The sequence below is a fragment of the Poecile atricapillus genome, chromosome 2 (genome assembly GCF_030490865.1).
Source record: "Poecile atricapillus isolate bPoeAtr1 chromosome 2, bPoeAtr1.hap1, whole genome shotgun sequence".
Lineage (NCBI taxonomy): Eukaryota > Metazoa > Chordata > Aves > Passeriformes > Paridae > Poecile > Poecile atricapillus.
Window position 1 is genome coordinate 65,091,785 of NC_081250.1, and position 71,034 is coordinate 65,162,818.

At 47.0% G+C, this 71,034-nt stretch overlaps 1 protein-coding gene across 7 annotated transcripts; it reads left to right on the forward strand.

Annotated features, from left to right (window-relative positions):
- The first annotated feature begins 1,024 nt into the window (after positions 1 to 1,024).
- TFAP2A (transcription factor AP-2 alpha) lies at positions 1,025 to 21,814 on the forward strand. Of its 7 annotated transcripts, none has more exons than XM_058833493.1 (8): positions 1,025 to 1,229; positions 9,334 to 9,391; positions 9,493 to 9,768; positions 12,713 to 12,764; positions 14,394 to 14,625; positions 15,535 to 15,653; positions 17,950 to 18,091; positions 19,655 to 21,730. In XM_058833493.1, the coding sequence occupies exons 1-8, from the start codon at positions 1,156 to 1,158 to the stop codon at positions 19,941 to 19,943; spliced, it is 1,242 nt and encodes a 413-aa protein (XP_058689476.1). In that variant the 5' UTR covers positions 1,025 to 1,155; the 3' UTR covers positions 19,944 to 21,730. The 7 variants fall into 7 exon arrangements, with proteins under 7 accessions (XP_058689476.1, XP_058689473.1, XP_058689471.1 ...); XM_058833495.1 differs by lacking the exon at positions 1,025 to 1,229 and adding an exon at positions 4,159 to 4,506 and having other exon boundaries at positions 19,655 to 21,729; XM_058833494.1 differs by lacking the exon at positions 1,025 to 1,229 and adding an exon at positions 6,822 to 7,037.
- Positions 21,815 to 71,034: the final 49,220 nt, after the last annotated feature.

The window sequence follows — 71,034 nt, forward strand, 5'->3', positions numbered from 1 at the left end:
CAATGCCCCCCACATCCGGGAAGCTTCAAACTGTCCCGTGCCTGGGACACGATGCCCCGTCCACCTGTCTCTGAGATGTGAAAGGGCTTGCTGTGCAACTGCGAAGTGGAAATTGGAAATCCCCACAATCCTGCAGCTCGAGTACTGCTTCCCCCCACGCCCCCAGCGCCCTGCCCCTAGAAATGAGGCAGGGTCCGCGCTTCCTCACTTTTTTGGGGTGTGAAATCAGGGCTGTGCGACACACTGGCGAACTTCCAGGGCACTTCGGCACTTGAATCCCCGAGGGGAAAAAAAGCCAACAAAACGTGGGCGGGGACAAGGGGTACGGACATGGAGAGGCCCAAGGGCCACAGGCTGTCGCAGGCCAGCTTCCCCCGGGGGAACGCAGCATCCCTCACCCCAGGCGGCTCCCGCGCAGCCCGGCGGGACAGATCCCCGGCCAGCCTGGTGCGCATCACCCCGGCCGCTGCCGCCCTCCCCGTCTTGGCCCCCATACCAGGGGCTGGAAAGACTCTGTGCACTGGTGGGGGGATGTCTTTGTTTCTCCCTGGACTCCCCTGGCAATTTGCAGTAGTTCCGTCAACCATCTGGGCTAGTTCAGCCCTCCTGGTGCTTTGCCTTTCTGGGCTACTGGTGTTGCTGTTGTTATTATTATTATTTATTATTATTATTATCATTACTATTATTATTACTACGTCCATGTAGTCCCTGACAACTTGCCCCTAGGCAACCTTCCACCGGCCTCCTGGGGGAAGGTGAAGCCTGGGGGGCTCGCCCGCCCCCACCCCGGCCGCGGGCGGGCACCCGGGCGGGCAGAGCTGCCCTCTGCTCGCGGCTGGGGGAGCACCGGGAAGCTCACCCGGCTGGGGAGCGCCGGGACGCGACACCACGGCGAAGCGGGCAGGGGTCCGGGCGGCGGCAGGACGCCCGGGCCACGCTCGGGAGCCCCCCGGGGGTCACGGCCGGCGGTCCCCCGGGAGCGGCGGGGCCGGGCGGGCGCGGTGGCGGGGGGCAGCGCGCAGGCAGCGCGGAGGCAGCGCGCAGGCGCGGGCAGGGAGCACCCAGCTCTTTATGGCCAGGTGAGAGAGTCCCGGCTCAGGTAAGGGGAGGATTTACCCACAGGCGTCCCAGGCGAGTGGCTTGCCCTCGCAGTCCATGACCAGCAGGGACCTGGGGACTCGGAGCCCGCAGCCAGGATGTCTATCCTTGCCAAGATGGGGGACTGGCAGGTAAGGTGACCCTCTGCCCTGCGGGGGTTTATTGTTATTTTGGGACGGGAGGCAGGGCTGGAGCGAGAAAGGTGACGGGCCCGGAGGGAACTGGGGGCAAGCCTGATGCTGGGGTTGGGTGTTTTGCGGCTCTCGGTGTTGGGGCTGCCCGCGGCCACTCGTGAGGCCCGACTGCAACAGGTAGAGAGCGGTGGACTGGAGTCGAGAGGGGTCGGGCTGTGCTCCGCCGCCGCGGGTGACACGACCCCGGCAGTGTGTGCCGGCCGAGGGCGGCGTGTGCCCGCCCGGTGTCCCTGTGCCCGGGGCTGGCGGCGGCCGGCCGGCCGGGGAGCCCTGGGGCTGCCCACGGGACCCCACGCGGGGCAGGGCCAGCAGACTCCGGCGTGACCCACCGCGCATCGGGGACTGAAACCTCCTTACGAGCTCCTAGCCGGCCTGTCCCATGGAAAAGTGACGCTGCCGGGTCCCACCCGGCTGTAGATGCGCCGGGGGCGCCCGTGGAAAGCACTCTCGAGGGATGAGCTGAAGGGAAAAGCAGAACCCACCAGCGAAAGAGGCCAGGCGGGGAACACACTGCCCGCCAGGCTCTCGGCCGGCCCCACGGACCCGAGGGGAGCCACACGCACCACGGGAAAGACTGCACGTGTGGAGTTACGGAGGCTCACCAACAGGGAGACACTTGAAAAACCCTGGAGCGCCCTGATGCCCATCGGCTCGGGCCGGATGACCGCAGTTCTCCGGCTGATGAAAGGGAAGATGCACCGTCCTGTTCAAGCACACGGGATTTTCTTAGAGAAAACGGCTTTTTAAAAATTTATTTCTTCCCCAGGACAGTCCAGTTAGAGATGGGAGTCTAGTTTCTTTTTCTGCTCCCAACTTTTCGAATCTCTCGACCAACTCTTTCCTTAGACTACCTTATTTATTTATTTTTTTTAAATTTTTTTAGGGTAGAAGCAAGTCGTCTAAAAAAATATGGTGGGGGAACAAAATAAGTAAACAAAAATAATTTAAAGTATTTTTACATCTGCTAACATCTTTTTATCAGACCGCTGCGAAAAAGCCATCAAAAGAAGGTTTTCTTTTCTTTCACTGAAATCAATTCTTGCGCAATCGTGTTTACGGGTTATCTGCCTTGAAATCTATTCCCGATTTTTCCTTACACCCCGGCCTTCCTTGCGGCTTCTCCCCGGCGCTACGGGGCCCCCCTGGCCGGAGGGGCCGGGCCGCGCGGACCCGCCTTCCGCTGCCCCGTGTGGATCTCTCGGGGAAAACCGCCCCCTCCCCTCGCAACCCTGCACTCCACCGGCCCGGGCCTGGCGAGAGAAGGCAAAAGGGATCCAGGCCTTTGGCCCACGGCAGTCCCGAGCAGCCGCAGGTGGGAGGCTGTCCCGGGTGGGAGGCTTTCCCGACCTCCCCGGTTCAGACAGGACGGCGCTAAGGGGCGATGGGCCCCTTCGTCAGCCCCCTTCCCTCCTCTTTTTCTCATCTCCAGCAAACCCCCCCCCCCCCCCCCCCCCAGGGCATTAACTAGGCTTAATCTGCCAGGTCCATTTGAACCTCAATGGGAGTAAAAACAACAATTTACTCTCCTGCCAGTGGCAGACAAAAGCTCTGGTGAAAAAGAGCATCGGGGGTGGGAGTATGGTGGAGGAGGGGTGAAGGGGAAAGAAAAAAAAAAATCTGTTTAGGGGACATGGATGTTTGTGTGTGACGGAGCAGTCCCGGGAGCCCGGAGGCTTTGCCACCCTTCCCGGCGTGGCGACACGTGGGCCGGGCCCCCGAGGGCCCACTGCGGCTCCCCATCGGAGTGCAGGGGCCATTTGCTCCTAGAGGCAGTAAATTTTCCTCCGACGTCGAGGGCGGGGGGGAGGGTGGCCCCGGGAGGGTCTTCCAGGCCGACAAGGCAGGTTTTGCCGTCGGCAAAAGGAAGTTTCGGTGAGCAGCAGGGCAGCCAGGTGCACAGGCAGCCATGGGGATGCCCGGCTCCTGGTGATGCCTGGGGACACGGCTAGCGCGGCGAGCTGAGCCAGGCCAGACACGCCAGCCCCACGGAGAGGGGAATGCCTCGCCCCCCGGTGAATCGAGGGATCACCCAGAGAGGGGAAAAAAACCCCAACAAAATAAAACCCCCAAAAAACAAAAACAACCAAAAAAATACAAAAAAAAAAAAAACAAACCCACAAACCGGAAAAACGAAGCCTTTCGGTGGATAGATGGATCAAGGCTGGGCACCCGGAGAAATAAAAGAGAAGAAGGGTGGAGAAGCAGCCCCCCAGGAGGGCAGCCTGAGCGCTCTCTTAGCGTCACATTGTTAAGCAAACGAAGCACTCCACCTAAGAAAGTACCCAAGTTTTATTGTGGTCATTGTTTTGTCCTTTTGCTCAAGTGCTTGCAAAAGACTTTTTGGCTCCTGCTACAGTTAATTTACCGCTCGCCCACTTCTGTTTGGGAGATAATATTGGATTTGTTTGGGGTGGTGTTTTTTTGAAGCCAAATAGCCAACAGAGCCGAGAAGAAAAAATAATAGCTTGTGAAGAAAAGCTTTTAAAATATCCACAAAAAAAGACCAAAATCAGAGGGCAACAGAAGCCTCTGCAGACAATAACCTTGTTCGATCAGGACTCGAGTCTCGTTTCTCCTCGCTTTGCTTACTTTAACCTCCGTGAAAAAAAAAAAAAAAAAGAAAAAAAAGAAAAAAAATGGCTAGGGGGACAATCAAATCCCATGGGGTGGCTTCATGGCTAGCCCCAAACTTTCTGCGGATCGGACGGTAGCCTCTTTAATTTCGCTGGCCACTTTCCTCCCCGCTGGCAGGCAGAGGCACAGAGGCTAGCAGCGGCCCGCAGGCAGAGAGACAGGGCTCACTGCCCCCCCGCGCCGGGGCTCGGCAGGTCGAGGAAAGCTTTTTTTTTTTTTTTTTTTTCTTTTTTTTGTCGTTAATTTATTATTTTTTTTCCCTTGCTCGTGGGTCCCTTCTACCTGTGACCATGGCTGCAGGTTGTTGTGCTGGCGAGCAATTGGGCTGTTGTTGATATGCTAATGAGGCGATTAGACTGTGGGTAAAGAGCTGGAAAAGGGAAAAGTTTCCACCATTAGAGGGAGATCTCCGAGCGCGGACGGGAGCGCTGCCGAGCCTCCGCCAGCCGCGCTCCCCACGCTGCCCGGCACCGCCACCGTAGGGAGAGGCAAGGCAGGGAGAACCAAATCCTCTCTCTCTCGCCAATCCATGAAAATGCTTTGGAAACTGACGGATAATATCAAGTATGAGGAATGTGAGGTAAGCGCTTCCCCCGGGCCCGGGCAGAGCCCCGGCCCCGCAGCTGCAAGCGGGAGCCTTCAGCATCCCTCCGTCTCTCAATTTCGTTTAGGAAAACTTCTGCTCCGTCGTCAGGCTTCCTTGCGGTCCTGCAGCCGGAGAGGGGCTGGGGTCCATCCCCAGGAACTTCGGGGCTTGTGGAAACACGGCTTTGTCGGAAGTGTATGAGGAAAGGCAAACGGGATCCAGAAGCAGCCTGGTCTATAGGTAGATCCTCCGTAGATAAGGCTCTTGTAGGATGCTACACTCATCCATATGGATGGATGGATGGATAGGCGGCTGGCTGAATGAATGGACAGATGAATGAATGAGAGGGCCAAGAGACAAAGGGAAGAGAATTATTCTTGCACTCTAGGTACCCGAGGCATCCAAATAAATCGGCTCAGGACCGGCGCTTAATTTCAGCTTTTTCGATATATCTGCGGGTTCATTATACCGAGCTGCACAAATTTACAGGGGTCAGCTGCCTAACTGAAATCACAGGTTTTGGAGCAGTGTTCCCCCAGCCTCCTAATTTTCAGGGCCGCATTCCCACGGGTTTGAGACATAGTAATTTAACAGCTTGGGGGAAAAAAAAAAAAAAAAAATCCACCTCATTCGGTTTTGGAGCCGTTCAGCACAGATTGTGTGCGCGCATCTCTCTCTGTGTCTGTATGTGCATCCATATTTTTAGAAAGAGGCGATTGTCTTTTAATCTGACAAAAAGGAGAAGAAGAGGAAAAAGAAGAGCCATGCCCAGGACCCATGCCTAGTCTCAAACCAACGAATACTATTGTCACCCGTTTCGTAAAAGTTGCCTGTGCAGTGCGTTCAAACCGCGCAATAAAAGACTCTACTTTGCAAGTGAACGCTGTTATTTGGTCGTGACCCACGCGGGAAGAATCCCCTCAGCCTCGGTGGATCCTTGCCGACATGCATCTCTGGGTCGAAGGGGGCACTCTCCCGTCCGACCCTGACGCTGTTTTGGGCGATGCTGTAGTTTAGGAAAGGGACCGATGACTCGGCAGGCTCAGCGCCGACTAAGTGGTTTGGTGACCTAGTCCCGGATCGAGGAGTTTGGGATGAAGCTGTCTCCCGATGCGGGAGCTGAGCTTTAGATCCGCTCGTTGGCGGGTGTTTGATTTCTATGAATGAGGTGTCAGGGGTGTTGGGATTTGTGGGCTGTGTAAGGCTTTTTTTATTATTTTTGCTTGGCTGGGTTGTTTGGGCTTTTTTATGTTTTGGATTTTTTTTTTTTTTTTAAATTCAGTCCGGAAAAAAAGACACATATTCCTCAACTGCGTTTCGGGTGGAAAGCGTGCTTCTTTCCCCCTCCCTCCCTTCAGGACCGGTCTTCCAGTTAGCACACGTGCGAGCGTGTGGATTTCATCGCAAATGGCTTTTGTTGCCTTGCGTTAATGGGACTTCGCACCGAGGTGTTACCAAGCACGGAGGGAGCCGCAGCCGCTCCGCGAACCGGCCGGATTTTGTGCGTACGTGTGGGGTTGGCTCTCCGTGTTTACCTCGGGAACGTGGTGCGAGAGCACTTTTTAAGAGAGGATGGAAAAGAGGGTGGCTGTATCCTGCCGGGGATACAACCTGCCTTTAAAAAAAAAAAAAAAAAAAAAAAGAAAAGAAAAAAAAAGAAAAGCAGAAATAACCCCAGAAAAAGGCCATGAAAGCCTGGCCAGCCGCGCTGCTGAGCGCCCGGGGCGGCCGGAGCGCCGGGGGGTCGGGGCGGGCGGGCGGAGCGTGGGGCCGGGCGCCGGCGGCTGCGGCTGCGGCGGGGCAGCGGCGGCGGCGAGCGGAGCGGTGCCTGCTTTAAGGGAGTTGTTTGGGAGTTGCACAGCCAGTCCGACGGGTTGCGCCGGAGCCCCGGCTTGTCTGGGCCGGGAGAAGCGCTCGCCTTGCCTCTTTTCCCGGCTCCCTCTCCCCCCCGCGTCCCTCCCGCCCTCCTTCCCTCCCCGCCTTGCTGCCTCCTGCCTTTTTCCCCCGTCTCTTCCCGGATCCTCCGAGAGGGGGGCTGCGGGGAGCCCGGCGTATGCTCTTTGGGCTCCCCAGCCCCCCCGCTCCGGGCGCCCACTGGTCTCGGCGTTGGGCTCGAACCGGAGGAGGAGAAGGAGGAGGAGGAGGAGGGCTGACACCCAAAGGGGGAGACACCCAAAAAAACTTTCCCAGCCGGTTTCCGGGACGTGGGGCACGGAGGCGAGCCGGCTCGGCGGCGCGGGGCGGCCGCCGCGGGGGCAGCGGCCAGGGGAGCCCCTCGGCGGGGCGCCGTCGAGGCATGGACGGGGCGGCGGCGGCGGGCGGTCCCGCGGAGCCCACCCCGCGCAAAGGCGGCGGCGGTGCGGCCGAGGGAGGCAAGAACCAAGCGGGAAGCGAGCAGCCGCTCTTCTCCCTGGGCTTTGAGGCCGGCTACGCGCAGCAGCCGCAGCCCGAGGTGCGCCCGCGAAGGACTGCGGGGCTGGGGACATGGGGAGGCGGCAGCCGGGGGGAAGGGAAGCGAAGCGAAGGTGAGGAAGGAAGAGGAGGGGGGGATCCCGCACCCCCTCCCCTCTCTCCTTCTGCCCGTCTCTCCCATTCCCTCCCCGCCCCCCCTCTTTCTGCAACCCCCCCCCGCCCCCCGGCTCCCACCCTCTCCCTCTCTCCGGATCTCTTTCTCTTTCACTTTTGCATGCCCTGCAACCTTTTAAAATGTTGCCCCTTTCCTGTGATTCGTCAGACGCAGCAGCATGTGCCCCCTCTCTCTCTCCCGCTCCCTCTCTCTCCCTTTTTGTCTCTCTCTCCCTCTCCCTCTCCCCCATCTCTGATTAGATACACTGATTCTTCATTCAATGGACGTCATTTAGAACAGGCTCTGCCTTGAGTTGCCTTCTCGCTTCACGCTCGATTTCCAGCCATTCTTCCCTTATTAAGTGTTCGTGTAATATTAATAGTCATGAATATCTGCTATTAGGAGTCTCCAGGAAGGCAGCAGATCTGTTATTAGGAGCTCAAGTGAAGCAGCAGCTAAGTCAAAGGAGAAAAAGAAAGAAAGAGTCAGAGGAAAAAAAGGATTAAGAAACAAACACACACACGCTAAAAAAAAAAAAAAAAAAAAAAAAAGAAAGGAAAAAAAGCGCAAAACAAACAAACAAAAAACCAAAACAAAAAAAAAAGAGAAAAAAAAAGAAAAAAAAAAAAGCAACCAACTTTGGCTCCTCACACCGCGCCAGGATAGAGAGCTCGCCTTGGGAACACCCGATGAAGGGCAGCAGAGATCGGTGCAAGTTCTGATGGATTATCGTGGCGCGCCCGCGGTGCAGGAGCAGCCCCGGCGCCCCGGTCCTGCCGCCCGCGCCTAGCGCCGGGCTCCGGCCGCGCTCCCTCCGCGCCCGCGCCGCGCCCGCACCCGCGGGGCTCCGCCGGGGGCTGCGCGCTTCGCCGGTCCCTTTCCTCTGCCTTTTTGTTATTTTTTCTACCTTGACTTGTAACCTCCGACTCTTCGCAGATGTTAGTGCACAGTTTTTCGGCTATGGTGAGTTGCTTCACGTTTCTCTCGGAGGGGGTTCGGTGCGCGCTGGGTGTTGCTATTGTTGTCGGCGGTGGCAGTGGGGGTTTCGCACCCAGCTTTCCGGAGAGGGCTTTTTTTCCTTTCCTTCATTTTTATAAATTTCGGTGGTTTACATTTTTCCCCTTCTCTCTTTATTTTTCTTTTCTTCCCTCCCCCTCCCCCCCCCTTTTCTTTTTTTTTGGTCTGCCTTGAGCGAACGGATAAAGGCTTTGCTTGGACCCTATTGCTTCGATTCCTTCACCTTGCCACCTGCAAACGTAGTATTTTCTCTTTCTCGTTTCCCTTTTTCGGGACCGCGTCTCTTTCCTTCGAATCCTCCTCCACGGAGGCCATTCCTTTTACCCCAGACGTTCATTTGGGCTCATCTGCCCGGCCTCGAGAGCCGGCAGAGCCGTGCCGAAACGCCCGGGCTGATTTCGGTGCCACTCGTCCGTCGGGGCGGCGGCGCTTCCCCCGGCTGCCTGCCGCATTCCTCCGCTTCCCCGGCGGCCGAGCCGCCGCTGCCCGCTCCGCTCCCAAATCGCACGCTGGCCAGCCCGGGCTTCGGCCGGGCATCGGGACGGCTCTTCCCGTAGCTGGGGGACCAGAGCAGTGCTTTCTCCCCGAAACATTCCTAAAACTCTTGTAGGGAAACTACCGGTTTGTTTGGAGGCTATTTCGGCGTTTTCTGGTAACAAAATGGCAGTAGGCTTGGATTTTCCAGGGTTTCCTTGGGACGCGCGCGATCGGTAATGTCAGCGACAGTATTTATCTCGGTGCTGTTAAGGGCCAGAGGAAGGATTTTGGGTCGTGGCAGAATTATTATTTCAGTAAAGCTCGCTTGTGAATTATTCTTTTTATTTGCGGGAAATACCTGCTCCTGAAACGCCGGGGCGCGATCTGTTGTGAATCCACGCTGTATCGCCGCAATGTTTTATTAATTATTATTAGCTGTCCTGTTGTAATTATTGCTATTATTGCTGTTATCATTATTGCCGTTATTATTGTTTTCTAAAAAGCGAGACTGCCTCTTAATTATTCGGGAAGGGAAATAAGAGGCAGAGAGATCTCCAGATCTGCTTTCCTCCGCCTCGCAGATGATGTTTTGCCCCTCATTGCCCTATAGATGAAATTTTCAAGGCGATTTTGAGGAAAAACAGTTTGATATTATCTTTGTTTTTCTTTTCTCCTTTCCCCTCCCCCTCCTCCCCCTCCTCTACCCCCTCCACTCCCCAACCCCCCCAATCCCCCCCCCCCGCTCCCGCTCCCCACCTCAGGAGCGCCACGACAGTACCAGCAACGGGACAGCCCGGCTACCCCAGTTGGGGACCGTGGGTCAGTCTCCCTACACCAGCGCCCCACCGCTCTCCCACACCCCCAACGCCGACTTCCAGCCCCCTTACTTCCCCCCCCCTTACCAGCCCATCTACCCCCAGTCTCAGGACCCCTACTCCCACGTGAACGACCCGTACAGCCTCAACCCCCTCCATGCCCAGCCACAGCCCCAGCACCCAGGATGGCCGGGACAGAGGCAGAGCCAGGAGACGGGGCTGCTCCACACGCACCGGGGTTTGCCCCACCAGCTCTCGGGGCTCGACCCACGCAGGGACTACCGGCGGCACGACGACCTGCTGCACGCCCCGCACGGGCTGGGCTCGGGGCTGGCCGACCTGCCCCTCCACTCCATCCCCCACGCCATCGAGGACGTGCCGGTAAGCCAAGGGGCCGTCCCGGGGCCCGCTCGTCCCTCTTACCGCGGGAGCTCGACGTCGGGGGGAGAGAGAGGGAGGGAGGGAGGGGAACACCACCCCCCACAAAAAAAAAAAAAAAAAAAAAAAAAAAATTGGAAGGGAAGAAGAGAACTCCCTCCCGCCCCCCCCAAGGGAAAAGTAAAGCCCCCCACCTAGAACAAAAGGTTCTCGCAGCTCGTCCCTGCGCAACGCCTCCCCGCTAACTTGTCCACTAAAATATAAATAAATCAAATTATCGTCATCGTTAACAATATCTTTCCTTCTCAATGACAATAAGCTGTTACGATTGGAAGAATATATAATATCACCACAGGGCCGTGCATTTGGGGATTTCTTACTGCCTTGGGAAAGACACGAGTCTGAAATGCCTGTGAGGACATTTAACGAGATCTCACAAATGCAAAGGGGGGGTGGGGGGAAAGTGGGTGAAAGTGGCCTAAGAAGGAAAAATTGGTTTCCCATGATTACAGGACTGGCACAGGGGATAACCACGTCCAAAGTTACAAGAGGGCATGGACAGATCCTCTTCTCTGAGGGAATTAATTGACAAATCAGGGAAGAGGTATACTAAAATGCTGCTGCCTTCTCTTAGTAGCGGTGCAAAGGGATGACCTCATAAATCATTACCTATAGGTTATCGAATTTGAGTCAGACCTGCTACACCCTATATTAAATTAAATGTTGGAATCCTATTGGAGGATGCATTATTTGGGGGACCTAATTCTGTTATCGATGAGTACAGACTTTAAAAATGATTTCTAATTAAGCATGACATTAGTGCACAGGCTACTTACAAAGCAAGCCAGGGCTATTGTTCAGTTAGGAAAGTGGCCTTATACAACATGATAGGTTATGATCAAAGTTCATCTTTCTGGGTTTCTCCCCGAAAATGGAATTAGAACATGGCAATAAATTTATTAAAGCCCACAGAGCTCATGCTGAGGGACTGAAGCTGCTCGACTTGCAGGAGGAAAGAGGAGGAGGGAACTGTGGTATCTGGATGTGATTTTTGCCGAAATGCCATCCCAAATTACAGGATCAAATATTACAACAATATATTCGCTGACAGTTTAATGAGTACAGTTTCGTGTTGCAAGGATAATGTTCAGATGAACTTACCTATTTTTGGGGGTCATTTTGAAATCTTTTGTAAATTATACTCGGAGAAAATAGTGAATTTATTACAGCCCTCATCTGGCTAAATTAGCCACAGAAAATTGCTGGTTGTGTTTAGCAGTTTTGCAATAAACGCATACGTTTTCCAAAGTGGAGGATTTAGTAAGCAATTTGGATCTGTTAAAAGCAGGTCGACTCTTTAAACTTGATATAAAATAACATGGAGGCAATCGTAAGAATAAACTAATTTGTTGACTGCAAGCCCCTGATTGCTGTAGGAAGAACATGACCTAAAATGTTCTCTTCAATTCTCCCTCTCCTCAGTGTTGTGCTCCATGGCAGTGGGCTGATTCGGGAAGCCTCCTCTGCAGATCTATGAATTAATAGCATTGCTATACTTCGTGAAAACCAAATGCCATCTGGTTTAAATCCTTGAACCAGCCTAGCCATTTTTTTTTTCTCTGTAAGACTGAATCAGCAGGCTTCATGAAGGAGAGTATAAAATAAGAGGGTGCATCTTTGAGGTGTATTTTATCTGGTTAAAAAAAAAAAAAAATCCTTTACAGAAATGTGAGTTGGAAGGGTAATTTTTGAATTTTTCCGTTGTTGCAACAGTTAACCTTTAATAAAAATGACGGCTAAATATTTAAGAAAGTCAAGTAGACGGTGAAAATTATTTAATCATAAATATCTCTGTGGGATTTTAAACTTAACAGTCCTCCCTGTACGGAATACGTGTAGAAATAACACAAATAAAAGTATTATGCCACACTACATTTACTTTATGGGTTTAGGGTGCATGCATAAAGGGATCATATTTCCCCATATAGTTAAAACACAAGAACTGCAGCAGTAGTCATTTCTGAACATTTCTCAATTTAATTATACTTAAATCCAGAAGCACTTTAGGCAAGTTACAAATGAGAGCATTGAGTATAATAAAACCTGTAATAAAGCAACTTAGTACCATCCACCCGGAATCATTGAGATCAGGCACAATTAACAGGAGCATAAATCCAAGACAGAATGGAAAATGTTAGAATCAGTATTATTGTTGGACAAAGACTAGAGAAGGAAGTAATAGTTTTTTAAATGGTAATGCCTGGGTTTTGTAACGATTGCGAAATCTTCTATCTCAGCAGCACTGGTGTTAATTTGTAAACACAGCCAGACATTATATTGCCTGTCAGTTTTTAGAATTAGAAAACATGATTTCATTTGACTTTCTAATCACGTCGTGACTCCGCCGCGCGAACCCCAGCTGTAGCCGCGACCGCGGAACCTGCGAGGGGACAATAGTGGGGGAGCCCGGGGCCGCTCGGGGTGCGTGGCCCCCCCGGCCCCGCTCCGCGCTCCTTTGTGCTTTCCCTCCCGCGGGCGCGGGAGCAGCGGCGGGGAAGGGCCGGGCCGGGCCGGGGCTGCTTCCCGGGGAGGAGGGAAGGGACGCGAGGAGGGAGCCCTCAAGAAGCTTACGGCCGCTGGGGCCCCGGGGGTGTGTGAGTGATTTATTATATTTTTCTTGGGGATCGGGGGAAGAGCTGGGAGGGATGCGGGATTCCTCTCGATAAAGGAAATCCCCCACCCCTCCAAATCTCCTTCCTTCCTTCTCCCTCCCCCCGCCCTTTCCATGCAGGATCTGTTGTTTTCCTCCTCACATCGTGCCCAGGAATGGGGGGGGGGGGGACGGACACACACCACAAAACTTCTCCTGCACCCCATCCCACCTCGACCCTCCCTGCCTTTTGTTGTGGCTCTACCCTGACATCCCTGCCTGTTCCTTTTGTTGCAGCACGTAGAAGACCCCGGTATTAACATCCCAGATCAAACTGTAATTAAGAAAGGTAAGCTGTTTCCTTGCGCATACCAAACATGTCGTCACAGGCTGGGGACTGCTCGAAGGGAGGACTCACCCGGCCTCCCCCCTCTCCCCTCCAGTCCCCCGGCCCCGGGCTCCTTCCTCTGGCATGTACTGTTGGCCAAAAGGTTGGAAGCAAAGAAAAGCGGGCGATGAGGGTTGAAATCCGCCCTCTTAAATGGCCACGTTTGCCGGGTACTTTAATTATTATTGTCGTTAACTAGGAAAACGTTAGCAGATGATCTAGAAAATCCGAGCCGGTCTTTTAGTGCATTAGCGAACAATTGAGTTTCATGGTTTGCCCAATGCATCTGGCTGTGCAGAGGGCTTGAATCGTTTTTGGTAAAATTCGTTGTTTCCTCTCCTTCGGGTTTTCTTATTTAAATCACGCCGGTGATGAGGCGGACTGGTGGAGAACAAGGGGCGAGTTTCTGAAAAGTGATGTCTGTCGGTGGTTAGGGTGATTCGGTTTTCGTTGGCTTTGTGCGCTTGCTTCATTTGGAATTGAATTGCTTGGGAGCTGGTACCCAAACCTTGCAGAATATTTATTGCAAATTTTCACTCGATTTTCATTTCCCGTCGTTCTTCGGACAACCGAAGGATTGGGAAAGGCGGCACAGGGCATTTTGCAAAGCAGGTTCTCGGTGGAAAGTGATGGGTTTTGTGTTTGGATGCTGTGTAGTGAGACGCTGTTGGAAGTAAAACTGGCAGGGTGGAAGGCGCAGCTAGCTCCTGCCTGCTCTTGAGGGGTGCTGTGGCTGCGTGGCCGCCCGGAATTTGGGTACCCAGGCCACCGCAGGAGAGAGGTGCTGAGTTGAGGCACTCTCCTCTCTAACCCTAATCGCTGTACAGCCAGCGAACCTGAAGTTTCATACCCCCCCACCCCCCGCCTGCAAAGCCTTTGTCACGTCAAATTAGATGTGCAAGGGATAAATCTTAAGAGATGCTCTTTCCAAGTCGACATGATAATTGGCTCTTTTATTAGTAATCTCAAGAGTTCGTTTAACTCCTGTTGTATCTATTAGCCTTCCCAGAGCTATTAATGTCACAAGTGATCTATCCAAAACGGAGAGCCCCCCGCTTGGTTGGACTGTGCCCGCCAAGCGGAGCGGGCTGAGGCAGAGGAGAAAGGGAAGGCGGCCGGGACCGGAGGCACCGCACGGCGGCTCGGCCCGGCACCTCCCCGCCGGCCGCCGCCGGGCAGGGACCGAGCTATATTTTGGTGTGCCGGTTCTCCGCCTTGTTACGGGTTTTCCATGTCTAAATTTGTGCGCTGGCAGGGCCCCGGCGTTGCCACACGTTCTGCCGGCTGCGCCGCTGCCCGGGCACTGCCCGCCCGACGCGGCGCTACCGACGTGCGGCACCCGGCGGCCTCGGCGCCCGACAGGGGCTGCAGGGTCTGTACAATTTCCCCGCTGCTGGTCCAGGGATGTCCGGCTCTCTCCCTGTGCCTCCCGACGAGAGAGGGGAGGGGTGCCCCCCGCTGCGTCCCCGCTGCCCCGCAGGAGGTGCGGGGTCCGGGCTGGCCGCAGAGAGCGGCTCGGGTGCTTCCCCCTCCGTCCCCGGCTCCCCGCCCGCTCCTCACCCTCACCTCCCTGCTCCTCCCTCCCTGCAGGCCCCGTGTCCCTCTCCAAGTCTAACAACAACGCCGTCTCCTCCATCCCCATCAACAAGGACGCGCTCTTCGGCGGGGTGGTGAACCCCAACGAGGTCTTCTGCTCGGTGCCGGGCCGCCTCTCGCTGCTCAGCTCCACCTCCAAGTACAAGGTCACGGTGGCGGAAGTGCAGAGACGCCTGTCGCCGCCCGAGTGCCTCAACGCCTCCCTGCTGGGCGGAGTGCTCCGGAGGTGAGGGGCGGAGGGACGCGGGAGGCGGGATGCCGGGCTGTGCCGTGCGGGAGGGAGGGATGGAGGCAGGGAAGGAGGAGGAGGACGAGCGCCCACGCGGGGCGGTGGCGCGGGGGGAGTGCGGCGGCCGCCGCTAGGGGGCGGGGCGCCCGCGGCCGGCGGGGCCGCGCGGGCGGGCGGGCGGGCGGGAGGGGGCAGCGGGCGCTGTCGCCATGGCAACGCGCGGCCCTGCGCGGCCCCCGGAGCCCCGCCATGGAGTCCCGGCGTGTCCCTGCCCCGCTCCGCCGGGGACACCCCCCACGGGCACACACACACCACACACGCACCGCACAGGACCGGCCTTGTGTGGCAGGCGCCCTGCTCTGGGCTCCCACCCCGTGGCCTCACCCAGGCAATTAGGCAGTGCCTGGGCAGGGAATAAGATCCAGGATTAATTAAGGCAGCTCCCATCTCTGCAGCCCCGTTTAGCCCAGCTGTCCTGATAAGCCACCTAGATGGGCCACCTAGAGTTTGGTGTGAGGGCAGTGGTGCTCTGAGGCTGCAGGCCCTGCAAATCGGCCTCCTCCCGTCATGCCTGGGGAGAAAGCTGTCCCCGTGTCCATGACACCTTGGGAGCTCAGGGAGACACCTCAGAGCTCCGCATCAGCTTTGGGGCTGATCTAGACCTTAGTGAGGGCTGATGTTCTCTAGATGTGGGAACATCCAAAGCACCGTCCCAATATCTGGAATTCAGCTTTCAGCAGCAGTTGGTCTTGAGCCTCTCACAGCCATGTATCCCATCCCTTGTGCCTAAACCCTTTATTCCCTTCCCTGGGAAGGGATGTGTTGGGGGCATGTGTGGGTGGGAGCCAAAGCAGGAGGAGGTGTTCCCCCAAGCCCTCTTTCTTAACGCCTTTCTGTGTGGAGCAGGGCAAAGTCTAAAAACGGAGGGAGATCTCTGAGGGAGAAACTGGACAAAATAGGACTAAACCTGCCAGCCGGGAGGCGTAAAGCTGCTAATGTTACCTTGCTCACATCACTCGTGGAGGGTAAGTGACTCAAAGAGCTGGGAGGGCTTGTTTGGAAAATGTGCCTCTTGCTATTGCCAAATGGGAGAAGACTTGCTGTTCGGTTGTTCGGGTTTTCTGTCTCTTTTCCTGGAGTCAGTGCTGCTCACTGGCATTTGAAAGGGCGTTATTTTCTATGCCTTAAAAAAAAATCAGGTTAATTGTGTTCCTTTGCTTTTTGTTACAACTTGAAACGGGTTTGTGCGAGTCCTGCAGACTCAGCAAAGCGTTCTATTATTTATTTGCTTTTAAGTTTCCGAGCTAGATGTTTTCAGGGCCCCATCTTGCTCGCTCATTCAAATGAGTAATCCCTCTGTGGAGTAAGTAGATCTCTTTGGGAGCAGCATGGGAAGGATCCCTGTGAAGGGGGACGGTGGGCTTAGCCCCATAAGAGACCCATGAGTATTGAGTTGGAAGTTACGGGCAGCAGAGCCTCTAATACTTCACTGCTGTTCTTCTGCCACAGGTGGACAACCAAGCAATTTTAAATGTCAGAAACTGCAGCTACTTTAAGTTTGTTCTCCCTCCCAGCCTGCAGCCACATAACAGTAAATCATTTAACTTTTCTGACATCTGCATTTGAGAAATGCGTGACCATTACTTCCTGAATTAATTTGGGAATCCTTGACCTCAGCCATGAATTAATGGTGTCCTGAAAGCCTCAAAGTTGCACTACTGCCAGCCCCCGCTCCCTTTTGGTTCTCATTTTCAGAACACATGTTCCCTTGGCTATATTATTCTCCTCTGCTTTGCTTTGGCTGGAAAAGGTGCAACTTGCTTTTAGTGCCTTGGGATGTCCTATTCTGTCTGTGCAGGGAGGTGGGAAGCTCAAGAGTTTGCAGTCATTTAGTTTTGAAGCGGTGGCTGTGTCACACTGGCTGACATCAAGTATGCTCGAGGCCTGCCTTTACCTATGAGTTTGGCTGCATTTTAGGCTGGTTCAGTTTATAAAGTGCTTTTAAACTCAGCCTGAGCTGTCCAGGTCCAGCTTAAGTTTGGTTGTGTAGGTGGGAATTTGTTTTGTTGTCGCTTTGCGTTCTTCGAGAAATGTTTCATGTTCAAAGAGACGGGGAAGGAAGCGCTGTGCAATGATGCCAGGCGTCCTTTTTGTCAACATCAGGATTAGTGAACAAACTATTTTTATACTGCGTGAAAATTACCGAGTCTTCATGTTTCTGAAAAGGCTTTGCAATTGCATTGACACGCTGTGGTAAAAAAAAATCACGAGGGGAAAACTTGTAAAAAGTCTAGATTTGGTAGATGCTTAACATTATTTGTGATGTTAATGAATATGGAGAAGGTTTTATGGTAATCCATTGTTCTGTTTGGCTTTCACGTACAATGGCTTTGAAAAGAATGATTTTTTTGAAGAAAAACAAAACCAGAGGCCTGTTCTTCAGATAACTTAGTGATGGTGGCTAATTTTGGGGAGATGATAGTATAAACATTGCTGGGGCTTTGAGTCCCGTAGCGATGAGGCAGTTTCTGGAGTACTGTTATTGTTTATGATCCGCTCCATTTTATGGAAACAAGCTCACTGGACTGAGGCTTTGAAGCCCTAATTGGCGCATGCGTTCTTCCGGAGCTAGAGCTAATGGCAGGAAGCCCTGCAGTAAAAACCAACTGGTTCAGGAAATTAAAACCAAAGATTCGAAAATCAACAAAACAGACAGACTCGGTGGAATGACCCTAAAATTCTCATGGTTAATCGTTTGGGGGTGAACATATAATTATATGTGATCAAGTTAAATTTTAAACACTTAGCTGTTTAATGCATTTTATTTAGAAGAGCTCTAGGAGTAATTATGATCAATATTAATCATTGATGCATTGCAAAAGAATATAGAGATGCGGTTGAGGCAAACACATTTTCAGAGTAAATAGCTGTGAATAAAATGTGCATAAATGACTCTCTATAGGTATGGAGATGTAAATCGAAGCGCACATTCTGGGTGGAGGGAGCCTGTCTGTCTAAAAGTATCTCTTAGTTAATGTGAACTTTTAAAAATTCTTATGTGAGATTTCACTTGTAATGATTGTTATGAAAATATGGATTTGCATTACCTTCAGCTGAAGCAAAGAAAACTGCAAGATAAGATGCAATTAGCATTTCTGGCCCTAACTTTTTCAAAGAGAAAACGTCCAGGCTTTTGAGAAGAAAAGCCCAAGTAGAATGTAGTGGGTTTTTGGAGTTTTTTTCAAATGGATTTTTGCCTCTGTGCGATGTGTACTGATGAGCTGTGTTTCTTTCCATCCCCACCCGTGCCTCCCTATTCAGGAGAAGCAGTACATCTAGCTAGAGATTTTGGGTACGTTTGTGAGACAGAATTTCCTGCCAAAGCAGTAGCTGAATTTCTCAACCGACAACATTCCGATCCAAACGAGCAAGTCACAAGAAAAAACATGCTTCTAGCAACAAAGTAAGACTTTTAACTTTCTGGCATGTTGCTTAGAAATAAGGGATGGGGGACAAACTTGAGTTCGGGGCTTTTATTTGTGAAGACATTTGTTTGCTGCATAACCAGTGGCTGATGGCTTTGTAAGTTGTGAGGGTGTGTGTTGATCCTCCTGATATAGGAGAACTCTACAGACCAGCTTGGTTTCCTTCAAATCAGTTTGTGCAGATTATCTTGAATGCGAATTGTGCGAATTGAGGGTGGATGTTTAGCTACAGAAAAAGCAGTAATTCTTCAAAGCAGAACATTTTCTGGGCCTATTCACTTAGCTCATCAATTTAAGTAGAAGGGGAGGGCTTCCCATTGTCAGTAAAATAAACCTGGCGCATTAAACTGATTTCAGTTCATTAAAATCTGCAATGGTTCTTCCTGCCTAAGCATCTCTGTTACTTAGCAAATACAGGGATATTAAAAATATATTTTAAATGACAATCTGTGTGCAGTTAAAATGCTAGCGGAGTTTATCGTTGGTGGGGCTGCCTAGACTTCCAGGTGGCGTGTGAAAAGAAAATGATTGTTTTTGTATGTTTGCTGGAAATTAAAAGGGTTGTTTAGTAGCCCTTAATTACCAGTGGAGGTGTCACCAAAGGGCACAATGCCAGAGGACACAAGCAGGAGATGGGAGTTGCTTTATGGCTGGAAGACATTAATGTGGGTTTTAGAACACAAACTGTTTCAACACGCCTCTGAGCTCTTTTGCTGTAAGGTGTGTTATTTCTCCAACCATTTGTGCAGTGAGCGGGTGATATAACCTATCTTCTGCACCATGCCCTCGTATCCTCCCTCCTTACCTCCCCGGAAGGAAATTTCCAGGCGCTGGTGAGCGTCAGCCTTCCCCTCTGTGGAAAGGTCCCTTTGGATTTGGAGATAGAGATTTACATATGTAAATGTTTCAGAATACCCTAATTTAAATCCTCAATTGCCCTCTCTGCCCTCACTCATTCTTCCTAACACACAGGTGTGTGTTTTAGCTTTGTGAAGGAAGAGGCCCATATCGCTCTCTCATTCCCACCCAAACATGGAATCTTCTAAGATATGGACAAACCTCTTAGCCTACCTTTGGATATCCCAGCCTGTCTATTAAGCCTGCTCTGGAACTTTAAAACTGTGTTGGTGCTCCAAACCCCAGCCGGGCAGGGATGTGTTTTTGTGGAGAGTGTTGGGGGCTGACATATGGAGAGCGGTGGGGCAAGAGGCATGTGTCTCTGTGTTCCTGTTGTCCGCCTGTGTGTTGGATGGGGCTGGGGTGTGATGTGAGGCGTGCTGTTGTGTGTGCACGCAAGGTGAAAGGAAGAGGTTTGTGAGTGCCAGGGAGGTGTGAGAATTAGGGGGAAGGATGCATAGAGAGAAGGACGAGGGAAAGAGTGTGTGCACTCAGGAGCAGGAACCCCCTTGATCCAGGGGCTTGTGAAATCTAGCAGGGAGAATGCACGGGCTTTGCTGCCGCCAGTGATGGTTCATTTCTCTCCCTCTCTTTTCCCTTCCCTCCCTCCCTCCCTCTGTCTCTCTGCTCCATTTGTGCTACAGACAGATCTGTAAAGAGTTCACCGACCTGCTGGCTCAGGACCGATCTCCCCTGGGGAACTCGCGGCCCAACCCCATTTTGGAGCCGGGCATCCAGAGCTGCCTGACCCACTTCAACCTCATCTCACACGGCTTTGGGAGCCCGGCGGTGTGTGCTGCCGTCACCGCCCTGCAGAACTATCTCACCGAGGCGCTCAAGGCCATGGACAAAATGTACCTCAGCAACAACCCCAACAGCCACACAGACAACAGCACCAAAAGCGGCGACAAAGAGGAGAAGCACCGAAAGTGAGGATGCCCCCCCCCACTCCTCTCCCTTCCCCCTCATAGCCCATCGATCCATTCATCTCCCTCCTCCCTCTCCCCGGGACCCAGCACCCCAGGCTACAGCAACAGAATGAGCGTCCTTCTGCCAGTCCTGTTCTCTGACTCTGCAGGACTGCTCTACCCTCTCCCCACACCCCTTCCCAGCATCCACATTTCCATTTGCTCCCACTTAAATTCCCCCTTCTTCCCACTGCCATCATCGTTTTACCCCAGTTTGGAGCCTAAGAGAACAGAACAGGGGGACGGAGCCAGCAAAGAAAAAAAGTTCTGTCTTGAGTTTGTGAACTTTTTTTAAATAAAACAAAAGGAGAAAAAAAAACCAACAAAAAAAAATAAAGCAAAAAAGAAAAGGACTTTTTTTTTCTAAAAATATATTAAAAAAATAAAAAAAAAAACAAACAAAAAGAATTAAATAATACTTAAAAATTCTATGAGCTTCACCGGACTGAATCACCACCTTCCCTTACATAAACTTCAGTTAAGATTGTAGCCATACTAAAAATGAATTAAAAAAGTGAAAAAGTACAACAGCAGCAGCAGACATACAAAAGGCAAAAAGGACTGATGACATTTTATCAGTATTGTGAATAAACTTGAACACAAAACACAAGCGGTTCCATGTCATATCTTCAGTTGTAGAACTTTTTCCTGTCCAAGGTAAAGCGACCAACTTGAACTTTCTATTGCAACACGATTCACGGTTATTATATAAGGGAATCAGTGTTCATGTATGTATATATTTATTTATGTGTAATTTAATGGGAATTGTAAATATGGTGAGTCTGTTTTAAGCCTTTTTTATTTATCTGGTGATCTCGTTTACCTCTTGTTTAGTGGGTTTTAAATCTTCCCCTCTTAGTTCATCATGTGGTTCATGGTACTTATTTAGATATCAGAGGTTTTTTGGGGGTTTTTCTCTGGGATTCATCATTTTTAGCCCTGTTGTAGCATGTTAAAAGCGACAATGAAGCAGCTGAACAAATAAAAAACCATTAATTTTTATATATAATTAGTATGACATTTAGTTTCTCATTGAAGATAAAATAAAGTGATGTTGGACCCTGGCAAGGTTTTTAAACATGTTAGTGGTTTTACAACCCTTATGTGTTGTGGAAAATTAAAAAAAGTTATTTTCATCCACTGTCCTTCTCCCAAAAGCACCAACAGAGCAATAAATTAATATTGTCTTTTAAAACAAGATTTAGCTTTACTTTCCTTTTTTTCCCCCCCTCTTTTTTTTTTTTTTCTTTTTCCCTTTCTTTTGTTTTTATTTTTCTTTCCTTTTTATTTTTTTTTCATTTTTTTTTCCCAAAGAACTTCAAACATTCGGGACCACCTGGTATCCTGTATTTCCACTGGCCATATTGGAAGCAGTTATAGTTGTATTGTATTGAGTTGTGCCGGCAGTAGTTTCCATGCCTATCAATGTATCATAGTCCTTTGTTGCCCAGATAAATAAATATTTGATACGCTTTATGTCGATTTTTTTATTCAGTAGCTGTCTTTACCCAGGCGTATTTTTGTTCTTGGCAGTATTTTTTATTCAGTATGGTTACAGTAATTGAGTTTAACTCTCCCTTGACAATTGCTCCTTGCAATAAGCAGCTGAACCCATTGTTTCCCTCAAGTATAATAAAAACTTACTTTCAACTTGGAGTTCAGAGCAGGGTATCATTTAGATATTCCACTGAGTCTGTATTCAGACAAATGACACAATAAAGCACAATGTATTCTTTTGGATAAAAAATTGTCTGTACTACTAACAAAAATGACACACTATCTTTTCTTTAACCAAAACATAATTTTATTTAAAAAATAAAAGTTTTATTTTATTTATGTTGACCTCTAGGTTTTTATTTATGTTTATATATACAGCACACAGAATTATAAGCCTATAAAATGTTGTACATGTAGCTGTCCTAACCGAGAGCAGAGATTAAAAAACACATTTCAAGGACATTTAAAAAAGAATCATTACTGAGAAATACTGAAAATTAATGCTATGAAAAAAATTTATACTGATAAATCAGCTGGGTGCTCCCTCCCCCTCAAGAAAAAAGAAAAGCTCCGTAGTTGATGCCAACAAAATCATCTCACGGTTGTGAACTTTAGTGAAATCTTGCAGGAGACAGATTATTTCTGATTGATGGTTCGTGTTTTAGTGGAATGCACAGACTGACATTTTGAGATGGCTGTGTCAGTTTATAAGGGACTGAAATTTTTATCTTGAGTTTCTTCTTGTGGAAACCAGTTGTGAAACAGGGAAGTTGGCTTTAAAAAAATTGAGTGTATGTCTTGAAGATGGGCTATAAAAACATGTGAGAATTCAGATTTTGAATCTATTTTCTTTGGCCCCGGGGGTAGGTGAAGTCAGGATCAGGCTGGATTATGTTATATCATAGGAAGGGAGACTTAATGCAGTTTAGAATGTAAAGGCATTTTAAAGAGAGGGTCTCCTTTAAGTGCTGATGGTATTTTGGTAGTGGAAGCTGATTTTTCTCTCTTCCCTCCCTGACTCTTTCTCTCTCTCCCTTTTTTCCCCTTTTTGCTCAGGCAGAAATTGAGGAGGTTAGGAGGGAGGTGTTTACAATGAAGCTGCACAGAGAATTAACATTTACTCATATATTTTGACGTTTGGTAGAGCTGGTGAAGCAAAGCATTAGATAAAGCCCAAGATGTTTCATTTTGCTTTGGTAATCTACTTACGGAAGGCAGTGTAAAATCAATCTTGCCAAGCAGAAAGAGAGTTGGTGGAGTCTAAATTCTATTTTCGAGAGCCAGCTAGTTTATAAAAATGGTGAATATTTTTTTTCTGTAAATTGAAAGTGGATCTTTTGAATGCAAAGCTGCAATTGTTTTAAAAACAGTTATTTATTATTTCCAAGAGAGACTGGTTAACCGTAAAGTAGATGTAACAAAATAATGAGGTGAATGAACCCTAACTGTACATATTCTTGACATAAATGAAATGCACAGTATTGTAGCAGGTGAAGTGAAGCATTGTCTATCAGGGCTGTTTTTCTTGGCTGCATCTCAGATTGTGTGTGGGATCCTAACCTCAGGCACAATAGCATTCATAAACAGCAATACATTGCTGCTCTTTCTACAGCGACACATAAATACTCATTTTTAAACGAAAACAATCTTATTAAATACCATTCATTCATATCTGGATTTACAGATGCTTGTTACTTTTTGAAACCTGTACCCAATATAATCGTTTTATACTGGTCAATGTATAAAGCAGTCTTATGCTAGAACATTATAAGGTCATAATAAATAATGTTTTAAAGATATAATTAGCTACTTCATGGTAGGAGAGCACATTTTAGGTATCCTGCTGCTGGATTAGCAAGCCACCAAAAAAGAGAAATGAAATGGCCTTGCATAGGTTTCTTTATTACTATTATTTCTAAGGAAGGATTTTACAGGCGATAATGGAAATCAGACTAGGTTCGGTTCAGCCTCTTCTGCTGTGACCAATGTGCAGTTACTAAAACGTGCTAATTACTCCAGCGTTCTTTGGAAGCATTTCTTGCGTTGTGATTGAGGTGCAGTAGTGAAATTCTAGGTCAGGCTTTTATACACTAAACAAAAATCTGTTGTTATTTTTTCCCTTCCCCAGATCGGTTGAAGCAAGGGTGAGTGGTGGCTGAACGTTAGAGCATTGCTGCCACGCTGAGCTAATTCCTGCATGTGAACCAAAATACAGCTTGGTGCTCTTTCACCGTGAACAAGGACAGCCCTCCTCTTTGTACCGTATTTTACCCCACCCTCCAAAAATCAAATATTAATATAATTTGAGATTTAACTGGTGGAACAGCCATCAGGACAGCAATGCCCCGCAGCTGAAATAATATTTAAAATAGAAGAGATTTGACATTTGAGAAGTCAGTGGCTTGAAATACCCAGTTGTACTTAGCTAATTCAGTCCTTAACCTCTGGTTTCAAATAAATCAATTACAGTCGATTCCACTTCAGTTCAGAAGTGCACAAGGTTTTTAGTTAATTGAATACATTTTATTCACTTGCTAGGAGTATTCATTTATCCAAACCCTTACATTTAGAGGCAATTTCTTTATTGTCCATGATAAATTCGACTGCATAATCAGATCAGCTCCTTGTTTGTTTACTCGTCTTCTACCTCCCATTTAAATTCCAGAATGTGCACTTCCCTTTCCCTCCTTGGTACGTGCATGTCTCAGCCCAGACCAGATTCCCAGAACCTCAGCCCTCATGTTAGGAACGTGTAGCTAAAATAACGAGTGCCCTTCTGACAGGGAGCAGCGGGAAGTCCATCCCAGCTTGTGAACGCACAGTGATTTAAACTGGCTCCATAATCAAACGTGAAAGGTTGGGACTACAAAAAAATAAATGGTGCCTTCAATTTTGTCCTGTGCACCTTTTCTACATGAAAGAGCTATGTTCTGCTCCCTGCCCTGCAAACAGTGTGAGCTGTTAACTCCTAGGGAGGATTTGGAGCCAGCTTGGTGTCAGCGGGATAAGGTTTTTGTCCAGCACAAGGCAATGAAGTTGTGTCCCTGATCCACTTTGAACAGATACTGGTATACACTTTGTGTGTGTTGTTTGCAGAATCCTGCTGGCATTGGTTTACTGTTTTGGAAAGGAAAGGGGTTAATTAGCATCATTATCAATCACTAATGCTTGTCTAACGTGTCCAAAGAATAATCAAGTTAGGGAACTGCATGAAGCTAACATCTGCTTCATTCCAGTTAAAGATTTTTCCTTATATCGTTCAATTATTGGAAGTCCACACCGGTTTCAGGCTTTGTCAGGGCCATAAAGCAGGGTCAGATCGTTAGAAATCTAGAATGGAGGGGAAAGTGCAATATAAATAACAAATGGCTTCATTATTTGAGTTACAGGTGCAAGAATGGCTGTGAAAATGAGTAGGGATTACTAGAATGTGTTCCTTCTTTTTATCTCCAATACGAAGGAAAAAATAAATCAGCCAAACCCAGTTCTTAAATCATTTATTCTGCATAGGCTGCTGCCTCTCCATTTGCAGTATTCAGTTTAGTAACCCCAAACTCCCAAAAATAAGTAGTTTAAAGCAAGCATTTGGAAACAGAGGAAAAGTAAAAATCTGTTATCACACATTACTAGCAGAGTCTTACTGGCTTCAGAATAGCAAAATAGCCTTGTTTTTCTTCTTCTAGTTAAAGTTCCTAGGCTTTTGTGGGTGGATGAAACAGCTGATATTTCAGGCAGGGTAAACAGATATATAGCTCTTGATGGTGTTAAATATTTGTATCCTTGAACCGTTACTCCTTCCTGGTGCTGTAGATATGAAGGTGACAAATCTGTGGTCCTTTATTCCCTCTTACAACAACTGCAGTCATGTCTCTCTGATGCTGAGTTTAACTTCGGTGGCCTAAAATTTTTATCATACCAACAGAGCGGTTAGAGCATCTTCACTGAGTGAATGTGGTGTGGAAATCAGGGTAAGACTACTGAGAGTTTTCTGGTAGTGTAGGAGGGACCTGCTGGTTCCCTGTGGCACTTTTCTTTCAGGCTCTGATTTTGCAAGGCACATGCTGGCACCCAGAGCCTGTGGTTTCCCCATGAGTCCCTCCCTCTCAAAACCAGGGCCCTGAGGTTACTCCAAGCTCCATGGTTATTGTCCTGTTTGTAGTCACAGAGCTCATTTGCACAGCGGATCTTCAAACCAGGGCAAGGAGTGTAAACTGGGAAAGCATAGCTTAGGTGAGCAAAAATTGTTTTGTGTTCAGCAGGAAGGTGGACTGTTGGGTGTGAAGTGCAAGCCATTTCACCATGTTGTTCCTTGAACGCCTTGTGTGCACATACACATATATCCTATTTTTTATAGGGGATCTGCAGCATCTACATGAAGACCTTTTCTGTCCAAAGATGCTCTCAAGCTGCTGATGTTGCCTGTGGTATAGTTAAGTCTCTTTGTAATACTTGATTAAAAGCAGATGCAGGGGTTCTGAATAGAGAGTTGTTTTTCTAGTGGCAGTGTGAGCTGTGCAGTTACACTCGCAGGTTGAGGGATGTATATTGCTTCTATACAGTGTTTTTGGTTATGTTCTACCTGCTCGTTCACCCCACAGAACTTCCTGCCTCAGCACTGCTTTGGGCAGAGCTGGCCCCCTCCTCTCTGCGTATGATCCATCCTGATCTCCACAGCTAAGGATAAAGAAGCAGACATGTGAAATATTTGGGGCACATTTCTGATTGCAGAGCAGAGCATTTTTTGGGGCTCCCAGGAGAAGGGAAGAGCTGCATTCCCTTTTCTTCACTCTTTCTCTCTCCCTCCCTCGCATTAAAGTCTGCTGGCAGGCGCCTTTCCCTCCAGCTTGTCCTCCTTACCCTCTGCCTTGCTGCTGGATGCTGCTCCCTGTGCTTGTCCCATCTCCTCCTCTCCCGTGGTGGAGTTTATCTCTCTGCCCCGCAAAGCAGGATGGCTTGGACAACAGCTGGGGAGACATCCCTCCCTGCGGCACCTGCTGGTGCACCCAGGCCAGGAGAGGCCAGCGGGGCAGTGCTGGGGGGAAAGCAGGGGCTGTGCCTGGCCTCAGTGCTCCTTTTCCTCATTAGGCCTAACGAGCTACACTATACTAGTGCTAAAAATGTGCTCCTGCCATGCCTGCCCAAGTTTTGGTGCCTGTGTATGGGTGTAGATGATCCAGGACAGCAGTTGATGGGTGTCCCATTGCTACGGAGCCTTGGTGAGGGCTGTTCTGGTATGCTGATGTTTGGGATGGGGGCCGACAGGCTGGCTGCTGGGGCTTCTTCCCAACCTCATGCCCTTGGGAGAGCTTGCAGCTATCCCTCTGGAAAGGATGGGGTTTTGCAGGGAGCTAGGGAAAGGGAAAGAAAACAGGAGGTGGCCATGGCTTAGAAGAAAATCAGATGGAAAAGGGGCAATTGAGATTTTGCTTTGTGTTTCCATGAGGTCCTGGACATGGCCTTGGTAGGGGGTAAGGAGATCACCCATTCCTTGCTGCAGCTGCTTTTGGAAAGTTTCCTGGGAAAGCTCTGGGGAAACTGGAGCCTCCAGCAGAACTGGCTGCTGCTGTGACCTTCTTGGAGGCCGACTGTTTATTTGTTCGCATTGTCATACTCGGGGAGGTTTTTCACCTAGGGCGCCTCTTGCTCCTGCCTTTCTGTGCAGAGCCGGTGTGCCAGCACCTTGTGCACGTGCAGCTGTACCTAGAGGTGTGTGCTCATCCATATTTTTGGGTGTTTGTGTATTTGTTCGTATCTATCTATCTATTTATCTTTATGGGCGTGTATATTTATGCCTCCGTCCCTGAGACTTTTGGAGAGGCTGGGATAAGAGGGGGTGGGGTGGGCTGTCTCCCGATAGTTGATATTCCAGGTTCAGCCTCTTTCTCCGCTCTCATTCTCTAAACCCAGCCAGGGGGAGTGTCGCCCCAGGCCGAACATATGCTTCTTTCCATTGCACTAATCCACCTTCAGCGTGGAGGAATAATTGCTCGAGTGTCCATGGCTCCTCGGCGCTTTGTCCCTCGCTGGCTCCCATCAGCTTGGCACACGCCATTTCAATCAAATCCTTTCAGAGCCCTGTCTCCTTTTATCACGTCCCCGCTCCGGCGAGAGGAGGGAGGGGAGGACCGGGCTCCCCGCAGCCCCGGCGGGCCGAGCCGAGCCAGACCGGGTCTCCCCACCGGGAACAAAAGGGCGGCCGAGCAGCGCCGGGCTGAGGTTGCTCTGTCTGCAAAGGCGTTAGAGTATGATGTTGTTGTTGTTGTGGGGAAAAAAAAAGGGAAGTAAAAAAGAAATAAAGCCATCCCGCGGGGTGGTTGAGCTCCGTTCCCTGTCACGGTGAAAAGCTCCGGTAGTCCAAGCGGGCATTAGGTTATGAAGAGGTGTGTGGAACCCCCACCTCTCGGTGGCTGTGCTGCTGCTGATTGGGGAAGGGCTGGGAATTAACAGCTGGAAAACTCCCGCGACTCTCTGTGGTCAGCAGAATGGGAGATTTTTGCAGAAATCTGTCTCCATCCCTATCTTCCCCTTTCACCCGGCGGAGCCAGCCCCAGCCCAGCGGGACAGAGCGGCTGGGCACGGAAGAGGAGCAGGGATGTTCCTGCCCTCCCCGGCCGGCTCGGGACCCCGGAGGGGCACAGTGGGGCAGGCTCTGCCCTGCTGCAGGGAAAGGCTCCGTCTTTTACTCGTTTGTTTTTACTCTCTTCTCCATCAGACGAGGGAGTCCTGTTCTGTTTCTGATGTTGCGAAGGGGATTAAAAATTCTGCCTAGGACCCCCTAGAAGAGGGAATAAAAGAAGAACAAGGCAGGATGGTTAACCGAGGGAGATTTAAGATTAAAGAGGAAAGAAAAGGCGGGGTGAGGGGAAAGAGAGAGAAAAATGTGCTCAATCTTTACATCCTTGCGGGACTCTTCAGGTCTTTCTTACTTCTTGTTTTTACGCAGCTCCCTGGGATGGCTGATGGGGGGCAGCCCCCCCATCACCCCGGGCCCACCTTTCCCGGGAAGGCTGCTGTGCTTCCTAAGGCTGCCTGTTGTCCTGTCCGCCTTGCTGCTGCTGGGAGGCGGGGACAGGGGGGCTCCGGGTGGGGGGTCCTGCCTCCCCCATCAGCGCTCTTGGGTTCGCCGCAGGTGAGGACCGAGACCTTCACAAGAGAACGGGGTGTCGGGCCACATTTCACACCCTCCATCCTCCCCACCCTGCGCTTCGAGGGAGCCCCGCAGAGCCGCGACCCGGGCGAAGCTGCCCCGGGAGCTGCGAGGGGCTTTGCCGCGACACACGGGCCGGGCCGGGGGGCGAGAGCAGCGGGGAGCTGCCGCGGGGGCAGAGCCGCCCGGCAAACACGCGGCCACTCGGGAGTGTGCCGGCCTTTGCTCCTTTCGATGCACGCCCCGTGAATCCCTGAATAGTTTTTTTACTAAAGCGTGGGTCTTTCCTGCTGCTGAGAAAATTCGCCTTTATCTATCTATCTATCTATCTATCTATCTATCTATCTATCTATCTATCTATATATCTATCTCTATCTAAAAAAATCCATAAAAATCCCTTTTCCACTATTCCTCTACGCTTGTATTTAACCGCAACATCCACAGAAACTGCCTTATGAAAACCAGACTTTTCTATGAAAAGACTCTTCTGGCAGCAATTAGTCTGGCTTTCTTTAACAAAATTCTTTGTAATGTCATTCAGCGGAAAACAATAATCCCAGGATAATTCTGATTACAGAGGTTTTTTTTAAAAAAAAGTAAAATATAAAATATTAAAATTAGCATATTCGGATTTGCCCTAGGGAAAAAAAAATAAAAAAAAGGTTTACATTTCCTATTGATCGGAAAAAACTCGCTGAGATTGTGCGAGGGTGGGCTTTCACGGGAAACAGACTCGTTCAGTTCCTGTGTGACGGGCGTAGAGGGCATTAACGCACACACTCGTTTGCCGAGTTATTTTGGGGGCTTTGCCTCAGCCTCGCAGCCCAGCCCCACCTCGGCCGGGAAGGAGTGCCGCTGTCTCCAGTGGGAGGCTCGCGTCCGGCCCCACGCAGCTGCGCCCGCCCCCCGGCAGGCAGCGCTCGGCTGAAAATCGCGCGGCTGCTCGGAGCGCAGGGAGAAGCGCTTCCCTTTCCTCCGCACCCCTCCCCGGGAGCTGGCTGTCCCCGCCTGGCTCCCGACCCCCCAGCGGGGCAGAGGGTCTCATCCCCGGCTCCTGGGCGGCACCCAGCTCGCCCACCGGAGGAGGATGGGGAAGTGGGAGAGCGAGGGGAGAAGAAATGTGGCCCCGGGAGGCGGGGGAGGGTGGGGGTAGCTGCCTACCTGGAAGCGTGTCGCGGATGCTCGGGCAAAGCCAGTCCCTCCGCCTTATTCGCAGGTTTTTGCTACTTTCCCCCTCTCTCTCTCTCTCTCTCTCTCTCCGTGCTCTGGTGAAAGGTTCCATGTTCCAGCCCAGAGAGTCAAACGTTAAATTGTTAAATCGGAGTAGGAAAGGAGGGGGGAGAGGAAAAAAAAAAAAAAAAAAAAAAAAAAAAAAAAAAAAAAGGCGTGTTTATATTTCAGGTATTTTAAAAGGTCGACTTTAATTAGGTTAAATACAAGTATTATTGGCCCAGAAGCACATGCTGCAAGAAGCTCGTTACAAGCTTAATTGCAAAGCAAAAAAAAAGAAAAAAAGAAAAAAAAAAGAAAAAAAAGAAGAAGGAAAGTGCCGTAGTCTTTAGGCACGACCCACCTCCTAAAGTGCGTGCGTGGGGATGCGCGGTGACAGCGGCGTGGGGTGCCGCGCATCCCCACGCGGGACGGCCAGGGCAGGCTGTGCCGTGCGCATCCCTCCCCACCCCAGCTTCCATCCTGTGGGAATGAGTTGGCATTTACCCGCAGTGCTCGCCCGGAGTGGGGGGCTGCTTTTGCGGTTGAGCGAGGTGTGGGGTGTCTGTGCATGAATCTACTCTGAACTTGCCGTAAAGCTCAGTCCCTCCCGACCCTTCAAAATAGCCCTTCTCCCCAGCTGGTCCTTCTCTCTCAACCCCTTGGCAACCCAACTTGCGGGGGGAAGGGGGGAACCATTTGCCCTGAATCACAAATTTTCATGGCTTGGAAAGAAAAAGGTAACCCTCATGTCTAGCTCAATTAATAAACATGGTGATTTCACACCCAAAAGGAGGACATTATTTCACGGGAGCGCTATCAGCTCCATCACAAAGGGTCACAGCGCAGCTGTGGCGAGCCCGGGGTTATTATGCAGCCTGATGATAGGATCCCGCTTGCCATCCCGGCTCCTTCCTCGGGGCGACCAATAGCCCCCGGCAGGGCTTGTGCCACCTCATGATAAAGGACTTACCCGATGTGTGAGGAAATGGAGCAGCTTTCAGATGAGAGGTAATAAGCTTGCAGGCGCAGCCCCAGCCCCTCGTTCCCCCCCCACCCCCCGTCTCCTGCCTTTCCATTTAACTTTTTTTTTTTTCTCTCCTCCCCCCCAGACAACAACAGCAAGAAGTTATTATTCATTTGAACGCAAACCTGACGCTCCCTCTCACCTTCTCTGGCCCCCTGTGGGGAGCAGAGGCGGGAGACCCCCGGTCCCCCCTCCCGGCTGCCGGTGGCAGGAGGAGCTGCCTCCCCGCAAGGAGGGACAGTTGTGGCTGATGGATTTCTGGTGTCAGGAATTGGGTCCAGAAGCTGTGAGGCAACATATTAACTGCGATCCCATAATCTCTTAATCACATTACATTTTAAGTGAGCATGTGTAATTTCACCCATCAATGATTTATTTAAGCAAGGGAGCACAATTACTTGTCTCGCACACAAACGCTGGCTGGGGGAGCATTGTTTGCCAGAAACAAAATCTGCGGTTTCAGGGACTATCTGTTTCTCCGTGCTGAGAAACCCCAGAGCCCCGCTCCTGAGGACAGGAGTTAGGCGGCTGATCCTCTACACAGGCAAGGCGAGGGCGAGGTTTCCCACCCTTCCCATCCATCCTCTTTCCAGAATCAGCCCGGCAGCAATGTCTGACGCTGGTGCTGTGAGAAGTGTTCTTCAGCTGCCCGGTCCCTCCCCGCTGCTGCCCGCAAGCTCTTGCTCGGGGGGACGTGCCAGGGAAGACAGGGGGAGGTTTGCTGGCTTGTGGGGATTTCTGACCCTTCTGCACCGTTTTGAATAAAGCAGGTATAATTTATCGGGGAAGCCCATATTACATTGTGTCACTCTTCCCGAAACCTACATTAGAGAGGAAGGAAAGTCGAGTAACCTTTCCTGGCGCGTTGCTGAGCACTGGTCTGGGCATTTGACTCCTCCGTCTCTGGCCTGGACACATCCGGCACGGTGAGAGCTGAAGCGCACCCCGCATTTTGGCACACCAGTCCGCTCCTCCCGGGCTGCCCTCCCTGTCCCGCTCCGGGCTGAGACTTTAAAGTTGCCCCAAGAAGAGCAACGCGTTTCAGCGGGAGGTCAGCATCCTGCATCCTCTTTTCTTTTCGGCCCCAGGGCCAAACTTGCCATCGAGAGGCCGGTGCCGCTTTCCAGGCTGCGGGGCAGCATCCCTGGCCAGCTCCCGCCGGGGGATGGAGACCGCCGGCGGCCAGAACTCCGAGCCTCACCCTCTGCCTGCCGAGAGGGTAGACGGGCACGCAGGGGACTCCTCCGGCTCCCCCAGAGCACCCCCCGGCTCCGGGCCTCCTGGTCCCGTTGTGCAGTTTGGCCCCAGCACCAGGCTGGAACCTCCTCCACAGCTTTATGTCATTATCGTTATTATTGGTATCATTGTTATTAACCCCCCGGCAGATCGCTCCGTGCAGAGCGGCCGCATCCCGCGGCCAGAAGGGAAAACCACCCGAGGAACGCGTGGGACTGCCCCGGAGCCGGTATCTTCCTCAAACTGAGCTGGGGTTCTACACGTGCCGCTATCTTTACTAAAGAGTCAATGGAAAAAGGTCCCCGAGAGGCAAAATGTTCGGCTACTGAGAGAGAAAAAGACCCCCCCCTCTTTCAGTAGCTTTACCTTTTTTTTTTTCTTTTTTATTTTCTGGAGCTGCCTTAGTCAGGCATTTGGCAGATTTAACGTCGCAAAGGAAACAAAGAAAAAAAAAGTAATTACATTTTTGGAAAACAAACAATAATTACATGATACAATCGGTATAACAGTAAGTGAAACACAGCAGCGGGAGTTAAAAACAATATTCTAGCCATGGAGATGGGCTCCGCCGCTGACTCAGCGGTTTTGAGTACTCCAAATTATCCTTACATCGGATTTCGGTAGCGCAGTTCAGCTGCAGTCTACTGGCTTTTAAATTAAAACATATCTTGCTGATTAGGCACGTATTAGGGTCTAAAAGAAAAAAAACAAACAAAAAAACAAAAAACCCAAAACAAGGAAGAAGGTTTCTCAAGGCAAAAATTATTCTGGTGGATCAGGAATATTTCATGAGCCCTCTTTTCTCCCATCCGTATGTCAAGCGGAGGAGCTGCGTTTGGAGGGGCAGCCCCTGCTCCCCGGTTCCCGATGCCCGGGGCGGGGGCGGGAGAGGAGCAGCAGCGGCTGCCTCGCATCTGAACGGCTGCAGCACCTGTCACCTGGAGAAGCTGTGACTTCACATGCCCCGCGGCTCTGGGTTCACGTTGGAGCACATTATTCCATCACTGAGCCGTGTTGACATAAACACTTCCTCCCCCCCACCCCGACCTTCTACTCCCTCTCCCCCTGTTTGCCCGACTTTCACACGAGTATTTGGGATGATGTCTAAGACAGCAGAAAAGTTGTGTGTGTGTATTTTCTTTCTTTCTTTCTTTCTTTTTTTTTTTTTGGTAACTAACCTTTTTTTTTTTTTTTTTTTTTTTTCCAATTGATTCAGTTTTATTTTAATCAAGAGCCCTTAGGAGTAGTTGTAATGATATGAATGGTTAAAGTGGGAAGAGCTGAAGGCTCAGGAATGCTCTCTCCTCGGAAGAAAATATGAGACATCCCACAGAAACAGCCATGCAGAGTGTAGGTCTTATGTAAATGGATAGAAATCATAGGGCTGCCTGTGTAATGTGAAGTGTACGTGAAATCTAGCATTTGTTCAATCAAACCTTTGTTCTGCTTCCCATTAACTGCCAAACCAAAAAGAAGAGGGGAAAAAAAAGGAAGAGTGATGAGGAAAGAAAACCAATCCAGCTTTGACTGCTGCAAAATTCTGATTCCCACCACTTTAAACGTTTATCCCAGAGAAAAGTTTTGAGTTGTGCCGTTGTTCAGTCTCGGTACTGCCCTCAGGACTCCCAAATTCCCAGCGAACAGGCACACAAGCGACGATGACAACAACAGCAGCAAATACGAGGCTCGTCGCCGCCTGCTCTATTTGGAAGCAAACCCGCTCTATTTTTCGTCAGGCAACCCCAGACAGAAGTGGCAACTAAAGCTTTAAACCCCTTGGAAATTCCTTTCTGGTTTAAGAGAGCCAGGGGGCTTTCGTCCTCTCCCTGCCGTTGGTTGTGAGGAAAGGCAACAAAAGAGGTAAAATGCCTTCTCCATCTAACTGGCTCAGCGTTTCACATGCATCAAAGGGAAGGCAAGAGCTAATCCGAAAATGACCACTTTAATGTACACGAACCCATGGCTACAGCAGCAGAACCGAGGGGGATTTTGAACTCTCCACCACAACAAAACCCTACACTTAATGTCATAATAACAGATATTAAACAAAGGGGAATGAAAGGATCTCACGCTGGGTTTTCTGCATTCTTGAGTCTAATTAAAAATATACAGAAAAAAAGACATAGTTTGGGTCAAAATGGCATGAGAGACGCCTTGTGCCAGTGAAGAGGCTGCAATTATCAGCTTAGAGACAATGTCCTGGAGGTCTTATTCACTCTTCAGCTCCAGGGGAGCTGAAAGCCAGTACAGGGTTGACTGGGGCATACGCACCCCACCGGACCAGAACTGAAAGGGCTTGGAGAAAAGGACTAAGGGACATTTATCCTCTCCTTTCCCCTTCCCCTAGACAGCAAAAGGGGGACTAAAACAAATACAGCAGACCCCCCGCAAGGGGTTTTTGTGGATTTTTTTTTTTTTTTTTTTTGAGGCCACTTGGACTGCCCTTCCATTCAAATGTAGCCGGGGTGTTTACTTAGTGTCAGATTGTATGACTCTGGCTTCTGCCTCTGGGGCTGGTGCCAACTGGGAGGGGAATCCTGTGGTGAGCAACAAGTGCCCTGCATGACAATACCTACCTGGGGAGAAAATACCTTGCAGAGAAGGGGTCTCCTCCAAAACAGCAGGCCAGAAACTGGAGCCAGACAAATTCAAATGCAAGATAAGGCACAGGCAAGTGATTTACCACTTGAATGAGTTACTGAGAGCTGAACCCATTCTATTCCTCCCTATATTTTGGCAGAAGTGTGGATGTCCATACAGGTGATGTGACTGAGTCTAATCCAAGTGATTGGGCTCAATATAGTGCATAGCTTGCTGTATGACAGAGGTCTGATGAAGCCCTCAAAGCTATGACTAATAAATTACTTAAAGACTTTGTGATCTGGCCCCTTACAAATATCCACAGCGCTGTTTTTGGGTATTGGTGTTTGGCTGACATTACTTAAACGTATCAGTAGGGCAAACTGTCTTTTCCTTGGCTCGTATGAAAGCTAACCTCTTTCAATGCTTGTTTATTTTGCTTCCAGAGGAGCCATGCTTGGCTAGGTGTCAGGCAGATGGGTCTTCAGTGAAGAGGCAACGAACAGTGTTGCCACTCTCCCTTTGTCTGAGACTTTCTTGGTGCCTGCAGACATCTTGGGCTGCACCCAAGGTACTCCCATCCACCAGCAAGGCAAGTGATGGGCAGGGGCTCCTGCAGCTGAAACAATTGAGACCTATGGAAGGTACTCCCACTCCAGAGAAGGGACATAATTGCAGTGGAAATCAAAACAGAGAGAGAGGGGAGCAGTGCTGCTCTCATCCCATGGCAGCCACAGGGAGCAAAACACACCTAATTCAAATGTTCTATTTATCCCTCCTCAGCTGGTCAAATGGATCAATTCAGAGTTACTCATGGCATTGAATTTGATGTATAAAGACATAGCAGAGAGCAGCCCTGACTCTTGCTGCAAGCAAGACATTGGTGACCTGATGGATCCTTCTTTCTTAGGTCCTGTCTATGTCTTGTCCTCAGAGGCTTCATCTGCCCAGGCCACCCTGCCTTAAAGTCTGCCTTGCACAGAGAAGGGTCTTTCCAGCTTGCCTGGCAAAACCTTCTTAACCTAAGGGCCTTTGCAAATGGCCCAGGAAACCTTCCCCCATAATTGCAGGGTTCTCACTCAGCACTGTGTGTGCGGTGCAGTCATCATTTACCAACATGGTCACTCCTACAAACCCTGCAGCACAGCTGCCTTACTGGAGCTAAAGATTAATTATTGCCTGTAAATCAAAGAGGTCTTCTCCAGGCAACATCACTAACACTTCCGAGGCTGGTTGTATGTTGAGTTTTTGAGAAAAAGCTGTAAAATGAAGTTTTCAGCTAACATTGCTCCTCAGCCTGTAAAATCCTAGAGAGGCGAGAAGAATATTTGTTATTTAAGGGTTTGTGCTCAGGCTTTCTGCCTCCTGTTTTCTTTATGGCTTTGGAGTGACACCTATGAAGTGGTGTTTGAAACATTTATGTGCTGTTTTCAGTGAACACCTGGAGAGCAATCGCACTGCCCTTGCAGGGAACATTGACAGGACAGGACAGGGAGGGATACCGTAGCTCATTTTCACACCTGTAGGTGTAAGTTTATGCTACTTAATCCCATAGTGGTCTTTGGCTATTGCACACATGGGAACTGAATTAGATTTGGCATTGCAGGGGTGCTCCCCTCACACTTCCTGGAATGGGCACTGCTCTGCATCCCTCTGGGACATGGGGCTCCTGCACAGAGCTGACTGAAGATATGCTATTGGGTCTGACAAGGGAAGAAGTCCTACTTCAGATAGGGCTGCCAGCATCCATGTGCTGGAGGCAGCCCTAACACTGTGGTAGCTTTCTTTGTGGTATGGTGCCCAAGAGATTTAGGAGCTGAGTCGGAAGCTGTGGGCATGTCCACAGTGCTCTGCCAGCCTCCTGAAACTGGACTTAAGTGAAGCTCGCAGCCTTAACCACTGGCTTTGGGAGGAGATGAGGGGTTTCCTTAGTCCCCTTTGCCTGAGGCTCAGTGTGGTGGTGGGAGTGAAGTTCTCATCAGGACAAATTCATTAAAAATAGCAACAGACAGATGGAATTGAAAATAAAAGCAATTCAGTGCAACAGGGGCAGCAGAGAGAGCAGCAATTCCTTGAGAGTCGGACTTAAGTAACCACCCTGTTGTAAAGTAAGTTGGATTCTTGAGATGAAAACAACAGGAGAAATGTTATTCTAACAATAAAATTATCATGATCATCATCATCAGCAGCAGCATCACCTGAAAGGAAATGGTAAATGAAAGCTGGAAGAAGCTTGACTAGCTTTTCCAAACTAATAAAATAATCTGGTTGGTATTGCTCATATCTGATTAACATTGTGTCTAATTGTCATGCTGGTTGCAGTTCCATTGACAGTATAATTTTGAAGCATTTTGTTGTTTTTTCTGCAAAAGTTTGCCCTCATGTGAGTCTTGGTTTGTACATTACTTGCTGGGAAGTATAATTTTTTTAAACCAGTGTTATACAGAGTAATTAACTAAGCCATGAGAATAAACACTGACAACATATAGGGCCCAAACCTGTCAACATTTAACTTTTATCAGTGTGAACACTCATGGCGTATTCTGCACGGGCACATTTTTAGTGGGGCTGCTCATTCATCTTCTTGATGGTGTGCTGGGATGAGGATGTAGGCAATGGTGATGGGGAGACTGGGAACCAGACTGGGACCTGGGGGAATTACACTCTTTTCTATTACTTCTGTCATAGGGAATAGGTAGGAGGAGGTGGGATTGTAACACAGCCCACAAGTACTCTGCTTTTGTTGTCTGTTTGAGGAATATAATTGATTATAACTGATTAGCACAGGCTCCTGTACTAAGTTTATCCCTGGTGTATGTGTCTGTCTGCTGTGGATTAAGCTGCAAAATGTGACTTGCAAGATGCTGTTAACTTGGGAGTAATGAAAGGTGCTGTGTCCCTTCTATAATCTACTGTCTGTTCTTCACATTTTTTCCAGTATAGAGGTACTGGGATTATATTCAATGGGCTGTGCCCAGTTCTTCTGCACTGAGAGCAATGGGAAACAGCTAGGTGTCTCTCTGCACTTTCAGGTAGTTCAGTGCTTTAAAAATCTGATCCCTGTGTGCTTTGTGTCTATGTCCTTATCTTAAGATCAGCCTAACTGACTTGGAAGCAGGTGAAAATTTTACTAAAAATACCTGCTGGCCTGTTTCTAAGAATAAATTAGAAAATAAAGACAAAAAGGGTACTCTAGGTCTGTGCCTTGCAAGTTTACATTTGTCAGGGGAGCATCTAATACAGCCATATAGAAAACTGGATCCTGCAGATGGGACATCTACATGGGACAGTCTGCACCCATACAGTTCAGAGAGTCTTGTCACTTTAGGAAAGCTGCTCCCAAGCCTTGGTATTTGGAGATCTGGACAAAGGGGTTGAGATGCCATGGTGTCAAGCCATCCCTCATACACTTGCTGAGAAGGATAGATCCTTCTCTTTGGGTTTTACCGTTAAAATTAATGAGAAGGAAAAATTCTCAAGGAAAGGAAGCAAACTCCACAACCCTGCTTATAAATAACACCAAGGTTTGAACCCAAAGTGATGGGAAAGTCACATTTTAAGCTGTGCCTGTGTCCTGGATTCACCCTGTTGAACAAGAAAGTAGTACTGTCACTTCCGATTCCCTCCTCGCTGTTGCTCTGGCAGTGTCCAGGGTGGGAACAGTTGCATGCATCCACTGCTGCATTTCTTCTGCGGCTGTGTCACATTTCTCTGGCTGCTCCTCAAAGGGGTTGCTTGTCCCTAAACTCGATGGCCTGCCCCAGACCCAGTCTCTGGTATTCAACATGAACCTTGCTGGCAGAACGCATCCTGGCGGCCTTTTCTGTAGGGTCCTCTGAATGACAGACAGACCTGTGGCTCCCCAACCACTGCCCTTCGTCCTGTCCCTAAGCGCCTCCTGTGAACTTCCACAAAAGGACTCTGAACATAGCTGAGCAGCGTGATGTGTCTTGGCATCCCTGCCTAGGCCTCTTCAAAATGTGCTTCCCCTTGTTCATAGCAATCAGGCCATTTCTGATGATGGTTCAGCAATGCCTCCCAGGCAAGTGAGGGCATGATCAGTCCTTCTTCTCCAAATTTTGTTCTGAGTGAGTCAGATAAGTCATCTAGGCAAGGAGAGGCTCTGCAAGTCAGGGAACAGCAATGGCTTGCAGTGTTCACATGCCCTTCATGGCTCTGCTTGGAGAGGGAAAATTGTTTCTGGAGCCATGCACCCCAGGAGCCTCTGTGCTGTTGGGGTGCAGGAAGGCATTGCCACCACCCCAGCATCTGAGATCATAGCTTGTGGAGCATAAGGTGGTCAATCATAAAGTGGCTCTGTAATTGCTCCTGTTTTCTTTCCAGTGTGTCCCCCAGGAAATTAGCTAGATGGCCCCACTGGTGGTAGAGGGGTTTTGCTGCTACCAGGAGACTTTGCTACTTTTTGGGTTTACCTAAAACTAATTGAAGAATGAGTTTTACAAATATTTTTTCTCTTTTAGATGCGGCTGTCTAGATTATTCTGTGTTGGTCCAGTGTTATAGACCAGTACTCCTGGCCCTAGGACTTTTGACATCTTGGGTCTAGGAGACAGGCAGGTTCTGAACGTAGTGATTTTTATGGGTCTCTTGACTGTAAAAATAAAATTGTCATTGTATCTAGCTGTACTTTCTAAAACACTGCTGATATCTGGAGAAACAGCAGTGTGATAGTAACAGGATGACAAAATCCAGAAGTAATTCCATAACCAGCTACTATGAAGTGGCTATTCTACAAAAAGGAATTTTTCTTTCCATTGTTTTTGGTCAATCTATTAATATTTCAACAGGAATCCTCTTAAGACTGGGTTTTATTTTATCATCTGTTAAGCACAGGTCAGGATATTTTATGACAACAAGTCAGGGAAAAAAGGATGACTTTTCCATGAATATTTGCATTTGACAAAGCAGAAGACACACCCTATTCTCTCCTAAAATGAACAACAAAAAAAGATCCTCCAGCTAGGCATTTTGCATAGTGATTGGGCAAAAGTGGTTAAGTGTCCACCCTGATCCTTGATTAACCCCAGCCACAGCTCAGCATGCCACTCATCCTTGTGTCATTTGAATTATACATCTTAGACAGGAGAACTGATAAACTTCACCTGTGCTGGGGCTTACAAAGACAGGAGCAGTCTTCCTGGGAAATGCATGGCCCACAGCCCCCACTCAGAAGACACACCCTAAACTGGTCTCTATTTGGGCAATTTTTGTCAGCAGGAAAAGGCCTTGGGCTCAGCCTGGGCTGTGGGGCAAAGAGCAGAGTCAAATGGAGGAAGCAGGCACTTTTGCTGTTTCACTGGTCAGTAGAGCAGTTTCAGTAGGATCAAGAGCCGTGTGAGCGCTGTGCATTTACAGTACACAACACCTCTGTCGTAGACTTGAAGGGCAGTGCAATGCAATGTTAGTTTTTCAGTGAGAGGGGAATTGAAGCACCTAGTTGTTAAAGGACAATGTTCAAGGCAAAACATCCCACCCCACACAGAACTGGAGAGAAATGCAAGCCTCTTGCCCCTCAAACTCTTGTGTAAATAATTTTTCGCTACTCCCACCTATAAAGTGGTGTAGGGTTTCCAGTGTATTGGAGGAAATAAGCATAATATAGACATACAGAATAAAAGGAAGACATGAAACAGTTTGCACTAGGGTGTGACTTTTCAGGAAACACACTACAAGTGCCTTGTAAATGTTTTTTTTAGATTATTGGGTGCAAAGAAGGACTTTTCCTGTATCCATGGGTGGAAACATGAATAAAATTTGCTTTAATGAAATCCCACTAACGTGCCAGTCTGTATGCTTGTATTGCTGGCATCAGGAGGTAGACTGTAGTCATAAACTCACTGTTCAAGACATGCAGAACTTAAATATAAGGCTATTGCAAATGCAGAAGGTGAGAATAAATGTTTCCCATTCAGATTCTAATTCCTGTTTGATGTGTGAAGTGCCTAAATGGTGGTGGTGGTGGGTTTTTCTTTAGTCCTGTTTCCCTTTTAAACATCCATTTCAAATGAGATTGTAAAATCTCCTGTGTTTTATCCCAAAATCCATGGACTAGCAAAACAAAACAAAGAATATGCATGGAAAGAGATATCACTTGTGTCCTGGGGTGACTAGACAACTTGTGAGATTTGAGTTAACTCAAGTGTTGAAGCACTGGTGGTTGGTGCTGCTGAAGGCAGAGGTCCAGCCTTGTGGTCAGTGTCAGAGCTGCCCTGGCAAGAGCTGCAGGTGAGGAGCCTCCTGCACACTGACTGAAGTGTAGCTCCCTTTGGGAAAGGCTGGCATGGCATTTTTTTTATCTCTAAGAGACTTTGCAGAGCATGTGATACAGCCTAGGCTGACTCTTCCTGCCTGCTGCAGCCACCACTGCCACTCCCCAGGCCCATTTGCTTCCTGCGCTACAGCAGATGCTGTATTAGCAATAGGATAAATTAAAAAGGCTGTATACAGGAGAAAGCCTGTATACAGCACTTCCTCTGTTGCAGCAGGCAGCTCTGTCTTGCCTCTGCTCTGCCCTGCTGATGGGGCGATATCCCCTTGGTCCCAGCACAAGAGTGTCAAACCTGGTTGCAGCTACAATCCCATCACCACAACTGAGCACAGAGGGAATCCAGGGGAAAAAACCCCCGAGAGTTAATTCCACAGCATTATCATAAAAAGTATATGTGCACAAGGGGCTATTCTCTTTGCTGTGTTTATGTGGCTCCCCTTTTCGTGCTAATAGCAGCGATGTTTCTATGTCCTGTGGTGGGAACAACCCTCTTAGTGAATAATATAGTGTTAAGTCCTGGGTAACACATTAAAATGCCAGTAAAATCAGTGCAATAAGATTAACTGTGGCAGCTCCAGCTTGTGACCAAGCTACTCTTAATAATATAAAATCTTAAAATCTGTTGTTCCTCTCCCATGTATAGGCATACTGTATTTTGTTCTTTCAAGTCAGAACATGCTTTTGTGAATTTCTTTCTCTCTCTCTTTTTTTTTTTTTTTTTTTTTTTTTTTTGGGATAACAATCCTCTCCCCTGTCCTCTCAGAAGGATAGTAAAAATGAGTGTTCAAAGTTCCAGGGAAATCAAGACACTTGCATTTCAATTTGCAGTAGAGACTCTCAAACTATACTTTGAAGGCAGGCTGGGTGTTTAATGTAAACCAAGAGAAACTATGTCCAGGTGTGCATGTACACATGGTACCTACAAATACCACATGCTTATTAATCTGGGGTCTCAGCAATATCTAGATAAACAGAGAATTTAGGAACCTAAGAAAAGGCCATGGTATCAGAAGAAGGCCCTTTTAATTCTCTTTTCTGCTTTTCCATCCTTCTCCCTCATCCCCTGCTTCTGTAGCAACAAACCTAGATGTCTGTGGAACTCATTTACATGCTTTGCTTCCACTGCCTACTCCCCTAATTTATTCCATATGTTTATTGCCCTTTGTGTGCAATACTCCTGCCTGTGTTCCCTGTTTGCTTATAATTTCCTAATTTTTCAGGTTCTACCTCTTGTGGATTGGTTTGTTCTTGTTCTTGGTTTTTGTTTTTGTTTTAACCTGCTCACACATGTGTGATCTCTGTGAAATTTCTGCTTGAAGCCAAGGCAGCAGCATTCATCAGTGCTACTCAGAGCCCTGCAAAGCAGAGCTCTTAAAGCAGTGCCTTGTTCAGAGGTGCTACACTGAGACTGCAGAGAGGACGGGACCTACCGGGAGATTCAATTAGTACGACTGCTTCAGCAAGTCTGCACTCCCCTTCTCTGCTGAAGAATGGGCCCATAAGGAGAGGAAGTATCAAGACACCTCTCAGTATGTGGCTTGGTTTAACAAAATGCACAGCAGTTCCAACTCAACACAAGAATGCTTGGAGTCTGAGAGTGCAATTTTGAGCCAAAGATTCATTTTCAAAAGCATTAACTGTACTGTTTGCAAGAAAAACACAATACTTCCCATTGCTGCAGTTCTTTTATGCCTTGATACACATCAATGAATTTTTGCTTATGGGTAGGGACTGATTGGTTATTATCTATGCCACATCTTGTGGATACCACTCAAACCAGGCAAATTGGTGAAAAACCTGAACGCATGATCTTCACAAGACCTTCAAGTGCTTGGGCATCTAGATGCTCTAGGGGAGTGCTGCCTGAGCAGAACCTTTTGGACTTTCAATGAAACTCGCAGCTTTGTGCCCCTACACAAAATCTGGTGGTATCAGAAGTCTTACTCAGACAGAAGCATGGAAATGCAGTAGGTGATCATGGGCACAGTGAAACAGACATAGCTTTGGGTGTTCTGCCCACCTATGGCACAATGAGCTGCCCATGAGAGGGCTAATGGACTGCAGGGTGGTGAATCTGTGGCTCTCACACCTGGCTTGATTTGCTGACCTCCATCCCAAGACTGTGACACATGTCAGCAGCCACAAAAGGCAAAGACATGCTGCTGAGTTTACTTAGCAGGTAACTCATGGCTGGCAAAAGAATATCAATTAGTTTTAGATTTATTTTTAAACCATGGTAAAACAAGCAGTATGTTTAGTGTGTATGCACTCAAGAATGGGAGCATATTAGCTAATTAATAGTTAGTTTCTTAGATATAATCCCTCTTTTTCTTCCCAAGGATGCAAGACTACTTTTGTGGGTTTTTTTATGTGATCTTCAGTGACTCTTCTTTTGAAATGGATGTAGGTGATTGCTTCAGTGATGGCCTAATTCTTTATTCAGAAACACTTACTATTGTCCTTAGCTTTAAACTTGGGAGTTATGTGTTTGACTGTGGGGTCAGGCCCATGGATTCCGCATGTGCTTGCATACCATCACCCATCACTGTGTTGGGAAACCTCTTCATAGAGGTCTCTTATGTCTGTGTTTGTATCTACATCTCTCTCAAGAATTATACCTATTGTTGTCATTCCCAAGGATGCTGTATTATGCAGATGTAGGTAAATTCATAGGTACAGACACACACACACACATAAAACCAAAGCATACAAGTACACTTTGTGGGAAAATTCTGGCTGCAAAGTCTTACGGAAACCTGAATCTGCTTAAATGTGTCTCCCAAGGCATATTCTGTGGATTGCTATGCACTTCACTGTTTCTGACTGCCCTGCAGTGCGGGTGCCTTTAGTGGTGAAGCAAAATTACACCATGCTCAGTTCCCTCTGAGCAGGACTTTTCCTTCCGTAGTGTAGTAGCGATGAGAGATGAGGGCCAGTGACGAATGCCTCACATGTTGGTACTGGCGTTCACTTGTGGTTGCACAACCTACTTCATCTCTATCTCATACTCCTCACAGGTGTTAGTTACTAGACTTTGCAAATACAGATTCCCCTGGAATTATTAACAAAAGTCATTATCGGCAAGTTTGTACCCAAAACAAGATACTGATTTCTGACATTGCACTTATCTCACCTTCTTGATTCTCCAGAGAAACTGTGGAATTAAGTAGCCTGATCCTTTTTGGAAAAAGGAGTTGCAGAGGTGGGTAGAGAGCATTGTTATCACCCTTTGTTCCCTCTTGATTCCTGAAGCTTCAACCAGCCAGCAGCTTGGTAACAACACCTCAGGTTGCCTGGCCAGGTGAAAAACATAGGGGAGGATGGAGGGCATCCACAGGGGAAGTGAGACTTGGATCTGGGAGCAAGGAAGGGAGAGACAGCAGGGAAGAGGTGCATGAAGTGCACGTATGTGAGCACCACCACATTGCTGGACTTCTGCCAGTCCTGCAGAAGTCCAGGAAAGTTTTCTCTTTTCCTTGTTTGGAGCCACAGTCCCACTCCTTGCTCTCAATACAAGCAAGCACTTATATTTAGGTATTTTCTTACCTAGCATGGAAATGTATCCTCCTCAGCCATTGCTTCTGTTGAAAACAGTCTGCAGGGCATTACTGGGGCATTTGATTCTGGGATGGCATCTCTGTAATATCCCTGTTGCCTCTGACCTGAGCTTAAATCCCTGTGAGGAGACAGGAGGTGTTTTGTGTTCACCTTGATGCCATCCTTGTCCTTTCACTGCACGATGCAGCTCCTATCAGGGGTGTCCTGTGTGCCTGAGTACTCATCCTTTGGGGGTGTTTTTTATTAAAAGTGGCCCAGGCAGCACATGCATGGGAAAGAAAATACCGTGGTTGTGTAAGACACGGGGAGAAATGTGCTTTCCTGGGTACTGGAAAGGTGTGAGGTGCTTTTGTGAAGCCAGCAGGGATTGGCCTGGTTCCATTCCACACAACACTACAAATTCTGGCTGGGCCCCTGCCACCCACTACTCCTCACATCTCGTGTTACACATCTGCATGTTGTATCTCAACACCTGCTCTTCCATTTTTGGGAGCAAAAGGCCAGAAAAGTGGCGCTCTCCCTCATGCCATCCTGCCCCTTTCCTGGGGCAGGGCATGCTGCCTGCTCTGGCCACTGTTCCTGGCTCAGCTCCCCAAATTTTTCACTCAATTCCACATGCAAGGGTTGTCTACATCTTATGGGAGGCAGCCAGACCAGCCCTCTCTTCTCTTCTCTTCTCAGCCCCCATGGGGGAACACTGAAACCCACCATTACATTTTTTTTGTAACCCTGTAGAATTTTGCTGATTTGAGCAGGTGAAAATCTGACCTGCTCTTTAGATATTTATCTGCAAACCCACCTTGACAATTTTTCCTATGTTTCATTAAACATGTCAAATTGAGGCTAAGGTTTTCACCCTTCTGATTTTTTAACAGTTACTGATTTTACCATGTTTGGTTTGGCAGCTTGAAAAAAAAATCAACAGAAGGATTACATTTCAGTGGCACAACACCCTAATCCTCAGGCAAATGATTTGTCCAAGCTTAATATGAAGTACTTAGGATGTATTGTTTGATGTAAACACTAGTTCTAATAAAATGGTGCCTGAGGTACAGTTCTTCAACTTGTAATACCCTATTTGCTTTGGCCTGTACACATTGGATTTGAAACCATTATGATAAAATATATCCTCTTTAGCCTGATAAAAAAAAAATAAAAAAAAATCAACAGAAATCCACAGCAGAGGGCCTACTCTCCAAGGAAGGTCACTGAATTCAGCAAGGAGCCTCCTGTGTGCACTGCAAAGGGTGTCAACCAGAATTATGCCCCATCACTCATGGGGTGCATCTAGGGCAGAAATCAGCTCTCCATGGGCAACCCATCAGTCTTGGTCTGTTCTTGAGCATCCTGAGGAAAGAGGCTTTCCTGCCCCAGAGCACTGAAGTGATATTCTGGAGTCCATCTGTAGTCCTTCCCAGCTTTTTCCTGAGTCACTGCACCTATTTGAAATTATCTGTGTTTGGCAATACACATATGCTCCAGGTGTGACCAAGGATCTTACTAAAATGCTGGATTTTAAAGAGTCAGTTAGAGGAGCTGGACAACTATCTAGGGAGGGGTTGAGGGCACAGGGGCAGGAACACAGCACGGCAGGAATCCCTGCACAAGTCAAGCCCCATCAGGGAGCAGCCAGCTTAGCACCAGCAGGCAAAAACATTTGGCGTGTCAAGACGTTACATTCGTCTTACTACTCCATTAATACGCCAGTGACAGAAAGTCACTTCCAGTGACCTCCCCTGCTGCTTGTACTACCTGGGCTCCTGTGAAAGATTTTCACAGAAATATGAGGAAACCCTCGGTTCTGGCAGAGTTATGGCAGAGTGGAGATCCACTGCTGCCCGAGTGCTTTTTGAAGGTGGTAAATACCAACAACAAGGGCAGGTTTCTTTGTTCTCACCCAGCCTCGACTTGCTCAAAATAATGCTGTCCTTATGTCATTCTTTGAAGTAGTTTTACTAAACAGGCTAACAAGTGTAATAATAAACAGGGAAAAGATATCCCTTTCATGGAGATTCTCTGTAGCAGAAATGAAGATTGAGAGAAAAATTATTTAAAGAAAAGAGGAGATGAGGAAATGCCTGGGAACATACCCATGTACAAGAAGGAGGAAAAAAAACTTGCAGGCACAGATGTTAGAGACCAAGTGTGCTTATTATCAGCTTGCACAATATTTTGAGTTGCTCCCTGTTTAACAGCACAAGTGGTGACTGCTTTTGTCAAGAAAGTACAGAAGTGGACTTCACATGACTCTGTGGTAGAAATTCCCAAATTACACAATGATCCTTCTGCAAGCTCTGGACCTTCTTCCCCCTCGGCTGGAGGACAGCTCTGCTCTGCTGTGGGGGTCTCTGCTGTTGCTGTTTGTGTTCCACTTCTGCTCCCACACCCAGTGGGTTGTTCCTCACAGAGCTAGCCTGCATGTTGCGAGTTGCTTATGTGACTTTCTTGGACAAACTTTTTCCTTCATTTTATATGTGTAGGGTTGACCCTGGCTGGCTGCAGGTGCCCATGAAGCTGCTCTATCACTCCTCTCCTCATCTGTGCAGGGGAAAGAAAATACAGTGAAAGGCTTCTGGGTTGAGATAAGGGCAAGGAGAGATCACTCAGCAATTACTGTCATGGGTAAACCAGACTTGACTTGGGAAAATTAATTTATTTTAACTTTTTACCAATCAAATCAGAATAGCATAATGAGAGCCTTTCTTTCCAGGCTTATCTTCACTCCTGATTTTCTCTACCTCTTCCCCACAGCAGTACAAGAGGATGGGAAATGAGGGTTGTGGTCACACTGTGGTCTCTGCCATTCATTTCTCCTTAAGGCAGAATTTCTCAGACTCTTCCCCTGCTCCAGGGTGGGGACCCTCCCCCAAACCTTGCCATGCAAGCCCAATATGGGCAATCTCAAAGCACACAGCAAGCAGGGCCTTTTGACACTGCCAGAATAGCTCCTCCGTGCCTGGACATGCCCTGGCCAAGCAAGAAGGGAGCCAGAGCATCCCAGAGAAGGGTGCTGAGCCAAGTCATGGAGGCTGGGAGAGGACAGGTTAAAGTTGCACCTGCTCCAATGCCACCAGGAAGCAATTACACTGGTTCCCAAGTAAGCTTTCCATCTGCAGTGAAGTGCATTTAAGGATAGAGATGTTGCTTTCACTTTAACAATGATAACTCTGCACCACAGGGCCAAAAGACAGCTCTGCCTTTCTGGGCTCCCCTTTCCCCTCAACCTTTCTCATGTTTCTTGTACTGCATAGTGAGTGACATGGGACCCACATTTTCACTCATTAGGGAGTGGGTTGTGCCTTTTAGCCTCTTTGAAAGCAAACCTGAGTTATTCCAACCTGCCTTGCAGTCTGTGTGGGGACAGGGGGACTTTGCTTGCACAGAAGTCTCAAGCTGGATGGAGGAGGAGTGGTACCTCACAGATTTGTGACATTTCTGTTTTCCCCCCAAAGAAGCATTAATTGTGCATGGCGAAAATGTCCAGCTTTCTTGCTCAGTGTCTTGACCTGCTCATGGGACAATCTCATGAAAGTGGAGCATGATCAGATATTCCAGTGTCCTGGGCTCCTGATCTGCTGTCACCTCCAGCAGGCCATGAGAGCCTGGGTAAATTAGCAGAGGCTTTGTACAGAGGACAATAAGAAAAGCCACGCGATGCTTCTGGTTGTCCCTGCACCTGATGCCACATTAAAAGAGACCTGACTTGTCCTACTTGTCCTGACTGAAGTGTGTGGATTGACAGAACTGAAAAAAGAAAAGGCAAGAGCTATTGTCTTCCCTTGCTTTAAGCCTACCCTTGTGGAAGCTGCACAGATTTCTGTCAGGGAGGGGCTGGGGAAATGAAAAAAAGCAAATAGCACCCATTCTTCCCCTCATCTCTGGAGCTTGGCTTCACAATCAGTCTTCCAGTGAAAATAGAAGTGTGTCAAAATTCAACAAGCAACAACAACAGATAACGGGTTTCTACCCTTTCCCCAGAAGACATCACTCAAGTCACTACTTGTACCTCATGCTGCTCTTGGCTTCAAATTTTGCCTGTTGCAAAAGCAAGTCTTTATGGAGGCTCCTTTTCCGATAGCGTGGTGTGACCAGCTGTTTGTTAGTTTTGGGAGAAATCTGGTAGAGTGTTTTGGGAAGGTGACCAGGCATCAGCATTTTCCAAGCCATTGGGAGACACCGTGTCCCTGCTCCCAGCATGGTGCCAGGAGCTGTCATTGCTGCTGCTCGAGGCCACCATACCTCACAGCGAACCTGGGCAGCACCCCCAGGCTCAGCTCCACAACCCTGCCTAGGTGGCACAGGGAACCACACACACTGATGGCCATGCAGCTGCTGCCACCACTTCTTGCTCCAGCCCCACGTGCCCACGGCTGGTGGTTGCACTCCTGAGCCTATTGCCAAGCTCGCTGTGACCCGGGGCGCCTTGCAGCCTCTGCATATCCGCTTAGTCATTTTAAAAACCAGCACAGCAATGCTTAGCCCCAAACCTAGCAGGGAATTACATACGCAGGCTGATCAGATAACAACTGTGCCTTCCACTCTGGGAGCAGGGGCTGAAATTATACCATGTAATTATAATGTAGTTAACCTGTGACTGTGCTTTATATATTTTTTTTTTCCCTCCAAGCCAATTATTACTAAAACTGTAAACTCAGTATGACTGAGTTGTTTATCACTGCCCTGAGAGGAAATCATCATTTGGCTTCACACTCCTCAGAAGCCAGGTACACTACTTACCTTATATTTACACTGTCATTTAGATAACATTATTATTAATTCTGCTATTTTTCTGGTGTTAGCACAATATTGTTGGTATTAATAACACTTAATTCACATCCTCAGTTCCTTAGGAGGAATCACAGCCCTTGGTTATTATTAAGCTTGCAACTGAGTAATAAGCAGTTTGTCCCAGCAAAATTATGGTCTTTACGGCAAGGTGGCAACTGCTTGACAAAGCCAGTTGAAAAATACTCCCCTGGGCTCAATGAGCTTTGAATCTGGCTCCCTGTGAGTGAAAAGAGCCAGAAGGGAGCACAGCATCTACAGCCTTGCGATGACCAAGGTTTCAACAGCCGCAGACGGGGGTTGCTGGGTGTCACTTGTGGTTGTGGCCAACACACCTCAGCACAGGTGGGTCCCACTGAGGGGCTGACAGCAAGGACAGGGGACTTTGCTATTGCTAATTTATGCAATGGAGGGTAAGAAAAGGGGAGGCAAAGCATGCTGTCAGAGCTGGTGGTGGCTCCTGAAAGGCCATCCCTGGCATCAGAGCAGTAAATCTGAGTCCGTATGATGAGCTGATGTGTGTGCTCCTGTCACATGCAGGGCCTTGTGTATGTTCATGTGAAGCAGCAAATACTGAGGTGGAAAACTAGGGCTGGACACTGGAATGAAAGCCTGGCTTGATCCTTCAAAATATTTCACATGGATTATCCTCTGAATCTGCTCTTTGACATGTTATCTTACCTACAGATGTGTAAACTTTACTCTGGTCCTGCAGGAGTTTCTGTGGAGTATTTTTTTCTCATGGATGACTTAAAAAGTGACAGCATGTTACTGGGGATGCTCTAAGTTCCCAAGCAAGGATAACAGCATGTCTTTAAGTGGAACACATTAGGAGGTGTGGCTGTACAGTCTACCATTCAGAAATGGTACACTGCAACTTATCCCCCAGGTGACCTGAAAAAAGAAGCCTTCACCCCACTCCCCTTTTTTTTGACTCCTTTGTCTGCAGAGAAGGGGGTCTACTGCCAGCTAAATAATCCACAACAGAAGTTTCTGAAAACATTATTTTTTGCTAATTCATATTTTTTCAGCCTTTCTAAACATCATGTTTTTCTCCCAAAACAACTCTGCCTGAAATCTCATACAATAAATCAGAGATACCCTTTTCCTCTACGCCATCAGATACGAAAACACATTTTTCTCTTCTATGCTGTTAAAAAACTATTCATTTTGCTCTCAGTAATGATTTGCTTGCCTGTGGTTCATTGTACAGAAACCAGCTTTGGCTTCAGTACGATTTTCACTCCAAAATACCCAGAGTGAGTGCAGGGTTCTGTGCAGGGTTTATTAATAAAATGCCCCTCTCCCACCGCTGTGCTGACTCCTTGCAAACCCAGCAGTGGGCAGAATGTGATCAAGGAAGATGCACTGATAGATGCATCTTACCAGAAAGCTTCCACATAATTAACAACATTTGCAGCCTTAAGTTAGAGTGCACTTTAGAGGCAGCGTGTGTCTATTGCTTTCCGCTCTTCACGTGAATTCAACTGATTCCAAATGGGCTGACAGTGTTACAATAATGCAAATAATAATTACAATAATATAAAAGAGTGGTGTCTTTTTTTTTTTTAAGGATTGTGTGGGGGTGTGTTTGGTTGGGCTTTTTGGTTTGTTTTTTTTTTTTTAACGCGTGTTAAAAAAAGGGTGTCATGCTGCTGTCAGCCAAATTGCCCCATTTCTTTGTTCATGGTGCAGCTTCTGTGAGCTTGCACCTCTGGCAGCACCAGAAATAGAGGTCAAATCATTGTCCTCTGACTCAGGTTGGCAAGCCATGACTTTTACAAGTCTTGCAGCCAAAAAATTTTACTTCTGAGAGCAGCTCCTCTTCATGGTGTGGGCAGAAGAGGCACAAACAACCTGGCCAACCGCAAATGTCACCAAAAAGCCCCGTTGCTTGGAGATGGAGAGATCCAGCAGCTGCCTCCGCCTCTGCTGGGCTACATTGGCTACGCTGAGCTCATTAAGGAAATATTGATCAGGCAGAAGTTCGAGCAGTGTTTGATGCAGCTTTGCTTCCTTTGAAGCCGCGCAGACCCCGCACAGACCTCCGGAGCAGGAGCGGGGAGCATGCGCACGCACGTACGACACGGCGAGGGAGGGAAATCAAACGCTCTGAATTGAGAAACCCTGCCAAAAAAAAAAAAAAAAAAAAAAATCTCTGGGTCGAGTTTGGGCTGAGAATGCGAGCATCAGATAAAAATAACAAGTCACACGGCAGAGGACAGAGCGCGGGGCTCCGCTCCCGCCCGGGGCCGCGCATGCCCCCTGAGCCGCGCCGGGGCGAGGGGAGCCTGGCAGCTCCTCCGGCAGAAGGCTGCAGTGAAGGAGGGCTGCGTTTGATGTATGAGCTTTGGCTTGCCATTGTGAGTCACCCCAGAAGTAGCTGTAGGCAAAACAAAAATCTTTTGTGATTAATTAGAAAAACTGGACAATTATGAATTGACTGCACACAGCCAGCGCGCGGTAATATAAATAGTAATGAAGCCGGCTGGATGTGATGAACGCACTGTGTTTATGGGAGATCGCAGAAGAAAGGATCCGATTTAGGTGGTGTCAGTTTAAATAACGTAATTTCTGCTCTCTGACTCTTTGTTCGGTCTTTACCCAGGATTAGATCTGAAACTTTAAAACTGAGTTTTAGTTGTCTTATCTAAATGTCTGGTTGTTCTTTTGATGTCTGCCCGAAACATATGCTTCTCTTCAATGACCATCTAAAATTATTATGTTACAATGAATGAATAAGTCTAGCAGTGCTGTAAGTGGTGTGCAGTTATTGGTGCTCCTTTGTGTTTGTCAGTAGCCCTGGCACAGGGTCTGACAGGCTCCATCCATGCACAGGGACGGCGGATTACTTGAATTCCCCAGGTTTTTGATAGTTTTCAGGGAGGAAGGGGCGGGGGGGGGGGCGAGACAAAAATCTATAGGCGTCTCTCTGAAGCACAATGGATAATTACATCCACAATGTTCTACATCACTCTTCATTTAGCTACCGCCTAATTAAAAAAATATATCGGCGATGAGATGACGTCAGCGGCAGAATTTGCCGCCGATGTCGGGGGCGCGGCGCTGCTGACAGCAGGGACAGGGGTGCGTGTGCTCTGGGGCGCCCTGACCGCGGCTCCCCTTCGGCCTGCGAGGACACATTCCGCCCTGCCTGTAGGTCGACGTGCGGGCTGCCGTCCCGTCACCCGTCGTGACAATCGCGACATCGCGACAGCAGGTTAAATCGCAGCCCGCCCCTCCCCGCACCCCGCTCCGCTGAGGGAGGAGCCCGTCCCTCTCCCGAGCCCGGGCAGGGTTTGTTCCCCGAGGGGCGATCGCACGGTGCTTCCCGGGGCCGGTGCCCGCGCCCATCGCCCTCCCCGCCCGGGCCCGCTTTGTTCTCCGGGGCCGCCGCCCTCCAGGGGAGCCGGTCCCTGTCGCGACTCGCTCCCGACTCCGCCGGGGGAGCAGGGCCCTGGGCCCGGCCCAGCCGCCGGCACCGGAGCCCCCAGCAGGGAGCGAGTGCCGGAGCGGTGCGGAGCCCTCTCTGAGGGGAGACGTGGGGGGGAGGGAAGAGAGCAGCCACACGGGCCGGTTCTAGCGCGGTCCAGAGAACCGCACTCGGCCCCGTTTGCCATCTTCACACCTGAAATTCCGCGGCTGTTTGGTTTCACAGGGAGTATTTCATACTGTAAAGCGTGCCTGGTGCGGAAATACCTGTGAATGTACTTCTGGAGAGGGCTCCTGGAGGAAGAGTGCTCCACTCTTCCCGCTCAAGGAGCAATGGTAGTGATGTACACGTGGCGTTTAATTAGCACTGTAATCCTGCAACAAAAATGTACATCACTGTAAAGTGAAGGCATGTCTCTGCTGTAGTCTGCTGCACTTTTATAACCTTTGAGACAAAGAGCAACGATTCGGTGGGGCAGGTGTGAGGGGCAAGGTGATAATAAACATTACTTTACGATTGCTATCGATCTTCCAGCAGATACTGTTGACTGAAGGTGGAGATAACATCATACCAAACAGCAAACGGCTCATGATGGTATTAAGTATTCTCAGATGGTATCGTGGATTTTTCTACACTTTGGACACTGCCTGCTTTAGTGGAGCACTGATTAAAAGCTTTGAGTACAGCTGCAAACTGCTGCAAATAATAGTACAAGCACTGTGGTCCTTACCCAGTGCTGTGTCCCACACACGTGCAGAGATATGCAGGGTGACATTGGGCTATATTTTTTGCTGATATATTAGCTCTAATGTCAGATTTAATGAAACTGTGCAGTGTCCCACACCATTAGCGGAATGCTCTAGCCTCTCAAGGTCTTAATCATACACATGTTTAAACGTTTACAGAAGCACAGACTGAAACTTTGGCTGAAGAATCACCTTGCCATCAAGACTCTGTTTGAATTCCATCTGGAAGCATAGGGTAACAAGGACAGCCCTATTAACCACATTACCTTTTCTCACATCTCTACCAACTCATCTAGCCTAAAAGAAAAGCTGTGTCTTTATCCTGAAAATCCTCCATGCACAAAATTTTCATTGCAGTCAATGATATCTGACTTAGCAATTGATTTTCTCATTATTGTTCCCATGTCAATTATTTCCCCAGTCTGAGTCTGAGTATATCTGCATTGCAATGAAGGATCTGACCTCAATGCAAGTACTGTGTGTTAGTTTTTAATCTAGTGAGCTGGAGTGTTCCTGGCTGCTAAGGCATGTGCCAGTGAGGGCATCAACCTCCCAGTTACATGTCTTGCACCTACTGGGGTTCTCATTTCTCTTTGCATGTTGTGTTCTGATCACAAGCATGGGGACCCCCACAGCAGTTCAAGTGTCGGGTTTTGGGAGTGCTCCCCTGTCTGGATCTCTCTAAAAGCTTCCCTCCCCTCCCCTGCAGCGCTCTGTGGCTGCACTTCCTGCAGGACTCTGGGCTGGCTGTGTCCCTGTCTGCTCATCCTTCCCGGAACAACTCAATTCCTCAGAAATCTCCAGGCAGATAAGTCAAAGTGATTTACAAGGCAGTTGGTGTTTCTGTGGGTGCGGCTGTGCGGACTCACTTCAATCTGTGTGTCTCATGCCCGTGACATGGCTGATATGAAGACACTGTCTGCTGTCACTGCCGGGGACGTGCTTGCCCAGCAGCGAGCCAGATCCAATTGCATGACGTGGTGCTTCCTTTTTAGAGTGCTTTTCTTAAAGAAACCCATATATTTTGCTTTTCATTACATCATATGTCATATTATGAGGAAGACCTTTAAAACAGTAGTCATTTGAAGCTGAATTCTCTGGTTGCTGATGACTGTTGCTGTCCCTTTTTCAGGCTTTGAAACATTGCAATGCTGCTTCTGCCAGGTGAGCTGAAGTTTTTCACCAGGCTTTGGAGGATGCCACTCTTTACAACTTTGATAGAGAGGAACTTTGTTAAGCTTGTGCCCTGAGCTCCTTCTTGTGGGCCAGGGAGGGGAGGACTATGTCCTTCCCATAGGGCAGAGGTCAGTGTCTTTATTTCAGTGACTGGTATTAAACCCTAGTCCTCAAAGAGGAAAAAGTAAATTGAAAGCAAACATGACTAAATAGCAGCAACCTATCTCCTACTGCCCCTCAAACCCCTACTCAAATGAATACACATATTGTGCACGTGGGGATGGGGAGGAGAAGAAGACCAGAAGCCCCTTGATGCCAAGAGGCTATTGAGCTGCATGGGGCTTGGATTAACAACCATGTCCTGAGCACCTCTTGGGACTTCCCTATCGTGTTCTATGTTCCTCATCTCCAGCATTTGTTCAGCAGCACCTGGCATCTGTGTCAGTTTCACATTTTATATTTTTGTTGTTGGTAGCGGAGTGAGCATGTGCTTCTTTCTGCCAGTGCAAGAACCATGCCAACTGCTTTTGGATGTCCTCAAGGTACAGCCGGCAGCTCCAGGTCCTCCTGCAGGCCTTCCTGTAATGCAGGCTCCTCATGTTTGACTTTGGACTAGACACAGTATTCGTAAGTATGTCAGGTTTCCAAATACTTACTTGCTGAAATCTCTTTTATTTAGGTAGCAGCTATTTGGCAACTTTGGATGTTGCTCTTGTCCTGGCATAACCTTCTTCTGAAGCTGTACCTCAGAATTAATTGTATTTGCTCAAGAAGCTGGCAGGATTATGATTTGCCTCACCCAAACTGGTGAGCCTAATAAAATGGTGTGAGGTGTGTTATGATATTGTAACGATGACAAATATCAATCTTTTTACTCAACCAAGACTTTTTGTTATCAAGTCCTTTATCATTTGCCATCTCCCAGGTTGTTTGACATTGCATAGTGTAGGCTGGGCATGGTGTTCCTGACTGAATCTCAAAGATAATTTGGTCAGATGAACTGCTTGTAAGCTATGGTAGTTGTTTCTAACCTAAATGAAAATGTATGTAAAGAAAACTAGGATTTATAATTGGTTAATCCAATAGCATGTGCTGTGCAACACCTTTGAAAACACTCAAAACCGAGTCAGAAGAAGATAGCAAATAAGAGGCAGCTTGCTCAGTGACCTTTCTGGTTTAAATCACATAGGTATCTGTCAGGTAGCAGAAACTTTCAGGAATATCTTGTTGTTTCTCCGATTCTATTGGATGTTGCTCCTGCTATTTATTACCGAATCACTTTATTATCTTATCTCCGGTGGGCACTCTTCTATCTACAAAGGAACCATTTCCAGCTCTGTTCTTGTGCTTCAGCTGAACACTGAAGGCTATGACTAAGATTTCTGACTGTTTTAGGATGATGTGCTATTCAGTGTCTTTATCTTCTGTCATCCAAAGAAGATAAAGGAGCTTATCTGGAGGTACTTAGACCCTGTATGTTGGTTGTGGGATCTGGGGCCGTGCTTTCAAAATCCAGTCAGGCTGGGCCAGGTTCTGAGTTTGCCTCTACACAGCTGCAAGTCGACTTTGGTTCAAATAGGACATGAAGAAATGCAGGGCTCACATTTACTTCGTATTAGTCTTTTGAAATTCCTTGCTCCCTTTATGTTGAGCATGAGCTCATTTTGCAGTTTTCTGGACAGATTTGTGCAGTTTGGCCAGAATATTCTGATATGTAGTGCTATATGGACTCACTAATTTTCACCGTGATTTATTTTTACCCATATTCATGAATGCGAGAGTTTCATCAGCAAGCTCTTTTTATTTTATTTTTTCAATTTTCAATTGGAGTCCCATTGTGTCTCGTTGACAAACGACCTTCAAAAACCAGGTGAGGCTGCATTACATTCTGTTACTCTCCAGTTGTTTCATTAGGGGTGTTTCTGAGGCTCTTTTGCTTAATTCCCAGAAGCTGTTCACTTGCCAGGCATCCTAGTGGCACTCTGAATTATCCCAAAGACGCTCTGAATGGAGCACTTACCTGAAGCCAATTACAGGATGAATTTGCTTAGGTATGTTAACCTGCCTGAGAATGTACAGGAGACTGTCTTATTTTGGTATCTTTCCATTATATAATCTAAAATCCTGCGAACCAAATTCCTTTTCCACTTAATGCCTCTTTTATAAGTTAATGGCCTAATTTATCTTTTCCTCTCCTTATGTTTTCAATTCCACATTCATGCTTGTTCATTTTTTTACACTTTGTGACTATTTTTGACCTCAGTTCAAAGGATCATCCAAAATTGTGTCAGCTCATCTGGAACCCCCAAGACCTGAAACTTCATGTTTCTGTACTTAGTCTGAAAATCCTTTACCTTGGCTGAATAGATAGTTTGCTATATAATATAGAGCAGTAGGAATGTAATCTCTAAGTATTATTCCCATGCAAATAATCATAATTATTGCTTTGCCCATCTCCAAAAGGAAGCCATTTGCCCTTCTACTATACCTACCATAAAGAGCAGAAGCAATAGTGTGTTTTTCCTGTGGCACATCGGATTGGCTTAAAGCATTTCCTGGCCTCCAGAAGTGGAAGCATTCCTCTTTAGTGCAGCCTGGGTGTGGGTTCCTCTGCTGCACTTTACCAGTTCTAGACAGATGGATGCAAATGGTTTAATTTGGCCCACTTTTCCCCAAAATTAGCTTGTTCTAGGTACAAGACCAGAATGGTGTCCTTCTGTAGAGAGACCAGGAGCTAAGCATGCCTCTGATCTCCTGGTATGGGGCAGGATCAGAGATTATGTTCTATTCTGTGCCGTGGGTGAAGAACCCACAGCAGCAGGGACCAAATTTCTAGAGGGAGGCAATTATTTCATATATATGGCTTTTCTGGCTGACATTGGTAATTAGATCATCCAAACTTCTTGCCACTGCCTCCAGCCAAAAAGAGGGAAGTGGAGCCTTGAACTTTGCAACAGAAGTGCTGGTTTTGCCTGGCATAGAGTTAACTTTCTTCACATTAGACTGTGTTTTGGACTTGTGCTGAACACAGGGCTGGTAACACAGGGATATTTTCATGACTGCTGAGCGGGGCTTGCACTGTGTCAAGGACTTTCCTGCTCCTCACACCACCCCAGTGTGGAGACTGGGGATGCACCAGGAGTAGTCATGGGGTCAAAAGCATCGTATTCCAGTCTAGGTTAGTATTACTGTGTTTTGGGAGCATTTCCTGGTTCCTTGTCTGAATGAACTCCCATGCCCTATTATGCCCTTGGGTCAGTGCACTGGTAGGAATAGCTCCATAAAACTGATTTTCTGAATTTGGTGGTAGTTTCTATAGGGCTAGAAGGTGGCATCAGGAGTGTGTTTTGCTAGCACAAAAGGCAATTAAGTGCAATCAGTTGGGAACCTTCTGGAGGGAGGTGGTCACTCCAGTGGAGGTGAAGCTGATGCAATTCTTGCATTTGCTAAGCATGGCAAAAGATAAGAAGGAAATGTATTTTGTTTTCTGCCTTCCATGTGGTTATGAAGAGGCAACCACAATGTGCACTATATGAAGCTGAAGAACAAAACAAAACAAGTCCAAAGCAGTCCTCTACAATGAACTGAATTGTGAAAAGGATACCCCTCCTCCAGTCCAATGTCCTTCCTTCCCACATCACCTTTGCTATAGCCTTCAGGAGTAAGGAGTGTCATAGTTGAGACATTGCAAAGATTTCTCCCATTTAGAAGACAAATTTATGAATTTGGGCATTTATTCTAGGCCTTGAAGGAACTGATTTTGTTTTCACTCTGCTCTGCCCCAGGATCTTGTGCCTCAGACTCAGTGACTTGGACATTTTTGGTGAGAAGGACATGCCTAACTCCCATTAGCTGTAAAATGTGTACTCTCAAATACCTCACTGAGCTGCCTGGAGACAACTGGAATCTGAAAGCACCCAAGGACTTGTTTGGGTACACCTGCTGCAGGCTGGACACCTCAGTGTATGCAAGGTAGTGCTGCAGAACAGGGCTCAGAGCAGCCCCTGGACTAAGCCAATGCAATAAGCAGTGCAATAGGAAGAACAAAAACAAACAAAAAAAGAAACCCAGACCCAAAACCAAGCAACAACAGCAACGAAAAAGGCACAATTTGTTGCCTTATTTCAATTGTGGGTCTTTTGTCAGAAGCAGTCTACGTTGCCTTCTCTCTCTGCAAAACGAGATCACGGTAGGACCTACACTGGCACAAGTGTCAATCAAAAAATTGCAAAATACAAATACTAGATGCCTTGGAGAGATGGCCCACATAGTATGTACACCCTTTTATGTCATGCTTTATTTTTCCTGGAAAAAAAGGGAGGACTCAAGCCATTGTTTACAAATTGGCAGTCAGATCACTCATTTGTGTGGTGCTGTGAAATCCAAAAGTTCCCCCACGAGTGGGCCTGGCCCAATGTTCTTGAACAAATTTATTAATGACGCCTGACAGGCTGTCTATGTCTAGGGATGTTCAGTTATTAGTCAGAAAATTAAACTTACAGCTGTATCACCCCTGTGGAAAGAATACAGAAAAGTACATCTAAAAGGAGCCATAAAGAACGTAAAAATCAATATTGCAGGGGTAATGGCATGTTTGCTAATACTCTGTTGCTGAGAAAATTTGGATTTTTTTTTTTTTAGAAAACTAATTTCTTGTTGTTTGTTTAAGAGTTTAACTAAGCCCAGTTGAGTTGCCTTTGGTTTGGGATGATAGGACTGAAACCCATCAAGAAAAGTATATGGGAGTTTTTATGTTATTACTCAATTTGTTGCCCCCCTTATTCCATAGAAATGTTGTAACTCCATGAGTCCCACCTTCCTCCCAGTGAAGACAAGAGTAATTTTGCCCTGGAATAGCCCCCAGCCTAGTGAAGACTCCAGCCAGAGCTGCATTGGCTCCTTCCACTCCCAGTGCTCAAGCGCCACTGGCTTTGGTGGGGGGATTTCAGTGACCCTAAGGAGCCATGCCCTGATTTCTAACAGGCTGAAAAACTGACAATATAGTTGATACAGAGGAGGTTATTGTCGGCATGTTTGCCATCTGAGGGTAGATGCTGACAGTACCTTATCCCACTGAAATCTCTTGGAGGTACAGTGGGTTTCTAAAGCAGTGGGCAAAGCAGGTTCTGGTTAAACAGAAGAGGCCAATGTGTAGGGCTTTTACTGCCTCAATTTCCCAAGGAATTTCTAATGAGTCAGAGTTAACTCTAGTGTTTAAAAGTAAAATATGGTTATGGCTCTCAAATGCAAGCTACATTTAACAACCATATATTGATTTTTTTTTCCTGTGTAATTTTATTTCTGTGAACATTTCTGTTTTCTTAATTAGTAGCCTTTTAAAGAGAGATTTAACATCTTCATTATCAGAGGGTAACTTGTGAAACAGCTGTATGGAGAGAAAGGGAGGCACAGAGAGGGTGGGGAAAAAAAAGCATTGGTGAAAGACTTTCTATCTGTTTCTATCTGCACTTCAAGGGGATGTGTGTGTGCACATGCACGTGCCTGCGCAAGCACACAGACAAGCTGACCCTGACGTTACAATTAAGACAAAATAGCAGTGGCAAAGCTGGTGACAAAACTCAGCAATTTCCAATTGCACAGTCACCCTGTAACGGGAAGAACTGTTTACCCCATGTTCCTTATTAAACTGAAGTATTTTATTTAATGAGCATGACTCATGCAAGGTGTTCCCATAAATCATCAGCTGGTTTACAAACTCAATAACTAGGCTTCCTGCTATAACTAGGCTGTGCACACCTTAAATTATTAACACGCCAGGGCCTTAAGGCAGATCTTTGATGATGATGATATAAACACTGTGAGGACAAGGTGCTCTCTCAGCAAAAGATTATTGACTCTAATTACCATTTACCACAGGAAAAAGAAAAGAAAAGACAATAAAATATGAGGGAGAATTTAAATCTCAGATTTAATTTTATGAGGAGTTTTAAACTCCCAAACTTTTTGTTGTTGTTTTTGCTGCTGCTGCTGCTGTCGGCTGCTGCTGTTGCATGATACTCTATAGTTGGCTGATCTTGAAAGCATGACAGTTGTTAAGCAGAAAAGAAACAAAAAAATAAAACATGAGAGAATGTTCAGTTGATGCTATTGTACATTCTTTGAAATGGATGGAAAAAGGCCAGAGGGAACAGAAAATGATAATACATTGGAAAGAATCCCAGCCTTAATTGTTTTCATGTATGTAATGTAATAAAAAGGTTAAAGCACTAATATGCCTGACTACAGTCATTTGGTTTGAAAACCAGAACTGCAGGTCAGCCTTTAAAAAAAGGAACTGCATACTATTATTATAGGCTTCAATTTTACCCAACCCTCATTATAAGAATTCTGGAAGTAATGGTGCAGGGGTTGAAATGCACTTACTTCTGTCCAGGTGAAAGAGCAGAGACAGTCCCATGTACAATGCACATTTTCTGTGAGCATTAGAGAGTGGCACAGCGAGGACACTGAAACCAGGTTCGGCATAGTCACATCCTAAGTAGCAAATGAAAATAAAACATGCCTTTCACTACAAAGAGGAAATGACTTTCATTTTAAAGGCATGTTTACAATGTTGTTGCTTTTTTAACCTAATTTTTGAACCTGTGTTTTTATTAATGCAAACAGCAACTTCTTACATTTTTAATGATCTTTCCATGCTGTCAGATCCCAAAGGTACTTGGCAGATGGTACGACAAGGGCTCGCTTTATACCCATTGCTGAAATAAACCATTTGAGGTTGAAACAAGACTATCATCCTGCCTTATTATGATAATAGGATCGTGTCTGTAACTCTACTGGGAAGAATTTTCTCCTTTCAATCTCCAAGGCATCAAAATACTTCCAATTCTTAATTTTTATTATTTTATCAGTCAGTTACTTGTGGGTGGAAACAATGGTGTCCCAAGTTCACTTCTTATCTGACACTACTTTGCAGCTACTAATGAAGAGACTTCTTGTGGACTGATTCTGTGACTTACATGTGGGAGGGAAATTGAGGCCAAACTGTGCCAGAATGGAGGCAATATATTATTATTTCTCCTCAAAAAGGGTTAGAGCCATGATTAAATTTTCCTTTTAAAAACTAGCCCCTCCATCAGTACCAGCGGGTTGCAGCTGGAATGCTGGTTTAATATTAAGTCTTAGGGATATACACCATGTAGAGGGTCACTGATACTGTATTCTGGCAGATTAAAGCTTTCCTTGGAGGTCCTCTAATCAAGCTCTGATCAGTCCCACTCCTACTTAACATGTGATGTATGGCACAATCTGAACCAAAGGTTGTAAGCTACAGACAGACAACCTGTGTTTCCCTGTGGAAAGCTTTCTGTGTTTCCCTGTGGAAAGCTTTAAAGTACTGGTGCTGCTCCAATTGTCCGAGCAAGAGATGTTGCTGTGTGGAAATACAAATGTGTTCTGTTGAGAACATTCTCCCTCAGTATTGCACAAGACGAGAGAGACTTATGATGCATGATATCCAGCAACAGTGGATCCTTAGGTTTATGTGTGCCATTTCATCCAGATGTTAGCATCCTACATTCATATCAGGACTGAGAAAAATTATTTTAATGCAGTGCTTTCACACTTTTTGAGGTTTATTGTCCCAACAACAAATAGGAGATTTACATCAGTAACTCTGCTTAATATTACTAGGAGTTAGGAAAGCTATAGAGTGCACATTGTGTATAAAACACATTTATAAACATATATAAAAGTTAAAAGCTGGGCATTGACATGTACGTGTCAGAGAGATGAAGTGAAAAGAGAAAGATAATTAAAAGTGTTCATATATAATAAAGAAAAAAAAAATCAACATTTCTTTGTCCCCCACAACTCCATTAACAAGGGATATGCTTAATTTTAATTATACAAGTCAGGAAATTCTGTGTTTCCATAGAAACCCCATCTTTGTTCCTCTTTGTGCATGTATATCTGCCTTATCTTCACTTGTTCCCAGAACATAAAACAACTGTATGGCACAAGTGCTCTCTAGTAATAGAAATGAGTGCTCTTCCTTTGCACTGTCGTATGACCACACTGTGGGCTGAATGTGCAACTCTGGTCTTATGTGTGACAGATACATTTCAGCAGAGCTCCTACAGAGTGAAACTGCAAGGACAGAGCTGTGAATCTGGCCCTGCCCTTGTGTTTATGGTATTGTTGTGTGATTTACCTCACATTGTGTCGCCTTGCCCACTAATGGCATCCTGAGAAAGTCGCAAAGTGACGAGAACAAGTTCTGTGTTGTGCTGGAGTAGGAGCTATGTCAATCAGAGACAAGAAATAACCAACTAATTATTGCCTGGCACGTACAGAAAACAGAGCTGGCCGCTGTCAGAGCTGCCACAGTTGCTGTAAGCAGAGAGGCAGCCTGCTGAAAGCACAGAGAGGGAGTGAAGGGTAGCAAGTTGTGTGAGGGCAGTTGAAGAAAAGTTGATTTCCAGGTGTGTTCTGGACCACTTGTGTCAGCAATTTGTTTACAAGAAAAGGCTGAAACAAGACTTGCTTGCAGCACAGGTCCCTACCCAGGCCTGCACAGACAGACACTAAGTTAATTTCTAAACTTCATCTGTGCTTTAGCACTGTCTCCTTCCTGCTGCAGGGGTGACCTGCCCCATATTGACTTGGTTTTGTGTTCGTGGCTGATTCCATGACCGCTCTGGATGGAGGGGGAAGAAGGTACTATTTGCTCATGTTCAGCATATTGTCTCCTTCCCAAGCCTCTCCATATAGACATACACCTGCCAACTCTTCCACCAAACCTAAGACTATTACCTCTGAAAGATGTAGCAACACCTTCAGAAGGAAAGCTTATTCATGGTTTCAAACCAATGGACAAGGATAGCTGTGCAGTTTCATTCTGTCTCCTTTCTCCCCACCCAAAACCCATGCTGGAACCTGAATCCCTCCTGTTTTAGGGAAAGCCATTTGCAGGCAGCCAGCAAAATTCAGCCCAGGGGTGAGGGAGGAACCCCTCAGAGGTCTTGATGGCCAGGCTGCACCACGTGCAGGGAGTGAGACATGTTCTGAGGGGTTTGCTGTGATTGAGATGAGAGTTTGAGGCAGAAAGTGAGGAGTTCAGTTCAGATCTAGAGTCCTATCTTTCATGGCAAGGCCGACCAGCCTTCATCACCTTTCGTGTCCCTAAGTTGTGTGTATTGGCTTGATTGCAGTAAATGGATGCCCACATTTAATGTGCAACTGCTTCTGTGGGACTCTAACCATAACTTTGACTTCTGCTTTTGGGAAACCTCAGAAATGGTCACAGCCATACCAGAGAGGAAAAGCAACATAAAGACAGGTGGTGCTACAAGCAGAAGAAATGTCATTACTGTGAAGAGCAGATTAAGCAAGGCAGTGGTAGAGATAAATCTCTCATTTCTATTTTTGCATACAGATGTTTTCCAGCACTGGCTGTCTTTCTATCACTAGTTTACAATCTATAACACAGATTTATTCTTGGGTTCTATGTTTTTTCTTTATGTGGAGCATTGCTACTCCATAGCAAACTGACTTCAAGAGCATGGCTGTTGTTCGAAGGAGTTGGAATTTCGCAGAACTGGAAGGCCTGGTAGATACCAACCAGCAGAGAGCACATGGGGCTGTCATTTAACCACAGGACTGGTCGTGTCTCCCAGCTTACCTTAAGTGGTGCACACCACTGTCCTGAGAGAGAGAAGAAGGTATCTGGAAACAAGCACAGGTACATCTGCAGATAGAGCAATAAATGCTGGATGCTCTATTAAGTCTGCCTATCATCTTTAATGATTCCAGGAAGAATGCCTCTCTTCTGGTGGAGTGAAAAAGGACGCACCTTTTCACATGGAGATCAATAGGCTCAGCATGAGCAGTGAGACACCCTGAGCCTCCAAATATGTGTGCATTTGTAAAACTGAGCCACTGAGTCTTAGGATGCTGATTTCACCTCCCAGTCCAAACCTGCTTTCAGATTAGCATTCTAGTTCTTTCATTAAACATGTGTAATAAACACTGACACAACTTGCCATGCAAGAATGTACTGGAAAGTAACAATTTTAACTACTACTCTCACTTCCCCTGCCCATGTATTTAAATATAATAGTGTTTTTTTAAGTTAAATGGAAAAAGGGAAAGGGACGAATAAGGCATCCTGGGTAACTTGTACAACACCACTCTGTGTGTGGGAATGATATGGAAATTTTAATCTCTTCTACTAGTTTGTTGCTGCTCTGGGAGGAAGCAACAACAACAAAAAAACCTGCCTATAAGTATTTGTTGAAATAATGGCCACATCAAACCAGATGTTGGCCAGATGAGCAGTCTTTTTGTATGTGTTCATGTTCCCCTTGCTAATATTTGATTTCTGTGCAAAAATTAAACCTCACTTAGTGCCTGCCTACAAGCTGGCAAGCCTCCAGATTATTAGGACATTTTAACACTCTTATATTTTAAGCAAAAAGATCAAAAGCATTTGCTGTGCCTTTTTTTTTTTTTTTTATTTTTTATTTTTTATTTTTTATTTTTTTATTTTAAAGCTACTGAAGCAAACAACAGCAACAAAAAATTCAGGGGCTGATCTTCATTGAGTCAGCTCATATGGGATGTTTTGCTGAGCAAAAAGTGTATGGTGTCACGTAAAGTTACAGATGTGGGATCCGGCTCTGCACAAGAGATGCTCCCTTGAATCAGGTGTTAAGGGACCACAGAACACTGTTGTCTCACTACCAATCTCATCCATTAAGTGGCTTTCAGCAAAGCATGCCAAGTAATAAACTAATCATGCTAAACCTAACTTTTTAGCTCTTGCCAGAGAAACCTGATTCCCACACAGTAGCACAGAAAACACTTATGATAAAGATTTCACAAGTCAGGATACCACTGGTTTTCATGACTCTCGATATCCCAAGGGTAAAAAAATTGAATGAGTCATTAAGTTCCTGAAAAGCAATAAATTCATGTGGGTTTACGTAGTTCACAAAACAAGCCTTTCCCCTTGTCACAACTCCTTCCCATTATGAGAAGTTCAGAGTCCTTCTCTGACAGGAAAGCTGCCACTTCTGGGGGATGAAATTAGGAAACATGATGAAGCATCTCCTACTGCCCTTCAAGGCTTTATACTGAATGTGTCTCAGGATGTGTCTCAGAACAACTGGGAAAATTTGTCCAAGGTAATATGTCCCTACAAGTATTTTCTGGGTGGCATAATTATGTGTTGGTGGAAACTGGGGCTCTGAGTCATTGCATGTATTTATATGAACATGACTGGGTCAAAGTCAGCGGAGTCATTGGTTTAACATTGGTGCATGGCCTTTGGGAGATAACCTGGAGACTCTGGGGTCTAAATTTTTCCAAATAGTAAAGAACCTTCTGTTCTAATTATGGTGAATGGAAACTCTGATGCTTTTGTCTTACTGGAAATTAGTCCCCTTGGTGTCTCAAAACAAAACACTGAAACAAAAATTTCCTAAAATGCTAAAGCACTAAAGCGACTTCTGTTCTTCTCAACATTTTGACATCAAAATAATAGTTGGGTCCAAACCAAAGGCTACACTAGGAAATTCCTAAATGCTGTGAGAGGTTTCATTTTAAGTTCTATTCAAACAAAGAATTTATCTAGTTTCTTAAAATACAATCATGTTGAACTATTCAGCAGTGACATTCTATCACCCAATTTCAGCAGACCTGTCAAGTGTTTGCATCCCAGAGTAAACTGCCCTTTTATTTTTCATGGCTCAGGATGATATGGTGATCCCATCAAATCTTGAGGCTGACTCAACTGTGTGTTTATCTGAAAGCTCACAAATTCTGGCTGTGGCCATTTTCCCTTCCACAGGTCCCTTTAGTACCAAGTGAAGTGTTCAAGTGATATTTGGAATGCTTGATGCAACTAGTAGACTCATACCTGTATGTTGCCATGATGCTTTTCCAAATGAATGACAAAATTTCTGGATTTATCCACTCACTCTGTGTGAAAAACAGTCCTTCTTCATGGCCTCACTATATGCTAAATCATTGCTCCTTAAGGGTTTTGTTTGTAAAGTGGCACAGATTTAATATAGCATGTGTTTTATTTTGAGCAGACTCTACATTATAATGCAGCAATGTAATAGAACTCTTCTGGTTGACAAACACTCTGGTGTAAATGATTTAATTTACTAGCTGAAGCATGAGTCTACATATTATTGTACTGATCAGTCATTGCATACTAAAATCACTCATCCTTAATGTAATGATTTGGTATCCCTACAGAGAATTTGAGTCATCAGAAAGTCATTAGATACAGTAAAAAATGAAAATTACTATTACACAGCAGTAAACACTATTAACTGTTAGTTAAAACAGCATTTAATTTAGCAATGCAACAGTTTACAAATTTCTCTAGTTTACTTAGTTCTCATATAATTGTGACTACTGGAAGCTAATGCTTCCAGTGCCAATAGCATGACACAGTTACGGGGTGAGAGAATATGATCAAGTATTTCAGCTCAAAGGAAAGCAACTACGCATCATTACAGAGCATCATGTTAATTTTTGTCTTGGTGGTTCGGTCATATGATGAAAAAATCCATGACTGATTGTAGAGAAGGCAAGATAGAACTGTACAGTTTTATAAGGCACCCAGGCACGGAACTGTCACTCAACAGTGAGGATGGTGTGATTTTTATTCTCCTGTGGCAAATAAGAAGTTTGCAAAGAAGTGGAGACAAAAGTAGAACACAGCAGAATTCAGAGCTGTGTTACAGTCCTCAGGCTTAAGGAGTCTAGTGGGTGAGCACCTTGGGTGAATGGTGCAGATTGCTTCTAAGGAGCAAAGTAACATGCAGTGCTGGAAACCTGATGGATGCTTGCCTGACAATAAAACAGTCTTCTCAAGTTATCATAGGTTTTTTTATGCTTGGGTAATTGAAGTGCAGTTTCTACAGGAAAACAACATTTGTGCTTCTTTAGGTTCTGTCATTTTGTGCCTGACAAAGCTGGTGAGATGTCACACCTGCACCAAGAAGCAATGGAGCTGCTGCAAGGGGACTTGTTGCTCAGTGGTGACTCCCACTTCATTCCCTAATTTTGCAGCTGAAGGTCCTATCCAGAGGGTTCCTGCCATACCCATTCAACCAGCAAATAGCTGTCTTACTCAATCAAATGTGAATTCCCAAGATTTCTAAAGCTAGGGCTATCCCAACTTTTAAAATATTTTTATTATTATTATTATTTAGTGAAAGCACTTTCCCCTGGCACAGCTAGGCCCATTTCACAGTTGGATTTATGTGGAAATTAAAGGGCATTTGTAGTCTGTGCAAAATCACACTTTTTATTGGTAAGGTATCCTCTTGCAGGCAAGGCTCACAATAAAGGTCTCGCTCTCTTTCCTTTTTCTTTCTTTTTCTTTTTCTTTTTTCCTTTACATATGTGAAACTTGTGGCAAACCTCTCAGTAGAAACTGTATCTCCCAAGTTCAGGATTAGCTCCTTAGCCATAAGGTTGTGGTTCCTTTCATGTTGTTTTCCTTTTGTCACACAGGGTTGTATAAATGTTGGAGGCCAGTTTTATTTCTTCCAACCATTATCCTCACAAGTTGCAGAATGGACTGTCTTCTGCTGTCTTGTGGCTGGACTAACCTCGGGGGTGAATCAGGTCCTTCCATTTGTGTATGGATCTATATTCCTTGTGGGTTCTATGTATCTAAAAGCCTGGCAAATATTGATTTTGCAGAGTAACAAATGTATGTGCCTAGACTTCACTGATAAGATAGATTTGTGGTATTTCTCTCATTTTCATATGTTTGAATGAAGAATTGGCTGGAGGGGCATTTTTTGCTGGTATCATATGAATGTCTGCTGATACTTTCCAGTTAGCAATAATTACATTACATCTGCTATGTACAGAACAGGAAACAAATTCTTCTTATGAAGCTACAGTACATGGATACAGAATTTGAGTTTTGTACTGTTACATTTACTAACCACATAATTGCATATTTAGTTCTATTACACCAGAACCTGAAGTGTTATGGTGCAGGGTATAATTACATCATTTACTCTGGAAGAAACCCTCAAGATACAATATAAATAATAGGATTGCAGATTCATAGAAATTAGAGATGGAAAAGAGCCTATTAGGTCATCTGCAGCCTAGTGAGAAAAATTATAAACAGTTTGCTGGAGTGCATGTTATCATAGGCATTGATTGCCCTTTCTATTTCCTCCTGTTAGAATTCCCCCAGAACCCTGCAGAAGAGCTGCTTGATGGTGTGGGAGAGGGACTGTGAACTCGTGACTCTGCACTAGCTGGCAGCTTTTTAGAACTGGCAGAAGCACACCCTTTTCTGCCAGCAGTGCAAAGTCTGCCCAGAAATCCATGTAAAGCTTTCTTCTTTTCACAAGAGGTGTTAGATCTAGGGGCTGCACTGGTCACATATGGCAGACATAGGGATGAGGGCTGCTGTGTGTCCTGGGCTACCTTCTGAGCAGGATTTGAGCTAAAGTTTCTGCTACCCACATCATTCATCTAGCCCTTAATTCAGACCCTAGTCTTTTCCTCTACGCAGTTATTTAATTGGAATGTTAGTAGCAATTAAAAAGTTGCCACAAATATTAAGAATAGCTCTTATCTGTAATAGCTATCTGTCTGTCTATCTATCTATCTATCTATCTAGCTAGCTAGCTAGCTAGCTATCCTTTTTTTCCTCTATAATGGACATCAGCCTTCTAAGAGGTACAAGGACTGAAGAGATGGCCATGAACTGATCCAGAAGTTGTCCAGGTTGCTTCTTAGTTTGGTACCCCTTATCATCACTCCCTGCTCTCCCCTTGTAGGCGCAGCTCTCTCCATCCAGTTTTCTCACTGGTTTTCTTCTTTCTTCTCCCTCTCCTGTCTCTTACTTGTCACTCTTTGAGAAGTTTGTTCTCCTTTTTCTTCCTTCTCCTCACTTACATACACATGAGAGCCCAGTGTCAAAGAAAAATTGTGTCGGTAAAACCACCTTCTGAACATACTCACCCTTGGCACATTTTGGTGCGAGTAGAACAAAGGTAACAGTAATTAGGAGCTTTATGGCTTCAGCCCGTTCTCCTTTGTCAGTTCTTACCACAGGTACATGAGGGAGCAGGTGCTGCCACCGTGCCTCCACAGCATCCATACGTGTCTCTGCACAGGCCTCCAGTGACTTGTTTTCCAGTCCCATGCTGTTTCCATTAGCTCTCACACACTGGTAGTGGGTTCCTCGCTTAATCTCTCCCCTTCTGTGTGTGAGCCCTGGAGGGCTCTGAGGCACCTGACCCGGTGGAAAGCCATGACACAGCATGCAAACGTCATGCCTTGGGGAAACAAATCCTTTCCCTGCGACAAAACCAGCAGTACACTGGGGGCCCTCACGGCATCTCCATGCCCACCTCTGCATACTGGCTTGTTGGTGGGCCCATGATGATGCCACTCCCTCTTTATCATCTCAGGGGGTCGGGCCTGACCTCCTGCACAGCTTCATGATTTCATTCACTTTGGGCAATCTCCGTTGGGGATCTGGCCCTTTCTTACTCAGCCCTGAACCAGCAGCACAGCATTCCTAAAGGGTGACTGCAGTGATGAGGCAATTAATTACAAAGCTGACTTAACCTGTGCTCAGGTTTAAACAAGTTTGCATCACTAGCATTCTTTTAAAGGAGCTGTGAAGCAAAAACCATCTGGGCACATGTGGCTGTGAAAAAGGCAAGGGTGGCAGGAGCAAGAAATGCAGAGAGCAAGGACTTGCTTCTCCGTGAACAGGGCAGTGCAGGGGAGACTTCATGTTTTTTTGTTCAACGTCTGTATTTGCACTGTGAGCTGGTGAGCTGATTCTGTGGAGGACCAGGGTCCTGTATGGTAAGACACAGCTATCCTTCTCAGAATCCCAGCAGACCTGGTATCATATCAATAACTGAGAATGATTGCAAGATGCTTTGGGAAGACTGCTGCTTCCTGATGCCTTTCAACACAAAGAGCCAGATGAGTGTGACTCTCAAGAGCTCCATGGATTCGAGAATCACCAGCAGTAATCAGGGATAACTATGTGCAAATGTGGAGACATACAGGTGCCCTTCACCTGGTGCAGTTTTAATGTTACTCACCTGTTTGCTGCCAGAAATAGTTTAGACTGAAGTGTGTGTGTGACACAGTCGGTTAATTATGATCTTTTACAAAAAAGAAGCAGGAGCAAAATGTACTAGCAAGTAAAAAGGCATTTGGTGGCACAGGAAGAGTAAGAAATTGCTGGTGCTATCTTTTGGACTTTCTAACTTGTGCTGAAAGTTTGTCTTTGATTAGTGTTCCTATGGAGCTTTTTCAGCAGTGACTAAATCCTCTTTAGCCTGCAAAACTTGATCACTTCACTGTGGTGTCTGTATCTGAACAAAGTTGGGCCCC

Bases quoted from the DNA above. Each gene is read 5' to 3' on its own strand.
- TFAP2A (XM_058833488.1), top strand. From the start codon at position 4,456: ATGAAAATGCTTTGGAAACTGACGGATAATATCAAGTATGAGGAATGT. The intron at 14,626-15,534 runs GTGAGGGGCGGA...TGTGTGGAGCAG, and splicing joins CTGGGCGGAGTGCTCCGGAG to GGCAAAGTCTAAAAACGGAG. The intron at 18,092-19,654 runs GTAAGACTTTTA...TTTGTGCTACAG, and splicing joins AACATGCTTCTAGCAACAAA to ACAGATCTGTAAAGAGTTCA.